This window comes from Corticium candelabrum, chromosome 6 (genome assembly GCF_963422355.1).
Source record: "Corticium candelabrum chromosome 6, ooCorCand1.1, whole genome shotgun sequence".
In the NCBI taxonomy this organism is placed as follows: Eukaryota; Metazoa; Porifera; class Homoscleromorpha; order Homosclerophorida; family Plakinidae; genus Corticium; species Corticium candelabrum.
In genome coordinates this window covers 3,986,882-4,054,706 of record NC_085090.1, presented here as the reverse complement: position 1 = coordinate 4,054,706, position 67,825 = coordinate 3,986,882, and the positions used below count along the sequence as shown (strand labels likewise).

Genomic DNA, 67,825 nt, shown 5'->3' with positions numbered 1-67,825 from the left:
TAACGGAATATAGGAGCAATTTCATGAGACCAATCTGGCTCGAAGATAACCAAGCTATACTTGAAGGTCAGGCATATCTAAACAAAATGTACGCAGTAGACAAATTAGCAGCAGTCTGCGTAGTTTTTATCAAATGTCTTTCAAATCTACACAATAATTTTATGTCATAACGAGTTTTCTAATTGTTGAAATTTTAGCTTTAAATAGAGTAATATGCACAATTTTAGGATCTATTTTGAGATACGGTCGAACCCCTTAGTGAACTGCTAGCTACGCGCCTGCGCTAATTACGGAGAGAAGTATATGATATAAAGTTGAACAAATTAGAGACCGACATGTTTTTATCAACAGAGATGGTGTCTGAGACTTAATAAAGTCGATCTCGACGATGTCATGATATGAGCTGCAGAAGGTTGTCATAAGAAAGTCGTCAGTTAATGTCGAGAATTGGAAGCTACTTATCTCGACTTAGGTATGTTATGTGTTGTAGAAAGTGGTCACGAAAATATCAAGCGTCTGTATCGTAATTGGGTGTCACCAATTTTGATCGATTCTTATCCTGGGCAGCAGAAAGTGGTCATGAAAGTATATTACAACAATGTCGCGATTGGGGCTATCGACGTCGTCAAGACTATGGTGCGTGCTGCATGTAAGAATCACGAATCCATAGTTCGCTTGGGTCGCCATTAGTGTGCCCACGAGACCGACCGGGCTATGAGGTACGCGGCAGAAGAAGGCCATGAATCTACCGTAAAACTAGGTCGTGATTTGAGAATCACCGACGTCGAGCTCACTATGGTGACTATTACCAACATTCTTAATTAATCAATTACATGTGCAGTCATTGAATTCCTTTTACTCATAACAAACTTCTTCCATGGGTTTCTCTTGTTGCCTTTCCGTTTTGTGACGGCCCACCTCCACATGAAAGCGTGGCTATGTTGAGTAGGCAGAGTCCGGCTTGTATTTCCAAGCTGCGCAGAAGGTCGTTGCTCGGCAATGGTCCGGGCCACCGAGACCGGCCCGCGACGCAACTTCATGTTCACGTGGATGACTCCAAGCTGCATCCACGGAGAGTTGACATGACCATAGAGCGGTGACTTCTGCATATACCAGTGATCAGACTCTAGCCTTCACTATTATTATCGTGTAACTATGTGTGAATCCATACAAGCATGAAACAGGCTAGCGGGGTGTTTGTGATTACTAAACCGTTGGTTTCCAGACTGCAGAAGTAGGTAGCATTCAATACTGCACATTTCTAGATGACTGGAAACGTTTGATGGAGCAAAATAACTCACCCATCTTTGTTTGTCTATCCTAATTTGTACTGAAATACCTAAATGCAATAAAGCTTCACCGATTACTGTTTCTAGGTCTGGTATTGATATTTATCAACCCCAACTGATCAAATGCAGAAAGACTGTCACAGAATCACCTCGTCTATCAAGAGCTGTATGTATCCATAAGTGTTGAACTTATTTACTTGTCTATTTCGATGCTTGATGGTGTTATTCCTGCACTAAAATAGTCAAGCTGTCTAAGACAGAATGGATTTAGTCTAGGCAGTGAAGTCTTCGTGATGCATACTTTGTATTATGTTATGCAGCCGTAATGGAAACTTGAAATTTGCAAAGAAGTTCACTCTAATCAAGAGCACTGTAGAGTATTCTCCTTGACATATTGCAGTCTGGACAACACTTTAGGTTAGACCATGGTGTGTTGGTGGTGTGTGTGTTAGCTCTGTTCTGTCGCCTTTGTAATTCCATGTGACTTCCATGTGACGCTTATTCATTGTTATGTGCAGCTAGATGGAGGAAGAAGTGCTGCAGTCTATGACACTTTAGAGGGTTGAGTGTGGGCGGTGTAGAGAGCAGGTATCAAATATAATGTGACATTGAGGATCTGTTGCATGTCCTCTGCTCGGTTGTCATGGAGTCTTTATTTTGGCGGTAGTTAGTGCTGTGTGCAAGCTGGTCCGAGCAGTTTATGCAGAATGTGGCACTTGGAATTGTAAGGTTTCGATTATGGTTATTGCTTATGCCCATGTAGCTCCGGTGTTAGTTCACTGCATTTCCAATCTTTTCTTTTCAACTCCAATTTTTTTTGCTGTAGGTCTACGTTAATTTGTTAACGAGTGTGTGTATTTCCATTTCTACTTGTACCTGTGACAAGCTTATGAAAATTGGTTTAGGCAGACATGTAGTTGTCATGATTTATTAATAGAGAGAATTCTCTGACAACATTGCACTTGTTAAGAATTCTCAGCATGCATCAGTCTGACACCTTTGGTTATTCACTGTGCCTACAGAGCTGGCAACAGCACCTGTATACCCAGACTTTGCAGTGCCGGCAGCCATGTGACATATTGTTGTAACTCTGTGCAGCACCTAGCAAGTCGATTGGTTTACATTCTACTACTAATGATTTGGAATAATACCTTTTTTTTAAATTTTGCCTTCGAAAAATAATAGGATAACTAAGAAAACATTTTGGTTATTGAAAAGTTTCAGTCGTCAGGTCTTTTGGTTTCTGCACATGCGCATGAAACATTATAATATCGCTGCTGGACTGAAGTGTGCAGCTCAAGATGTCAATTCGGTGGAAAAGCAAGCAACCAAAATGTCATTACCACTTTCTGTGCGATGTACTGTTTCTGTGGAGATGCAATTAGTATAAACTCTAAATTTGTTGCAGCAGTATTGTGCTGAGTGTCGTTGAGAGATCAATCAATCTTTCCAGAGGGCGAAGAAAATTCATATGTCATGTTGAACAGCCGAACAAGTCTACACCATCCTGTCTTGCACTGTTTGGATTATGAACAACTGCCATGCAGATGCACACCCACACACCGCCTACCCGATCAACAACCACGTCTATGAATAGTGAAATAAGATCAACAAAAGTAATACGAAAGGAAGTCAAGATCAAGACAATCTTGTACTTCCTACAACTTAGTTTGGACCGGTTGAAGAAGATAATGGAATCAGTTTGAAGAATTTCTATATACTGTTCCACTACCTTATTGGCATTGCCAACAAGAGTTGATAGTTGAGACAAATTTGTAGTGGCAGTAGCCTCAGCTGCTATACTGTCTAAGATCGGTGGAAGGAGGGTTTAGCAGCGGTTATTACAGATAGTTTGTATAGAGGACGCGAGACTGCAATTAATATTTTTTATTATCCAAAGCGCTAGACTTTATTTCCATTGCTTGTGATGCACAGCAGTCTGAATTTGAGGTGACTCCAAAGTTTGAGTATCTGGTGCCGTTGCCAGCACTGTACACACACGCTCCTTGATTTCTCTGTCATTGAGGTCTACATCAGCAGCTATTTTGATAGCAAAGTCAAACTTTTATATTCGACTACTAGATCACCTTGGTACACTGTGTCAATTAAATAGTTTTGCATGAATTGAAGTGGCATAGTCTTTGTCGTCATCCAAAAGCACTGTTCACATTACGATAGTAGCGCGAGCATCCGGCGAGCGTCAACGTTACACTGTGTACATGTCGGAGTTTGTGACGCGCACACGACGCTCGCCTAGCTTCCATGACGCTTGAATAGAGAAAATTTTTAATTGAGCGTCCTATCCAGAAGTATCCCAGCGTCCGATGAAAGTACGTGCACATTGTCAATAGAATGTCAGTCAGAGCAACTGAATGTATCCCGGATATTCTATTCGTTCACATGGCTTTGATGAAAGATTTCACTGACTGCGTGAGTGGTATTTTTCTGCCTTTGGCAAGTCCAGTCGAAGGACTACAAGGAACTACTGTGAAAAAAAGCTTGAAACAATGGCGCAACAACAACAAAAGCAAAACGTTGTAGTCCATATGTGTTGCGAGTACACTCTTGGCTACTTTGCAACGCCACATCACTGTCATATTGCTCTTTGTGCGATGAACGCTAGTCAGACGCAATACTTTGTGAATCTCTGCCAGCGTCTCACCGTGAACTTGGCGTGAGGCACAAATATTGTAAACAAAATATACAGTCCGCGTCAAACTATTGACACATTTCAAGTTTACGTGTACTATTTCTAGAAAGTCTTCTTGATTTGCTATTTACTAAGAAACCCGCGCCAAATTTTTTCTCAAACAGCTAAAGTAGTCAAAAAGCTATTCCATAGTCTGCGCACCCGTCTATAGAAACCTTTTTCATTGCTAAAATGAGTCGTGAAAGACAACGCCGCGATATTCTGTTATTACACCGCTCCGGTACCAAGAAGCCATCAAAGATATTTCAACTTCTAACTGTTTCTCGCTGTATTGTGTACCGAAGCCTCAAGAGATTGAACACTGGAGAAGAAATAGAACGCAGAGGTTCCAGTGGAAGACCAAGAAAACTAGCAGAAATACCAGCGAACAGCATTAATGAACATGACACAACATGGAACAACAAATTCATTAAAAACCCTGCTATCAGCTGGCAGCGCAGAAGGAGTTGACGTCAGTACTTCCACCAACAGAAGAAAATTTCATGATGCTGGCTATCGGTACACTTTACTGAGATAAATTCCACTCAAAAAAGAGACGTGTAGACTGGTGCTGTGACCATGCAGCTGATGACTGGAGCAAAACAATTTTCCCAGATGAGGCCACTTTTCAGCTGTACCGTAATACCGTCAATGTTTGGGTTCCAGCAGCTGTTGAACCAGGTAATCCACTTCCTCGTGATGGCCTCAAAATCCACGCAAGGGGTAGGATAGGCTCGCGCGAAAAAACTGTTTTGATAACGTTCAAGACAAACATGACAGCCGCCATTTATATCGACATTCTGGCACGGTGTCTTCTTGAATCGGCTGATACACTTTATCCAGACGAATGGCGTCTTCAACTTGACAATGTTCCTACGCATACAACTCGTCAAACTCAGCGGTGGCTGCAAGACAATGGGGTCACGGTTCTCGATTGGCCCGCTAACTCACCAGATCTTGCGTCAATACAAAACCTCTGGGCGATCATTAAGCGGCGTGTTGAGCTTCGTAGGCCTCAAAACGTGTACAAACTTGAAGACGCAATGCAGGCGGAGTGGCAGTTGCTCACGCTATGTGATCTGTCGCCATACGTCGAACGCTTGTCGAGCCGAATGCGCCTTTGAGTAGATAGCGGGGAATGCTATCAGATAATGAAAGGATAACACAAGCTACTGATGCGCATTTAAGTGTTTCCAAAAGTTTGGCAAACCTACAAGCATATACTATACTTCTCTTCTAGCTAGAGAACGTAATAACGCGAATACGGTTGCGCTTCTGCTCACGTTACCCGTCGCCACGCCTCCAAGCGTAAATGTGTCGAGAGTTATGACGCGGACTGTACATATATGAAACATCGCCAATGAAAGCATCAGATTAGTCAGAAATTATAGTTACAAGAACACATTGAACACAAGGTTTATTAATTAAACTATGGACTTTTACAAATTGAAAAGATAAAATGGAAAGCAGGAGCAATGTGGTCAAATCGAGATCAATATACAAGGTTAACTACCTTGCTCGTAATGATTTAGAGAAAACGAACATTGAAAAGCAATTGTACTCACATGACATTTAACACTATAAATTTTTATGCGAAGGTCCTCCAGTTGACTAGATAAACCACATTGTTGAGTGGCATGAATTCAAATCTCGTAACATGTTCAACATTATTACAAGTAAGTAGGAGTTCATTTTTGTTACATCAGTATCTTTTATAGTAGACATGAGAGGTATTCTTTTCTAAATGTGTTTGAGACCTTGAAACAGAGAAATGGATTTGAAAGATAGGTTAGGCTAGGATACTAAAAAATGTAGCGTGTTACCTAAGACATTTTGCCAAATGTTGGAGGACATTCGTTGACGGTCATTTTTAAGTAGCAAACCTGCAGGTAAAGCCTAAAGTTGAAAACTACATGTCCTACATTTCAGCTCTTATCAGTCTTGTTAAATGCTTCAAAGTAAGCGGAAAACTTGAAAAGAGTTCAAATTTACTGGAGGAGGCAGTTACTATCAGACGGTCTTGCTACTCATCTTTCATCCCAAATTGGCATCTGATATGAAATAATAAGGAATTAATGATAGAAATACGTATTTTTATTATCATGGAATATGTCTAGTTCTCCGTTACCATTCAAAGGCGTACGACCTTCTGGACAGAAAAGAGGAAACATTGCAACTCGCAATCAAAAGCTTATGAGATAGCAACAGTGTCGTTGCCGACGTCACATCTACTTTGCCGTATTGGGTAAGTACAACAGTCTCTTGCTATACTATTATAAGTAATATTTTCGGGCAAGATGTGTTGATAACATGCATAAGGACACGACTTATTGTGTTAGCCATTGTGAAAATAAGCTTGACGGTCAATATGCTTTCGAATCATGTATTATTTTGCTTGCGTTATCTTCTTGCATATCGTACAATGATTTCTATTTTCTTGTTTAATACAAACTGCTCAATTAAGGTTTAGATAGTTGACATTTGTAATGATTATTTCTATTTAACTACCACGCTGACGTTAGCATATATGTGCATTTTATCGCAATTACATCAACTGCACCAAGTCAAACACTCCCCAACTGCCACGTTCTTGACGTTCTTATTCGAACTGAAAACACACCTAACGTATTTGTCTTTCTATAGGCTGAATTGGACGTTACAGTAAAAGATGAAGTTAGACAGTGTTTTTAGTCTAGTATGAGCGTGAGATGAAATGTATATTGTGAGATCACGTATTTTACGCATATGCTTTCACTGCATTTTCTGGGAAATCAAGCGTATTGAGATGACAGTGAGCACCGAATATGTGCATTGTTAATTTAAAGCTAACAATGATACTATATATTCGTCAACCCAAATCCAATTAAACAGCTTTAGCTTTGCACTAGTTTTATACATTGGTCTGAGCGCATTTGCAACTTTTGCACAGCACTATAAAAAGACCAAACTAGCAATATATATTGCTTTGTTATGGCACTTCGTTATATTACGTGCCATTACCACAATTAAATTATGCTTGAGATCGACACAAGTTCGTGTGTGCAAGTATAAATTTTTAATTGTATAAAAACAATCTACTTTATGACTTTATAGACGGTACACTTGATGAACTGAAAAATGCACTGCTTGAATAATAAATATTTCCTCACAATCATTGAATAAAGTATTCGACAGCAAAGTCTTCTGTAAAATTTTTTGTAACCAAATAGTGCCTGCATCTTCCGATGTTAAAGATATGGAAGTTTTGGGAAACAGATTTTGATCACGAGGAAACTACGATAAAGCCATATTGTGGAATGAGAAAGCTCGACAATTTTATCTAAAACAAGATTGTTCGCCTGATCTTGACGTTGACGTTGCTAGAAGTTAGTTTCCCTTTTTTATGTTAGCTGGTTTGGACTGTAGCTAATTGTATTTATAATCTAGTTTTGTGTTTATTGTCTCTCGACTATGACGAGAAAGACTGTTGGAAAGAATCCAGAAAGCTGTGTCTGGAAGACATAGAAATGAAACGAAAGCACATCTTTCCGAATCGTATCTTTATTGCTATTGGTAAGATGATATATTCTCAAACTTTGTATTGTATGTTACAAACGCCTGCTTGCAATGTGAATGTGTGTAGGTATGATGCTATTAGGTTCGTATGAAATCAAGACCGCAAGACTAGAAGAGTCTATGACTCACTTGCAAACTGCCTTGTCGTTTATGCAAGACAAACTACCTACTAGTCATTACACAGCAGATTGTGCGTTGATTTGTTTTTGTCGTTCGCTTTCTTTTTCGATCTGATTGTATGTGTGCAGGTCACTTTACCTTGCTACGTTATTCCTTGCCAAGAAAGAAGCATACAAAGCCAGCCTACATGCATAGAATTGTTTTGAGATACGAAAGACGATTTATCCAGTTGGCCACAGAAAGATCAGTGAAGGTAAGAAACATGCATACATTCAGTGTTCATTGAACGATCACTCTTTATTTCTATTTTTCTAGGCGAGTGTCTAAAACAAGACGTTAGAGAGCTGATTGAAAATGCTAGTGACTGACACAATACTGCTACTTTGCTGATTGTGTTTTGCCGTTTGCTTGTGTTCTTTTTTAAATTAATGGGATTGGTTTGTATGGTACACACAAACTATACTAATGTCTAGATACTATTGGAAATTGCACCTTATCGAAGCTAACATTTTTAAACTTTTCCAATTTGTTGTTTTAGTGAGAATAATATATGCAATAAATATAGTAACACTGGTAAATGATGAGATTCACTAAGCCTATTTACGTTAGCGATAAAATCTTTATTGGTTAGATAGTTTGTTCTCTAGTGAATTGATGCAGACCAATTTATATTACTACATCTTACAGAAGCACATTGTTGTATCGATGTTGGTTTGTTTGTTAAGTTACGCTCAAATAGTTCAGGTGAGAATAAGGCTCAAATAGATAGAAAATTGTCCAGAAGGATATATTTAGACAAGGTTTGATGGGATCTCCTATAAATTTTGAATCCAAGTCACAAATCACTTGAAGGGGGAGGTACTATTGAAAACTTTTGATTGGGTAATTAATGACAGATCCATATCAAAGATGAAAAGAATGAACCTGACATTGTGACTGGAACCGGCACTTGCCGAATTGGGGAAGTAGCTGAACGACGTAGAGTCAAGTCCATGAGACAGTTGAGAGGCGCCAGTGTCGCAACAGCGCAGAGACATAGAAGAAGGCGCAGGAAGCCGTGAGAGCTCTAGAGAGGATCGTGTAATTAGTATTGTATGTTATTAATAGTCTGTAACAAAGCACATAGGTCTTGAGTCAATTATCCCTAACTATAACTGTCTCATAAGACTCAGAAATGTTTCATGAGAAAGATTGATTTCTCTTTCGCAAAATGTCACAATTTTCATAAGTTTCCAGCATAAATCTGCTATTAATAAATTTAAAAAGCAGTTTGTGTGCAATCATAGTTGATAAAATCATAAATTATCCCATCCAAGATAAAGAATCAGTATATCTGGCAATCAAGAATGTAGAGACAAGTAGGAATACTGTCTTGTTAACTGCAAACTAATTGTAAAACTTTAGAGTCGGCACATTGCATTATACACCATGTTTGAAGTACTAAATGGATGTAGATAGATAGACACATTGGTGACAATATAGCTCTAGACCAACAGTAGCCTAAAAATTACACAATGTAACCTACTCAGGAACCGATCATTTTCAAAATCGCTTGACCGAGATATACTGACGTTTTCTTACTTTTCACGTAGAACTAACTATTCGACTCCCCTCTTCGATATCAGGGAGTCAAAACAGAGAGCATACATTGTACCTGCATGAAATTATATTCTCACAAAATATCTTTGTGTGTCACTTGATGATTACAAAGAACTGCTGCAGCAGCAAAGATGACGATTGAAGAATCCGCTTCTGGTACTCACAAGTCTGTTGCGTAGCTAAGAACAGTCACTTCCGTTTGTAGTAATTAGATTGAGTTGTGCTAGAAAAAATTTTAGTAGAAGAAAGCGATAACGTTATAACATTGTTGTCTTTCAGATAGCAAACCAGATCAATTATGAGACAGGCAAGAGGTCGTATTGAAGTTACTATTCTATATAATTAGTGACCATATTCTTCGTTACTTCCTAATTCGCTTTGCATCTGATCTGTTAATGTCACAATAAGGACATCATATAGAACGGCAGTCACAACTCAAACTGAATCTTGTATTACATCCAAGGCCTAGCTGTGGTGGTTATGAAATAGACCAACGTGATGACCACAATCCATTCAAAGTCTACTGTGACATGAAGAAGGACGGTGGAGGATGTACTGTAATACAAAGTATATAAGACGGATCAGAAATTAGTAATTGACGAATCCGCGAGCAAAAACGGTAGCAGAGGGCGTGACTAACATGCGTGTTGGAATTCATTCGAAATCGCTAGCAAACGACAACGTCGGCATTTGAAGCGACGTCATATGTGTCTTACGTCATAGAAATATCGCATGATGGGGTGTTATAAATAAATTTCCATGTATCCGGAATCACGTGCTAGCTCAAAATTTGAGGCATGCGCGTTGAAAATCCAGAGACGGTAAAACTTCGCGTAAATTACGAAAGGGTAGTATATGTAATCACTATTGCCTTGTAACGCGTGTTCCAACAGAAAGAGGCATTTCGACTGCGAAGCAGATTACAAGAAAGACCCGTGCGCATGCTCAACGATGCGCCAGACGATGGCTCTGAAAAAATATAGATTAACATTAGGATGATAAACAGCGGCCGTTACTGAGACTTCGAGGACGCGGACACTAGTTAAGTGTTATTAGATAAATTCTTATCATTTTATGCTCACTGTACGATTTTGCGTAACTAGTCTATTGCCATCGTTTACGTAACTTTTACCGTTTGTATTCACTGTCGTAGTCGTATTGGAAGAGAGTCGCGTGTCAGCATACTTCCCCGTATGGGCTGAACCATCTCACGTACTTACCACTAGGTGCAGTTGAATACTACAGTAACCGCTGTTTTGATACATTTGGCAATAGCGAGCATTAGTTATTATTAATTAAAGCAATAGTAGGAATACTACATGAGATGATAAATATTTACTAACTCTTCTGTTTCTCAACAACAATCAATAGAACGGCAACTCCGATACTTTAATAATTAGAAAACTCTTGCGGTCACATTATGACACGGGATAATCAATGGTCATTGCTGAGATTTCGCTGACACGGACTTTAGGTACGAGTTACATTTAAGGTTAACTCAAGACCGAAGCGCTTCGTTACATTGTATCATTAATTAATATACACCACTAATTACACGGCCTTAGATAGAGTTATCACGGCTTCCTGTCTCTTCTTTTCCGTCTCTAACTCTAGCGCCTCCTAACTCTCTCCTAGACTTGACTTTATGTCATTTAAGTCTCTCGCTTCTCCGTCAAGTGCTGGTCTCAAGTCAGTACACCCGTCTATTCGTTAGTCAATAGTCCCATCCATCTCGAATGATTTGTGAATGATGCCTTTCTTGGGTAGAAATTGCAAAGCAATTTTGTCCAACAAATTATACGAAGCATAATATACATTATAAAACTCAAGAAGTCGGCTCCTCTATTCTCTCTGCTATTTAGCACCTTAATCGTAAATTATTTATTTTGCAGAACTGCGTCCATCTCATGACTCTGTCATTTAAGAATGTTGTCCTCTGAAGAAATCATGAACTATTTCAAGCGCAAATCTCCAAAGGCAGGGAAATGTTGGTGCCACCGTTTGCTGCCACTGGCAGTCTATCCTCCAGCGACATAGCAGTTGACTACGGAGAAGTGGAAGCAACGGAAGAACGAGAGAATAAAAAAGGACAGAGCCATAGTAAGAATCATTAACACTGCTACTGCAGCAAGGAGCGAGCTGACATGGGAAGTTGTGCAGGACAAAATGAACCACCATGGGCATCGCGCCATTACACAAAAGTGATGGGACATACTTTTCCAGAAGCAACGGCACAGATATTTTGTGATAGCTACACGCAAAAGTTGAAAGTACGTCGAAAGCATCACGATTTAATATATCTTATATTTCTCTCAGGGAAGAAGTAGGTGGAGATTGTCTAGCTAGGCGAAACTGGAGCTGTTTAGCTACAGCGTTGGTACGCCTGGTTATATTAACTAAATGCTTAACTTTTGGAAATGCGCTTTAATCATGCCATAATTTTGGAAACCACGAAGTCGATTTTGGAAGTCACATGTCCATGTAACTAAAAATGAATTTGCATTTAGTGCAAAAAAGGCGTTTCTTAGTGTATTCAGTTAATTAATTGTATGAGATATTTAGTTAGAACAACTGCTATCCAAACACTTGCAAGTGTAAGGTCTACCGGACTAAATAGCTCCAGATAGCAAGTGTTATGCAAGCTCTCAGTCGGCAGGTTTGCGTAGTCTGGTTTTTTTCTATGCGATATAGCGGTCTCCAGTCCAATACAAAACGTCAAATATTATACTTTTCAGAATTAGCGCGCTGTAGCGACTGTCCCTGCAAGACCTATGAATTGACAGTTTGGCGAAATATACAAAGGGAACAGAGTAATACAACAGTTTTCTCTAGAAACAAAAAGCCTCCTACTTCAGCAATATTGCTTTTGCTCGACCATTAATTATCTAACCTGTGCTTATCCAAACTCCCATATACTGTTATTGCATTGCACATAAACATATAGGCGAAAATGTTTTGGATACGCGAGACTAATGACGTCTTTTGTCTAACGTGTTATGGAGTCTTGGATCATAGTCTCGGTTATTTTCTAATCTCGGTCACCCGGTTGCTGCTAAATAGCTGCAGTCAGACATAGCTGCTACGCTACCGTTATAGTCCTACTAGATAGCAACTTCGTAGAGCGGGTCACGTCATCATCCGTCGTAACGTAGCTGTTGTGGAAAATGAAAACTAATCGCACCAATACTCTGTCACAGAGTATTATATCAAGGTCAGTGCTTGCCATCTCCTTTTTTCTGCATCAACTATTAAGATGCGAGTAATCTCCTTCGATATGCTCATTATATGGCTTTCTTTCGCCAAACTGTTGCTTTTGTCTTGTCAACTGTGTACGGTCTCAAATCGGAGGCGTTCTTTTTGCCTCATGTTATAGTCATTGCCACTGGCTAATAGAATTACGGGGTAATGTTAGTACTCATAGTTCAGTTGCTACGGCAGAACGTGAAATTTGAGAAACAGATGCTTCTACATTCGGGATCACATGTCGGTCAGTCTCTTTCATCGAGTTTCTGCAAGACGAATTAAGACGTTAGTTATGTCAATTGAAAGTTTTCCTTTAGATGTTTACGCCACTGAATAGCCTGTTTTATCTCCTCAGTTTATTTGGCAGCTAGCTCTTTGTGTGCAATGATCAAGAAACATAAAATTTTCTCTGATTTCTAAGTATATTGACTCAAACGTGCGAAACGATGTAGGATTAGCCTAAATATTCCAATTCTTATAGAATGAAATCGTCTATAATTATTTATACTTATCGCAACTTCTATTTTATTACATGATTTAGAAGTCTTAACACTGGCCTACGTGTACTGTTTTTTGCAGTAGCATCAGGATAAGAAAAAACAAAGTGATGCACTAACCTATTAATTAAAAAATAATTACAAAATAATTTTTTGATACTTAGTTGTTTACTTGTCAGAGGCACAGCAAACGCTTATGTCGATTTGTTAATTAAATCCAATTCGTAATTAATTGTTATCTGGAATCTTTGAACCTAATTACAAGACTTTTATTGCACACTCTACTTTGTTCTTAGCCATTTTTGCAAAGCAATTCTACTACTTCTATTATTGTAAGCAATGAAGTAACAAGTAAGAACTGAAATAGAGTTTTTTTAATTCCAAAGATTCTCCAATCAGCAAACAATGCATGCAAAAATCGAAAATGTAAATGAAGTCTGTCTTGTATCATTTCAGTTTCATTTCCACTTTCTGTAAAGGTTTTTGTTCCCTGAAAATGTTCCCAGACAACGAGGTGCTGTCCTGATCTGCCGCATGTGTATTCGCCATTCAAGTTACTGTCATAACAGTTGACATACCACCAAGCTCCTCCAAATTCAACAGCACAGTTTTTTCTGTGCGTGTCGTTGTCTTGGTCATGAGTAGAAAATTTCATTACTTTGTAAACTTTTAGTGCGTCACATGCTGTCCCACTGTATCGTCCAAAGTAGATAACATTCTTGGATTTTGCATTTGCAATACTAAATTCGTCGTACTTTGCGTACGCTTTGCTGTTGTCTGCCGCCATCATATCATTTCTGAGACTAACATCAACTGTAAGTCGATGAATTGCATTAATTCCAAGCCAGAGTTCACCATTCACTTCTCCAAATCCTTGTGTTGATACTCAAGCAAAGTGCAATAAAAAATTTGTAATCCATCCCTTCTCCTTTGAAATACAGTCCATCCTCCACCGTCTGTTTTAATGTCACAGTAAACTTTGAGTGACCCAAGGCCATCACGTGGGTCGACCTCATAAATCCCACTGTGAGAGTTGCCAAGCTGTAGGGCGTGATGACAGCTACGTGGAATTTCTTTTGAGTTACTGGACACGAGGAAATTGCAATACTTTCATCAGACCATTCATCTTGACTTTCAGCATCGTGGATTTTGACAGACACTACCCGAATGATATAAGACAAAGAAGCCAAACAGTCACTAGAGAACTAGCCATATTGTATCTAGTAATGTTGCTGACGATGGATTATAAGCCATCTTTTATATTAGGCGCATTGACATAACCTGATATTTTCACAGTTTATTGTTGCAATCCTCTGCGAATTGTGCGGTTTTCGGTCCTAGAAATGAGACATAGGTACAATTGTTCTCAAGTAAGAGGAACTAACGAGAGTCAATTGTCTTGTTATAGGGTATGATGTAAAGACACAGCTAACATTTTTTAGAACCAATGAGAGGAAATTATAAGGAACAGATACGACAGGATTTGACCTTCACTCTGCGTCTCATTTATACTTGGAGGCGTGGCCATGGGTAGCGTGACCGGAAACGGGTCCGCCTCGTACTTTTTTCTAGATAGAAGGGAACTATTGAGCATCAAAGTTCGTTACAATTTTAGGAACACACAAGTGCCCATCGTATTTTACCTTGTGTCATCCATCCGTTCCCGGTGACATTTCGCAATGGCGGTTTCTGCTAGAATTTCATGCATAGGACGAATACGGCAAAAATCTCAAAGCATGAGCAACTGCTATTGCGAATGGATTGCGTCTTTATTTAGCTGTGTCATTCGAGCTGTATGCGTATGATCATAATCAAACTGATGACGTTAGGCTGCGTAGCGAGAATGTAGTTTGACACCTGTTTATATTCTTGTAGCTGCAAGGTCTGTTCATGTTTAGAGTCACATTTTCTACTCAAGAGCGGCAATAACCAGTTTCACACTAATGGTAGTCTGACCCACTTGTCAGCCATGGTAGTTCAGCGATCCGTATCTAGCCAAGGGAATCCTGGGGATCCATGAAGGGGTTGACTCTACACCATTTAGACTCAAGGCAGTCTTTTTAAACCTCTTCTGCCTTTCCCAGTATGTCTCTTTGTGTCAGGCGTGTCTGGCACGTTGGAGTAACATGCATGCGTCTATCTATAGGGCTAAGTATTTACAAGTGTCTGGCTGCTTTGCATGCAAACGTCGCTCATGATTGCCAGTTGTAACACGTATCTCATGAGGCTGACCTTGAAATCCTGCACCAAATGTCTGCATAAGCATATACCTGAAGCTATTGTCGGTTAGAAATTGGTATATGGCATGCAACTTCATATTCTAGTTGAGTTTTGTAGAGTGTTCCAGTGAAAATTGGGATTACATAAATATATATGTAGTGTTATTCTGATTAGATCTTATAGCTGCCATTGAAGCAGTTGTTGGTGTAGTTGCTCTTGAGTACGTTCTTATCAAGCTACAGGTCTCTATCACAGCTGACAGGTGTCTATCATGTGAAGACCCATTATTGACAAGTCAGCCTTTGTAAAGGTCACGTGACGTATTCTAAATTATCTTAAGCCTGATTCACACGAAGCATGTAACGTATTTTGTCAACATAGGGCGATGTACGTACCCTAACGTAACGTAACATGACATTTAATTAAATAGCATTAACGTTAAGCTCTTCGCAAACGTTCAGTGTTCCCTTTATGATCTCGAGGGTAACACGTGCCTTTCGCCGATCTCGCCGTACACAAAGCGCACGTTTCGGATCTGCTTCTGAGCAGTAGATCATCTTGCCGTTGACTAGGCTTTATAAGTAAGTTTAGTACTTACCATTACGTGCATCTTGTGAGAGACTTTGCCTGTGTAGAGACGCGTAGGAAGACATTTCTTAAGTACGGCTTCTCAAGGGTAAGACAATGCTGTTAGGCTGAAGACGCCTGATTCACACTCTGGACAGTTACAAGTGCAGGGTAAAGGCAGATTACTCATTGCCTAGTGATGGAAGTCTTATCAGGTGAAGATTTTGCGGTAGGAGAATGCAATATACTATTAATAGAATAATACTGTGAGTTGAGCAACCTTTTCGTACATCACAATTCTCTAATGAACGTAGGATATAACGTAAAAAATTATAAATTTAGAAGCAGGAAACCTTATAAACTTTCTAAAATTAACTTAACGATTCGATCGCGGTAAGCTGATATTGAGCAATGTGTGGGTGTGGGATATGGTACTCTGTACACATATTTAACTGAATTTTGGTGACTCTCTTCTGAAGACAAATTTCGTGTTACATTATGACTAGATTTATATGTTAAACCATTAAAATTTATAGATAATCAAGGTGCCTTAGCGGTGGTTGTGGCCAAACTTGGACGTTTTACTAAGTCAATTACTAGCTTTTGCCAGCAGTAATATAACTGAAGTTAGATGTACACATGAGTATGAATGCTTAGAAATGAAGTGTGTTAAAAGACGTGAATGGCGAGCATGATAAACCCCGACGCGAGCACGACCAAATAGTTCAGCTAATTTTGTTAACTTGCTACAATACTAGCATTCGAATTATCGCACAAGTAGTTTGAATGAAACAGATACACAACGAATTTTAAAGCGACACTGTCAAGATTTTATCCTCGGATACCTAGCGTCTAAACGCCCCCGCAAACTTGAATTTAGATAGAAATTTTTCAAGTTCTCCAAAACGAGGAATCGTTGGCAAGTGCGATTTTACCTGTAGTTATATTGCGTTATCTGCCACGTTTTGGCAATAGATCGACTTTTGTCGTGCTTTGAGTGCCTGACAGCCGATATCGTCGTACTTGACTAGGTCATTGCGCATGCATTTGATACGTCGTATAAGTTTTGTAAATATAGAGCAAGTATAGCGTTTGTTTTCGACTTCGAACGGTTACTTTCTACGGCGAAAACGGGCCCTTTGCAAGCCGCACGTGATGGACAAGATTCCGGGAAGTTGTCACCGATATGACTTCGGTATCTCAGAAGAGAAGCCATGGAGGTGCACGTCAAGGGGCAGGACGTCGCCGCAAGTGCACAACAAGTGTTATGAAGACTATTAAACTGTCGCAAGACATCTATAGTAGGCTTTGGCGATTAAAGGTTCAGTGACAGCTGTCGTCTTTTGGAGAGCTTGCTGGTTTACTTCTGGTATTCATTGAGTCCTGCAGGTGAGAGATTGTTGCATGTGAATTAATCACTGTAGTATTATGTAATTCTGTGTGCATGTGTGCACCCTCGTTCCGTATGAATTTAGTTGCCAAAGACACGAAGCACTGAATCTGAAGACTCCTTACCATCTAAGCGAATAAGAACTGATGATTCAAGAGAGTATGAAGGTAAACAACACTAGACTGCATTGTGTGTTGATTGGACATGTACAGCCTACTGGAACTTCTCTCCTTGCAATGTACATGTGTCACAGGTGTACTAAATCTCTGCTCTACACCCAATCAGGTGAGACAAGGAAGACAACGGTTTGCCACACGTCTGAGTCCTATCAGTCAGAAATGGTAAAATATATTTTAGATGACAATTTACGTTCTTGCCCACGATATTGTATTAGTGATCGAGGCAATAGCTCATATATTTTGAAGATTACTGCTCGATTGTTTTGATAAAGTTGTTTTGTAAATTCTACATAATTTATATACTCTCTGTAAATGGTTAGTAAAGATTCCTTGTCAGGGGTCGAGGATGGGTGCACACCTGTAAATATTACAAGCAGCAGTCAAGGTAGCAGTGAAGAAAAAGCGTCCGTAGGTGTGTGGCAGCACTCGGATGTCAGTTCATCAACATCAGGGTAGAATGCTTGTCTGCGCTGTCATGTACTCTGATTCTAGATTCTGTTTGAGTAGGTCAGAAGAAGATGATGAAGAAATCCACAACCAATCTGAGTAAATCCTTCATTGGAAGCCATTTTCATGGTTTCATTACTTTCTCTGCATACATTCTGCTTGCAGAATACAGCGATTACTGGCAATTCAAGGTGAATCAGATGACACATCTGAAATTGACCATCATTTAGAAACGTACGGTACCTAGATTTCTTCATTCATTTACAAATTTGCTTGGTCATGAATAGGGGTACGTTTGTCTGTTATCCAGTTGCAGTGATTCCTTACCTGAACTGATAGATGAAAACCTTTGCTTGGATTATGAACTTGATGCAAGTTTCTTGAATACATCTATTCTGCCAGAAAACTCAGACATAAATTCTTCAGCAGGACTAATTCCTTCTCAAAATAAAACTGAGGTTGAGAGGGTAGAAATTTATTAACTCACATGTGTATTATCAGGATGTTTTATAGGTTCCAATCCATTACACACGACCACATCCAGTGCTTCAAGTCATCAACTTTTGTGCTCATGGCAGCTCCATACCAGCACAAAGGACCGTCTGGGAGGATGATTTGGAAGAGACGACTACATGTGCTCGAGTGGTGTGTGATGCAGACAACATCTTGCAGCTTGGGACATCATGCAGGCATCCCTTCTGTCAAGAGAATATATCAGTGAAGCAAACGTATGTTGGTGGCACACTTTGTTTACAATGGCATTGCAGAAATCGTCATGAAGGCTCATGGAGTAGCTTTAAGCGTTGCAAGGAAAGAAAGTCATATCCCTTCTTCACCAACGACCTGCTTTTTGCTTCCTCAATAGTTCTCTCTGGCAACCAGTTTGCAAAGATTGAGCTCATGTGCCGTTTCTTGGGGTTGAAGTACCAGTCACAATCAACATTCTATCGAATTCAAAGACTCTACATTTGTCCCTCAGTTTTTGAACTTTGCTCGGAGACCAGGGAGACAAATCTTGCTGACATTACAAACTGCCCTGTTGTCCTAGCTGGTGATGGGAGGAACAACTCACCAGGTTTCTCAGCAAAGTACTGTGTCTACTCGTTAATGGATTGCGAGAGCCACGAAGTCATTGATGTACAAATTGTTGACAAACGAGATGTAGACTTAGAGAGCATGACGATAGAAAAACTTGGTCTTCAGCGAGGAATGACATCTGTCCGACTCAGGATCAACGTAGTAGAACTTGTCACAGATGCATCCACAAGTGTAAAAGCAATAATGAGCATAACCTTTTCAGCTAACTCACAGGTGGTACGACTCTATCTTCTTGTCTTCTACTATACTGTGTAGCACGAGATGCTGAATATAAAGAGATCTTATATTCCCTAGATGTCTGGCATAAAGCCAAGAAGCTAGCAAAAGCGTTGTCTGAGGTTTTTAGGCTTTTGTTACAACGAATTTTATTTCAAAATCAGTTCAATAGCTTGTTTCTTTTCCAGGCATCAAAAAAAAAGGAGCTTGCAGAATTAAGACCATGGAAAAGGTCCATAGTCAACCATAACCATTTCTGGTGGTCTTGTACACAGGCACAGGGAGACGTCCAGAAATTGAAGGTGCTCTTTTGGTTGTGTTTGTGTGTGTGTGTGTGTGTGTGTGTGTGTGTGTGTGTGTGTGTGTGTGTGTGTGTGCGCGCGCTATCAATATGTCATGAGAAGTAGTTCCAGATTTGATAGCAGTTCCCCAATTTTGATCTTGCAAATCAAAATTTTGTTCATCTTTTTTACACATTAGAATAAAACAGAAGAAGACATCACTTAGCACCAGCAATACCCAAACTCATATCAAACTAGGGCATGAATCAATGTCAACACTGCTCCAGTGTAGTTGTCTTGTGTTTGCTAGCAAAAGGAGATGTTATATCACACAGTAGGTGGAAAAAACCTACTATTTCATAAATTAATTATTAATCAACAAGAGCAGTATATGTAAGGACTAGAAAGTCACAGACTCTTCATTCTGAGATATGCAATTTTTCATTGCAGGCCATCTGGATAAATGTGCTGCATCACGTCTCTGGTGAGCATACCTGGGCCACTAGTAGATGCCACCACAGTGAATTGACAGAAGCTGATATCAATGTCACTGCAAAGACACCTCTCGGATTAGATTCTCAAGCAATGAAATTTCTCAGGAAGATTGTTCTTGATGCAAAGTGGATGAGATCAATGGCATATTATGCACGATCTAGGTATTAGTTCTCAATTGAGATTCATTCTAGTCCAATGGTCATGATGCATGTTTGATTCTAGGCATACAGGTGCATTTGAGAACTATCAAAGTGTAATCTGGAAGTATGCCCCTAAACGAACAGCATTTGGGTTATTTTGTTACTTTGTATCAATGAGTTTACCGTGGCAATGTTTTCTCATTTGTTGATGACAGTTTTGATGCATTCAAAGCTCGCTGTTTGCTTGCTGCCCTGGATCACAATGTTCATGTGGACAGACAACATGCACAACCAAAAATGTCTAGTGAGAGAAGATTTCACAGAAAATACAATAAAAACTCACAACAGTAGACCGTTACAAAGGTCAAGCAGCACAAGACTTACCCACACATTTCACAGCTTATGCACAGAGTATTACTGCGAAAAGTCAAACATACTGGATCACTACTACAGACGCCATTGAAATCTTCTTTTGCGCAGTCAACCATTGCTCCTGTTTCTCCTCCTGGTACCAGTTCTCTTGTATAACAGCAGCGCAGCAGAACAGGTACAATGACCATTTTGAGTTGAAATCAAAGCAACGTTTCATATATCATATATTATATTATATGTGAAGGTAACAGCAACTCAACAGTCAATGCTGACACAACCAGAGAAATCGATAAAATCGATGACGTGGATGCGAGATAAAAGGAACAGTCAATGTATACCAAGAACCTACTTAGCTAAAGTTAGAGTACCTAGAGGAATATCCCTGTTAAACGTTGCTTACGCACTCTTGTAGCCCATGTACCTCCCATCTGGTGCTGGAAACCAATGTCTGACACAACGAACAACAAAAGAAGAAGCTATTCGTCTTGTTCCTTTACCCAGATATCCATAGCGACCAAGAATGTATTGCCGATAAGCTGCCTTTCGATATCCATTTGCTCTGTAGTTGGATCTTTCACTCATGTAATCTGCATGTAATCGTATGGTCAGTGTCAGCACATTATGATCTAGACATTTGGCTCTCAAATATTCTTCCGTTGTGACACACTGATCTTGTTGGCAGCAGACGTTCTCTCTTGCTCTTCCTGTTCCCATGTCCCCACACCTTCCACATTTGCACCACCTAGGAGGATTTGGGTTGGGGGGTGCAGCAAACTGGTGATCTCCCACAGTGCCTTGGTCCTCAATATCAGAATACATTCTGGCAAGATCAAACGATCCTCCACAATGACGCAAGAAACTGGTCAACGTTCTTTGCAGCTGTTCTATCGTCAACCTTCTCACGAATCCTTACAAAGAACTCATGTAATACCTATCATAATTGCGAGATATTAGGACAATTGTATCAATGGGTATCTTCACAACTTGGATTTCTTTCTCTGTGGGAAATGACTCTCTAGGAGCTGTTACAGCACGGACTGTTTCTTCACCATCATTCCTCATATGTGCATCCTGTATTCAGTAAAAAAGGCACACCAATAATATTATCAACGCGTAGGTAGCCTAGTTACAAAAAGGCTCCATGCAAGCTAACGTCCAAGTGATCTTCACGATTTCTGCAACGTTCTTGTCTGCATCCGCATAATAGAACACATCGTACCCCTGCTGCTTTACATTGGCAACCTCTATTCCCCCAACGGACTCTCTGGCATGTACCCTTGCAGTTGCATCTAGCTTCTTCCTGAAAACATGCATAATCAACTCCTAGCTCTAGGCATCCTAGCGAAAAGTCCCATTGTCTGCGTACCGGAATAACCACTGCTCCTTCGTCAGAAGGCGTGTCTGATGCACTAATACGCGTTCTATTGTCACGAAACGCCATTACGCTGTCCTAGGAGTCCCGACGTAGGTTTGCACGCGAAGTGGACACGCCTAGAGCGCACAAGCATGCGCACTTGTGCGCTGAAATCTTGACAGTGTCGTTTTAAGAACATCAAATAGAGCTATAAACCGAAAATATATTCAGTTCCCGTCTCCAAGCTAACCAACGATCGAGGTAGGGCATACGCATAGCAAAATTGGTCTTTGAGAGGCTGAAGGCAACCTGAATGGGGAGAGCAGCTCGGCACCAGTAGGTCATCCACGCTCCTAGATCGGTAGCAGATTTTATTCATTGGGGTAGCGTACTATCTCATGTCCGTTCTGTCATGTGAATGATTTTTAGTTTAATCATTCCTGCTGTTCTGTAGAAAATAGAAATGTGTCACATGTTTTACCTCATTGAGTAGGCGTACAGTCCGAGTTGTCTCTAACTGGTCTCCTGACGGTAAGGTACTTACGATGTCGTATATATTACTCTACGCTCACAGGGAAGCCAAAATCGTCAGCCCAGTATAGCAACATGCTTGTCTTTCAGTACCGTTTCTTGCCTGACCTCTTAGCTATCGACAGATGTCGTCCTTCTGGTGGTGTATAGCGGCAAGACTCAGTGTACTCCGTCTCACCACTAGAGGTGGTAGCATGGCTTCGGGAGCTCGAGTCTCACGCGGAGCAGTCCTTTGCTAACTACATATTGGATGGTCTAACAGACGGTTTCAAAAGCGTTTTCGCCTGCAGCTATGCCAAGAGCAAATCAGCTAAACGAAACATGCAATGGGCTACTGCAAACTCGTCGGTCGTCGACAGCTACCTCAGAGCTAAGGTTGCAGCATCTCGTGTGTTCTGTCCAATGACGCCTTGCGTTTCAACAGTTCAGGTAGGCCCGATAGTTGTGATACTTAAAAACCAATAACGCGGGCGCTGGCGCCTTGTCGTTGATCTCTCTTCATATCACTGGTCAGCGTCAACGAAGGCATCGCTATGTACCTATTCTCTCTGTTCTATGTTTGTGACGATAAGGCAGCGCAGAGTCTTTTGCATCTGGTTCTTGGAGCACTGATGGCTAAGATCGACATAAAGAGTGCCTATCGCCAAATCCTGGTACACCCAGATGACCGCCACTTGTTGGGCGTGCGCTTAAAGGGCGTGATTTACCTTGATCGTGCTCTTCCCTTTGGTCTTCGCTCGGCGCCCAAGATATTCTCGGCTGTTTCAGACGCTCTTCTCTAGATCATTTATAGCAAAGGGATCACTTTCGGTATTTACTACCGAGAAGATTTCCTTTCTGTCGGAGCGGCGAACTACAGTAGCCGGGAAAACGCTGGAGGGACCGTCATCGCGCCTTGGGTTTCTGGGCCTGCACCTAAATTCGGATGCATGTATGATCTGCCTGCCGCAATCAAAGCTACAAAGGACCTGTCGAATGTTTAGCGATTGACTTGGTTATCGCTATTGCACCAAGAGACAGCTGCTGTCGTTGGTTGGAACCCTGGACCTCACTGCGTCGGTAGTCAAGGCCGGATGATGTCTCCTTCGTCGCCATAATGTCTAATGTATCCGCATCAAACGCCTACAATGCTGGGTTTGGCTGAATGCGGACGCGCCAGCAGATATACTGTAGTGGAATACCTTTATGGCCCGGTAAATTGGCACGTGCTCTCTACGTTCTCTTGACTCTTAACCCCAACGCTGCGAATAAGTTCGGACGCCTCTGGTCTATTGGGTTGTAGGGAGGTCTGGCGCGAGAACTGGATACAATGGGAATGGTTTATAGCGTGGCATGACTGCGCCATTCGTTTAAAAGAGTGCGTGCCGGTTCTTCTTGCTATATTCGCTTGGTGTCGTCAATGGCAAGGCGAATCTATTCAGTTCCGGTGCCACAATGCAACTGTTGTGTCCTTCGTGCGGTACTATTCCTGTCATAAACAAACTGGTGATGAATCTGTTGAGGCTTTTCACGTATGTTGCTGCCCATATTTCATTTACTTGGCGGGCCATACATATTTTGGGAAAATTCTAATCACGTTGTGGATGCTCTGTCTCGAACAACCTACTAACTGCCCATTTTTTACCAATCGGTACGTTAAACCCCGGATGAAGTCTTGATGCAACTCCTAGCGCTCCTGCAACCTTCGAAAATCGACTGGAGCTCACTTAGCTGGAGGTCTAGGCTAGTCTACCCTTTTCGTAAGGCTTAGCTCGGCCACTCTTAGGTCGTACGTTACCGGTTAATCTCGGTACAGCCAATTCCGCCAATAACTCTCAGTTCTTCCTTTTCCTACATCCAAACGTAATCTTTGTCTTTTCTTTGCTGCTCTCAAGGAACAGCAGCTTAAGCACAAGACCATCATATGCTGCATATCTGCCGTACGTCACGTACATATTCTATATGGCCATAAAGATCTGTTTGCGTCTGCTCTTCCACAACTGACATATGTTCTGCGTGGAGTGCGTCGCTCGCAGGGTGAAGGCCCCACCCGTCAACGCCTTCCTATCACACCGAAGGAGCTGCGCGCGACCAAGCCCGCCTGGTCTCAGCAGCCTTTCAGCTACGATACGGTTATGCTCTTGGCAGCTTTCTGCCCGGGTTCATTCGGCTTTCTTAGAGTGAGCGAATTCACCGTGTCATCATTTTCGTCCTTCGAACATGCATCTCACTTCACATCTCAGGATATTACGACCGACTCTCACGAGAATCCATTCCTTGTACGTTTGCACCTCAAGTGGACAAAGACTGACCTCTTCTGCCGTGGTGCCGATATATATCTTGAACGGAGCGCTAATGACATCTGCTCGGTATCATCGCTCTTGGCATACATGGTTGACAGGAGTGCTCGTTCGGGGCTGTTCTTCATATTTATCGACAGCTGTTCTCTATCCAGCGTCAGACTGGTGCAAGAGGTGCAGCGGGCGTTGTCGTCAGAAGGTTTAGATTGCTCAGGGTATACAGGCCACAGCTTTCAAATCGGTGCCGCTACTACAGCCAAGGCCGTTGGCATAGACGACTCTACCATCAAGAAGTTGTTACAGTGAAACAGTAATTCGTTGGAGGCGTACATCAGGCATCTTGCACGATGGTCGAAACAATAAGGCTCTTAGCGTGGGTCATTACCGCTGAATGCATATAATACATCTGATGTAGACAGAACACAAGCAGCCTGGCGTAAGGATGTGGGGTCTTTTTGTAGAAACCATTCGGGCGAGCGATGGACAACAATTTTTCCTTGCCTGCTTCCTGAAGGCTTGCTCCTGTTTGCTAGCTGCGGTCTGTCCTGTGGCACAGTCACCCAACCGTTCGTGACATGCAGACTTATAGTACAGTTTCAAGTCTATTTATCGTACGTGGACCAAAGGTTTGCTCAAAGAACAAACCTCGTTTGGGCAGGGATCCGGGCCTAAAAGTACCGGTACCCTGAATCACAAAAACCAAACAAGTTGCGCATGCGCACACGACCAGAGTCTCTACGCTCGCGCCACGGCCACCCTCTCCTCCAGGCAAATGTGGTGCCGTGCAGGAACATCTTAACAAGTTAAAGTAAGGAGTCAAATGCGGTTTAAAGCAATTAGTTAGACAGAGTTGACTCCACCCCCGGAACGTAGCGCGCATCGAAAAGAAGTGTATATGCGTAGCCCTGCCGCCGCATTTGTGTCATTGCTCTCATAGCCTTTCTGAGAGCCCACGCAATTTTGATTTTTCCTGCCGTTGTACATCCGGTCTTCCTTGGTTATCCAACGTGAAATGCAAGGGGAGCAGGTATCCGTGCGTATAAGTACCAGTTCCTTGAAAAACAGAACCAATAGCAAGTGGCGCATGAGCGGAGGCTCGGGATCTCGGTCCACTCGCCACGGCGACACTTTCCAACAAGGCAGGTGTGGTGCCGTACAGGAACATCTCAACGACTGAAGGTAAGAATTCAAATTGTGCCAGCGCCATATGGCTGTGACGCTTTGCAGAGTTACACAATTGAAATATTGTTTGCTGTCTTTGTTGACAGCTGTCGATTCCTGTGAGTGCTTATGTATGTTCTGATCATGACTGAGGCTGGCAAACTAACATTAATGTCATTATGATAAAATCTTATAATCATAATCGGAACACGTGTTGCCTTTACTGCTGTTTACTGTGTAATTGTTACATATCTCTATGTTAACAACAGTAGGATGTTGCACTAAACAGTCATTACACTTTTTGATTATGACAAGGAGAAACAGAAGAAATTCTATTTTTTATCTTATTGACATGATTAATTGCTTAATGATTTTGTACAATGTATTTAATTGATGATATTACTTGATTAAATTGCAGCGATATTGTCAAAATTGTTTCTTTAATATTTCTATGCTACTTTTCAATGTTTGGTCTTACTTTATTTGGTTACACTTTACCGTTATTGCATTTATATTGAGCATCTTCTATGATGTTTGGTATATGATTTGGTGTGTTGTCGTATTATTTACATTTATGTACTTACACTTGATAAATCCATCTACTACATGATTCTTTCTATGCATTCAGAGATGCTTTGGACTGTCTATATATACATGTATATATAACGGTTTATATAATATATATACGGTTTATATAATATATAACGGTTTATATAATATATATAAATGTTTATCTAATATATATATATATATATACATATATATATATATACATATATATATATATATATATATATATATATATATATATATATATATATACCTATTAGGATATTATGTCAGTGTCAGCTACAGTGGGTAGTTAAACCGTTTTTATCATTTATTATTGCTCTTTTTGTTGCTGCTTGCCCATTTCGTGTGTGTGCTTGTGTCTTTTCATTTGAGCTAAAGAAGTTATTGTTTTAGGCTGTTGATTTCGGTCGGCAAGCAGATAAGTGAAAGACTATCATTGGATATCTTACTCATTGCATGCCCTTTTGTTGGTGTCTAGAAGAAACCTGCACATTTATCTAACGAATAATGCAAGTCACACATATACGTTTGGAATGAATTTGTTGAGTTAATGTGGTCGTTAATTAATGTTAGATGTATTATTAGGCCCAAAATATGGAAGGGATGGTTTCTGTAAAGAAAGAGTTAATGATTCGTCCTATAACTGTAATAAATAATGAAATTTAAGGATTTGTGTCATTACCGCATATTTGAGTACGTTCAGTGTGTCTTTGATTTAAAGCAAAGTATATTGTAATAAATGTAATTAAAATACCTTGTGCCTGAATTATCCTTGTATATGTTGTTCAGCAATCGATTGTGCACATTCTGCTAACCCAATAATTGGACTGTGCTACAAGTAAAGTCAAGTCATAAATTACAACAAGTGTTTACTTGGTTTTCAGTATATATATAATGTAACTGTTCATGCTTTATGATAGACTGTGTCAGGTTAAAGTGACTTCTTTGAAATGTTTGCCTGAAAAAAGGAACCAAAATTAAATATTTCTTATTAAATATGTATTTAGTTTATACTGTAAAACAGTTTTGCAATATTGATGCTCCTTTGTGATTAAATTTTTTCTTAAAACAATTTGTTTTCATAGGGTTGATTGCTATAGACATTAATCTGATTGTTGTTTTAGTTCACACAGTTGAACTACAGATTGCTATAGTTTGTCTTGCCTTTGGTAGTTTGTTAGTAAGTACATAGTCAGCATAGAAACACGTTGAAGTTTTATTCCAAGATGGAGATGAATTTTAATTATATGTTAGCTGAGAAGCCGTGTTGAATTTGGTATATTCAAATTGTACACCGTGTTAGCATAAATTTGTTTTGGATGACGGTACCAGTTATTTCTTATTACCATAACTAATTTGAGTATCATTGTTGTTCTCATAGCTAAATTGCAAAGACGCAATTTCTGGTGAAAAATAGCGCAGTGGTGTAACGTATATATGATTCCATTCTCTAAACGAAGCACGAAAGGCTTAAATTTGTTTTGTCTTACAGGCTAGACACCTTATTACGTCATCTGCTATATATAGTTTCGCACGGGGCTATTCATTAATTTGTGCCTCACGTGATACAGATCAAAGGAACTGAAAGATTGCAATTATTCGCTTGGTTGCTTGACTTAAGCGTGTTGTGTTTGAATCGCAAGAATTGTTTGACGTCTGACTACCTGGTCTGTATGTGTGCGCCTCGTAATGGGTTTGAAGGCATCGAAATCCGAGAAAGATCCCCCAGCACCGAAGAAACCAGGTAATCGGTATCGTCAAAAATCGATTTATCATATCCAATTCATCCTAGTGCAATACCCTGTTGTTACAAAGTGTACAAACCAAGGACATTGAAATTTTAACATCTATTTTTACGTCGTCACGTGAATGGCTAATCTACGGTTCTTTTCTTGGTGTAGTTGTAATGATCTGTTGTTTTTCCTGGGGATGACTTGACTTCTATTATATAGAAACAAGTTTATACTGTAATGATTTCGTGAATGACGAGCTTGTTAGCCTTAGTACCACCCACTGCGAGGACGTGAATGGGGAGTGACGTAATTGAGAAGTCGTATGAAGTTTGCAATTGGCATCTTACAAACGTCAAAGTTGTGATAATGACACAGAAGGCTAATGTCTGACTTTATTAACATAAAACGTGCGTATCACATATTGCAAACCTATTGAGTTTGTTGTCAAGGCAAGAGACTCGTGAGATTCCTGTCGTAGGAGTCTGTTGTTGTTCATGCATGCGTAATGAGGGAAACATTGCGTTTAATGCTACCTTATTAGACTATTTAGAGGCACAAACATTTACTTATATCTATTTCCGATGCATGCGGAACGGCTCAAACCGGTATTTGGAGCAGTAGCGGTCTTGTACACAGAATCACATGCGAGATTAGACTTATTGCATAGTTGGGAGCAAAACGAATGAGAGGTATTTTTCTACATGGCTAAAATGGCATGACTCGGTGTTTCGAAATCAATCTGCAGATTTCGGTAGTAAATTTTGGACAAATAGACGAGTGTCCGATTGAGGCGTTTCAAGAACATTGCAGCATAATCTAATTACCAATTTCATTTAGCTTGCAAATTTGGTGATAATAGGTAACGCTTTTTTAGCAGTTAGACCAATGTCTTTGTATGTCTTCATGATGTTTATTAGAGAAACAGTACTTTAAGGTGGACATGGGATTTTCTTTGTTACACTATAATGTGCGAATTTGCACATTTGATTTCGCTAACGATATTACCATTTGCATATTGGATTATTTTTGGTACATAGACCATTTACTGCTGATTCTTCGTGATTTTGATTCCGTGGTACTTCAATTGTTATAAGATATATAAAATAAGTATAACCAAAAATTGTTTTGGGTACTTTGGTATTAATAGCTGAAGGAGATGGACGTTGCTGATATATCTCAAAATGATTCTATTTGGAGTTGTTGATTTTTAGGATTTTTCAGCGAGAATAAATCGACTGAGGTGATCGCAGGTGCTGTTGAGAAGAAATCAACGGAGTTGATCGCAGCTGATGATGAAAAGAAATCAACTGAGGTGATCTCAACTGATGCTGAGGAGAAATCAACTAATGTGATTACAGCTGATGTTGAGAAGAAATGTACAAAAGTGGTCGGAGGTGATGTTGAGAAGAAATTGACTGAAATGACCACAGCTAAAGTTGAGAACAAATCAGCTAACGTAATCACAACTGATGTTGAGGAGAAATCAACTGAGGGGATCGCAGCTGATGTTGTTGCAGAAACGTCTGAAAATCTGGACGGTAAGAGAATAATTTTCCTAAAAGTCTGCTTTTATACCAAATTAGATTATTAGCTAGTGAGCATTTTACCGTATTAACCCATTTTTTTGCGTGTGGTTATAAGTGAAATTTCTATTACTTACAGAAGACAGTCCTGTGTAAACCGGCATGAGCAAATTTTGGCGGTTTTAATGGTATAGGTGAAGGTGAAGCGGGATAGCATCGTCACACTTAATCCGTAACGGTAGAGAAGGATATGGCAATATTGACAGGCATAGGAGAGACACAATTGTCTTCGGTGCATCTCTTTACCTCTTCTGTCTTTTCTGGAAGAGTCTCCTGAAAGGACGCAGTAGAGAACGGAAGAGTATAAGGTGTCATTTGACTCCTTACCTTCACTCGTTGAGATGTTCTTGCACGTCAGCAGACCTGCCTAGTCGGACAGTGTGGCCGTGACGCGAGGGTCGAGATCCTTTGCCTTTGCGCATGCGCCATTTGCTTCTGGTTCTGTTTGTGAGGGAACGGGTACATTTAGGCCCGGATCCCGGCCTCTGGCCTTTGACGTTGGATAACTAACGGAGAAGTAATAGAGAGGGGAGGAAAAACTGAAATTGCGTTGGTTGTCACAGAGGTTATGAGCGCAATGACAACGTGCAGCAGCAGGGCTACGCATATACACCTCTTTTCGATGCGTGCGCTAAATTCCGTGGTGGATTCATCTGTGTCTGACTGCGTTAAAACTATTTTGACTCCTTACCTCCAATCATTGAGATATTTCTGAACGACACCACACCTGCCCGGTCGGTAAGTGTGTCCGTAGCGCGAGTATGGAGACCCCGGGTATCTGAGCATGCGGAAGTTGCTTCTGGTTCCTTGTTTCAGGGAACGGATACTTTTAGGCACGGATTAAGGTCCAGCCAAGGTTTGTTTTTAAGCAATCCTTTGGTCCAGGTACGTTAACCTGACTTGAGACTGTACTCTAAGTCTGCCGATCACGAACCGTTAGGTGACTATCCCACGAGACAGCCAGCAGCTAGCAAAGAGAAGCGAGACTTCAGGAAGAATGCACCGAAAATTGGGTGTCCAGCGTGCGCCCGGATAGTGTCTGTACAAAGATCTTACATCCTTACGCCAGGCTGCTTGTGTTGTCTTTACATTAAATGTATTATATGTACAAAGCGGTAACGACACTCATTAGAAGGCTAATTGTTTGGAACAGTGTGCAAGATGCCTTTCAGCCAACTTTATGTACGCCTCGAATGTCTTGCTTTTCCACTGTCTCAACTCTTTAATGGTAGAGTTGTCTATGCCACTGGCCTTGGCAGTAGTGGCGGCACCGATTCTGAAGCTATGGCCAGTAATCCAATAACAATCCAGCCTTGCTGACGACAACGCCCAGTCTGACGCTAGATAGAGAACAGCCGTCGCTGAACATGAAAAACGGTCCCTAACAAGTATCTCTGACAACTATGTATACCAAGACTTATGATTCGTCCAAAATAGACATCGTCTCCTTGGCGGAAGGGGACTGTCTTTGACTGCTTGAGGCACAGACGCACCGAGATAGGTTCTGGTTAAAGTAAGTCGTAATATCCTGAGGTGTGAGGTTAGATGCAGGATGGAAGGCCGACTATGACAAAAGAGTAAATTCGCCCGCCTTTAGAAAACCGAAGAAACCCGTGCAGTAGGCTTTACAGACCGTAGCTGTATCGTACCTAAAAGGCTGCTGACACCAGACGGCCTTGATTACTCGCAGCTCTATCGGTGTAATAGCAAGGCATTGACGGTTTTAGCCCTCATCCAGCGGGCGGCGCACTCCACGTCGAACATATGTTAGTTGGGGAAGCGCAGACGCAAACGGTCTCCATGGCTAAATTAACGATATAGGTGACGTACGACAGATAAGTAGAATTTTATGGTATTAAGCGTAAGCTGATGTTCCTTGAGATCCGCAACGAAAAGACCTCGAGTACGTTCGGACATAGGCAGTGGAAGAATTGAGTGTCTTTGGCAGAATTGGCTGTACAGAATTTGACAGGTAGCGTACGACTTCAGAGTCGCTGGAGCTAAGCCGGAATATATAAGTTGAGTAGCCTCGACATCCAGCTGGATGAGCTCCATTCTATGCCAGAAGGAGTGCTAAGAATTGCACCAAGACTTGATCCGGGGCTGAAAGTGCTGTTGGTGTGCAATAGCGGCGTCATTAGGTTTTTATGAGACAGGGCACCCGCGAAGACATTAGATTTTCCCGAAATATGTATGGCTTGCCAAGTAATGAAAAATTGTCTGCAACTAACGTGAATGGTCTCAGCAGGCGAATAACCAGCTTTTCACGACAGGAGTAGTTACGAAAGGAGGACACAATATCGGTATTGTCGCACCGGAATTGAATGCACATGCCGTGCAATTGACGACCCCAAGCGACGATATCGAGAAGAACCGGCACGCACTTCTTTGCTGCGATAGTGCAGTAACGCCACGCTATAGACCATTTCCATTGTAGCCAGTGATCGCGCCTACAGCCCCAAAACCTAATAGACGTGAGGCTACTGGACTCATTTGCAGCGTTGGGGGTTGCGAGACAACTTTACGTAGAGAGCAAGTGATATTCCACCGAACAAGAATGGCATCCCACCACAGCAAATCTGCTCGCTCGTCCGCATTCAGCCGAACCCAGTAGTTTAGGCGCTTGAATCGACAAGATAGGTCAATAAGGCGGCGAAGGAAACATCTGACCCTCTTGACTACTGACGCGGCGTGCTGCAGGGTTCCAACCAAAGACAGCAGCTATCTATTGGTGCAAGAGCGACGATCAAGCCAATCGCTAATCATTCGACAGGTTAGTTGTAGCTTTGCTTGCGGCAAGTAGATCGTACCTGCATCCGAAATTAGATGCAGCCCCAAAAACGTAAGACACCATGACGGCTCCTCCAGCTTCCTTCGGCTACTGGAACCCCCAAGCAGTTGCACGTGTAAAGCGCTGTAGCAAAGTTCTCGGCACACTCGCTGGAGTTCGACGCTGCAAAAGAGGAAATGGTGTAGTTAGTGAATACCGGAAGTGTTCCCTTTGCGATTCATTATCTAGAGAAGAGCATCAGCAACAGCCAAGAACATCTTGGGCGCCGAGCGAAGATCGAACGAAAGAGCACAGTCAAGGAAGACCCGCCTTTCCAGAGCAAGCCTAATACGTGGCGGTATTCTGTGTATACCGGGATTTGGCAGTAGCACTCTGTCTGTCGAGATTAGCTATCAGCTCTCTAGGAACCAGGTACAAAAGACGTCGCGATGTCTCATCGACACAATCATTGGACAGAGAGAATAGGTCGTAACGTTGCCTTTGTTGACGCTGAACAGACGCCGTGAGGAGAGATTAACAATAAGGCACTAGCGCACCAAATCGTTCAGTATTAAGACGCGCCAGAAGCGGAGGCAGCATTGGACCAAGGCCATGAAGTAGTTAATGATGTCGGGAGAACCGGGCCTGAAAGGAAGATCCAACAGCCAGTTTAGAGAAAGGACCGTGACACGTAGGACACTTGCATTTATTGTATTGTGTTGAGATGTCGATTAGCTTGCCTTAGCAGCAAGAGTCTACGTACTGTGTTCTATGTAATTGAAGAACAGTGGAGGTGTAGTCTTGTAGCGTAGCCAGCGTACGTTAGCTGGTTTAATATCAATAGAGACGTACATGACAGATTCCTTCGAGTCAGAGAAGTTACCTACACGTAGCCGAAGAAGAACTAAAGGACAACCACCTGAAAGTTGAGGAAAGTGGGTATAGAGCCTCACAAATAAGACTGTTTGAGTAGTTTAGTTTGTTTGTAGGGGATGTTGTGGAGTTGGGTATTATATGGGACATGTGGTTTTGCTGTTAGTTGATTGACTGATTTGTTTGAGTTAACAAGTTTATTGAGTTGTCACAGAGCGCCCTTGCCACCGATGAATGATAAAATATTGGCAATAGTAACGACATATCAAGCTATTTATATCTTGTAACATAATCGAATTGTACACAATGCCTTTTCCCGTCCTTTGCATAGAACAGTAGACGTCATTCGGAGGGCGCATAGCAAAACCATCAAAGCATTCCACATCACGGCCCCCTTTATTGTAGATTTCTATCCAATGGGTGCCATCATCATAAAAGTAATTTTCGAGAATCATGATTAGAATGTCACTGGCTTTAGGCTTGTGAGGTAAAGAGTATTTAGCATAGGTTCCTCTAAGTTTGCCTACCTAGCGAGTGTCCATTATTTCTTCAATCTGTACTTTGGTTAGATTTTTCAATGCCTTGGCCCCTTTCTCCACAACCCAATGAGCCGGGTAATATTGATCCTTTGCTTGCCCTGCCGGCTTCACCTCCGGAACACAACGCACTGGCCGTGAGAGGTGTCGCCAAACCGGCCAACAACGTGCTAAAAATCCACCCGGCTTTGTCATTGCCTTTCTTCTACGGAGTGTCACACCATCGCTACTGGTAGCTTTCTCAGTGTCTCCAGAGATAGCATCAGATACGGCGCTAAATCTTCGTGTACCGATCACCGCGAGGGCAAGGTTAAGAATTTTAGGTGCAAATTTAGCCTTTATCGTGCCCATCGACCGTATTTAGCTATCTGCGACTTGGACAGTTTCAAATCAGTGTTTCGCCGCTGTACCTTTGCCTTTATCATCATTTTGTATTGAATTGCCGTTATATTCAAAACATCAGCCCTCTTCGATAACTGACAATGAGATAATCGTAGGTGGTAGCCCGTATATTACTGAAGGGAATTGCGTATTGCTTCCTTCTGACTAGTGGTCAGAGAACTAAAACTTTACGTAAGTCATGTCTATATCTATAGGTTACATTAAAGGTTTACGTTCATCTTTCGACTAACACCCTCCAACGTCATATATCGATTACTGAATGCCGCCCAGTGTAAGCTGTACGCCGAATCGTCGTCGTTTGCAAGGTTTCTAAGTTGCTGGCCAACCACTATATTATTTCGAGGTTTAGTCGTTCCCATCTAAAGCCTTTCCAGATCTGCTCTTGGACACGGCGACGTGTATGATCGAGTAGAATTTTTAAAATTCTTTTATAGACACTAGGTTTCGTGTCTAAATTTTTTACCACTTTCTGAAACACCATTTACACCATCGAGTAATTTCTAGAAGCTTCAGAAAAGTTGGTCTCGATATCTCTGTCAGGGTACTGTGTGCATGCTATTGACGCGCACGCACATCCGTGTCAGCTTACCGTTGTCGAAGATTTGACTATTCTGGAGCTGACTCAAGTCCAGCTCGACGGACGAAAACGCAACGAATACGTGTCGAGGTAATCGCTAGCTGTCAACGCTGGTGACTATTAAAGTAGACATCAATTCGGCGGCACTAAACTCATTTGGGTGTGTATACTCTATTTTGCTCCAAGTAGAGAGTACGCTCCGCACTCGCAACAACAAAGCTTCCACTTGCTTCTACAGCAAGAACGATGATCGAACCTTTGCATCCATTAGGACCAGATACTCAGTGTTCTATTTATCAACAACCGCAATAGAAGTCCTATAGATACAGTTATCGAGGTGATGATACGAAAGATGTGCTTCCGACTAGCAAACTTATCAAACGTCTGGTCTCAATGCTGCGGTAGAACATTTGAGCACTTTAGTCCCTGCCCAAGTATATCTCCAAGTAACCGTAAAGACAGAGGACAAGTCAAAACGGCGTTTGGGTTACCTGAAAGTTTGTAAAAATTCAACGGAATGCGTTTTGGGCTCAGTTAGTCTGGGAGGGATTTTTGCAAGAATTTTCGCAAACCAAGGTTATTGTCAGTGTTAAATCCCGACAATCTCAGTTTTGCTGACGCTCAATTAACTGACTTCGTAAAGTGCCGTATAAACAATCGAAAACTCTCTATGGGTCACGACAAGGGTCAAGCGTTCAAGGTTGGCTTTAGAGTGCGCTATGCAAGTAAACTTTTGCAACTGCTATGAAATATTTCGAAGATTTGTTGTTCCGCTCGTTCTTTAGAGTAAGATGTCTATCAACGGACATGCAGAGGTGCGTGTACTAGCTAAACTAAACTATCGCCGCCTGTACTGTCCTTGACGTTTCAATCCAGCTGTGGTCTGTTCAAGTCTTGTACCCAGGCCCTCTTGCGCGCCCTGAGAAGACGGCATGCGCGCAAAGTAAGAAGAAAATTGTGGTAATGTATGCACGCTTGCGGAACCGACGTTGTTTAGAATCTCGAGCCGATAATATCGCGCGCAATGAGACCCAAATTGGCAAATGGTACAAGAAGGCAAAGTTTCTGGTTTTGTTATGGCGTTGCACTACGCTCTAGGCAAGCTTAAGATGTGCAATGTAGAGCTGAAGTAGCTGCAGCGTGTTGTCCTAAAGCACATCTACAACGGAAACGACGTGCACGTCTTCGTCTGGCTTCCTAAAGGATACTGTAAATCGCCGTGCTACCAACTTATACCGTTTATGGTTGACTATAAGCGAGGGAAATGTGGTAAAAAAGTTTGTGGATAAGTCGTCTTTGTCGTGTCTTCTGTAGTATCGCTGATGATAGAACAAGTTCAAGGATTACGTGAATGCAGAGTTTCCTCTGTCATTCTTGGTGTAGATGTAGGTTCTACTCGCGTTTCAAGAGAACTGCTAGCTAGTGAACACAACCATTCGCCATCCGTTGGTCTGATTGCGCGCGACATTATCGACTCGAGATTCTAAACAACGTCGGTTTCGCCTGCGTGCAAACATTACCACTATTTCCTTCTAATTTATGCGCGCATGCAATTACAACGTGGACAAGGCTTTCTTCTCTGGGCGCGCAAGAGGGCCTGGGTACGAGGCAAGGGTCTATTCTAGCCTCGTGCCCAGGCCCACTCGCGCGCCGGGAGAAGAGGGTCTGATACACGTTGTTTTGGCATTCGCGCATAAATTACCTCAAAATCGGCGTAATGTATGAAGGCATGCGGAGCCGACGTTGTTTAGAATCTCAAGCCGATAATGTTGACAGCGAACAGCTTCCGTGTTCAGGTGATGCTCTCTTTTGTCTTATTTTTTCGACTTAGATACCAGTTCTGGCTGTCATGTTCGTGCACCTTCAATTTTCTGTTACAGTTCGGATGCAATGAGAACAGCGCTGACAAAGCAGTGGTGGAAGACCGTCTGTCGTACAGATAAAATAGCTGCAACTTGTACTCTAGTCCTTCTCGCCAAGCAGACACTGTAAACAGCCTGACTGGATTACGACTAGACGTCGATCGCGCGAGGAACGAAAGTCTAAAGTCGTCTAGATGGAGCACTTGACCTTGAGTCTATACATCTATGGCTTCTTCCACATGTTTTACTGTTCCATTCCAAACGGTTGCGCGCGACATTATCGGTTTGAGATTCTAGACAACTATGCATGCATACATTAGGCCGCTTCCGGGAAATTTATGCGCGCATGCGAAGACAACGTGTACCAGGCCTTCTTTTCTGGGCGCCCAAGAGAGCCTGGGTACGAGGCAATGGTCTGTTCTAGCCTCGAAGTTCCAGATCGTCTCCCAAAAGAATTGAGATACGGTCTGGATCAACTGGATCAAAACCGAGTTTGGGAGTAGGCGTGGTTGTGTAAGTAAAATAGCAGGGTTGTAACAGTCAAAAACACCTCTTTAGATAAAGCACTATGCCATCCGATGTGACAATATGAGATCGATTAATCATTTTAGAGATGTATTTATACAAGGTGAGTGGTATTCAACTGCGATGGCAGCAAATCTACAGCGGCCCGCTGTTCGGGATACATTGAATCAATTTGGAAAACCTTGGGAGCTGTTTCAAAAAAGCACTGACCAGTGCAGTTTTACATCGCGATAGACGCACGTGCATGCAATCAATTCCGAGCTGTATTTTCACGCAATTGTCGAACTCGCCTTTGCCAGAAGTCATGCATGTAATTAAAGAACGCTCGATGTTCATTTGGCTGCCACTTCAGTGGCCGCATCTTGCTGATTGGCCGGCCGGGATCGCTTCCGAACTGGGTTTTGAGAGACGGTCTGGAACTTCGAGGCAAGGTATATTTCTGTTTCTTGACGCCAACTGTCAATACGTCGCGTTACAGTGAAAGCCCTTAAAAGACAAATATATTAAGCACGACTGACGTTCACTGTCTCTTGCATAGCATCTGATACTGTAAACTTGCATTAACTAGTAACGTGTTGAGTAATTGTTTTCCTTTCCATGTTTAAACAAGCAAAACATAATTGCAATATACTTTAGTGCTTTTAAGTAACGCCAACTTTAATCTGTTCCTTATTGATATTCTCCATTAGTTAATATAAAGCAAATGTTCAGTATAATGCTTTTGGTATCTCTTTATCTAGCTACAACTACGTCTAGAGTGTCGCTGATTGATATCACCTACGTACTCTTTTGTTTAGTGCATTTGGCAGAAACAAGCAACCATTGCAACATAGATGGGAAGGACGTTCTGAAGAATTCGTCCTCCACTGCTGCAGATCATCTTACCGAAGAGAAACAAAAATGTGAAAACACTCGTAATGAAGAAACACCAATGTCTCATGAGAAAGATGAGTAAGATGTGTTATGGGCAAACTACATTATTAAATATTACTCACTATAGTCTAAAAGTTACAAAGCGTTCATACTCTTTTAATCTGATTAGTAAGAGCCAGCGAAAAGCGTGGGAAGGGGTGAACTGTTAAAGGGTTAAACACTTTGGCTGGTACCTAAATTGTTGACATGCATGCAATACGTATTCGATACCTATTCACTTGAAAACATTCTAAGGCACATTACATCAATTAGGAAAGTAATGTAACCAATAGCAATAACAACAAGCATGTGCGTTAAATTACAATTGTATGGTCGCCGTCTAACTAAACATACCAAATTACTCGGACTCTATCCCATGAGCCTATATGGCTAACAGTGTTTCCCAATATGACTTTTGAATTAACAATTTGGATACAGTTAATAGCACTTGTAATTTAACATATTATGATTGTTAAATGATGAGCTTTGAAATTGCTTAGAATGTGAAGATACGCGTGATTTCAATAAATTTTTTACACTAAAATTACAACATCGGAAAGCATAAATGTAGTAAAAATGTTATCTTAGACCTCGTTCCTCATTAATGAGAAAAGTACGCTTACTCAAACAGACTGCATTGTACAATTTATAGGTAACTGCAACGCAAGAAACAAAAAGTTTTCTTATACTGGATATTGCTAGTTCTAGTTGCATTCATGACAGGAAAATAGTTTCAGCTTCCTACGTTAAACCTTCACTGAGATATAGTAGGTCAAAGTTGTTTCCATTTCTTCAACTTCCTGTAACGCGTTAAATCGGGTGTTGTGTAGTTTGACGTCACAGAGGGGAGACTCCACGCCAGCATTATATTGTAAACAAAGGCATGTGTGACGAAAAAATGGTTTGGTGTTGCGTGGCTGCAGGATGCACCAATTCGTGCAAGTCATACGCAATCGGGTTTCGATTTCCGAATTAACATCCCAAGTTAGCTAAAAAAAAGAGTACGAATTGCAACTAGCAGAGACGTTTGTGTCGTGCGGGCGACTAAGTACAACTAAGTAAGACGCGGCCTACTGAGAGGACACAGTCTGTACTAGCATCTTTTAGAATAATTGCTCCGAGATACAGGTCTATTCAAGACCTTGGTCTTGGCTTGTAGAAGAGAAAAATTGAGGCTATAATTTTGCATCTACCTCCCTCCGCACTTCAAGATCTCAGCATTCTAGAACCATCACAAAAGAAAAGAAGAGCCGCATTTGAGAAGCGGGAGGGTATGGAAGATTCTCGGGCATTACTAAAAGTAATGTAAATGGTTAGGAGAGGTCAGCTAGACTCTTGACTATCTACAGATTTGCAACTAGGTGCTTGAGCACCATGTGTAGTGAATGCAGTCGTATGGATTACAGTATACTGTACAGTGAAGTCAAATCGTGTGTCAACATGAATTGAACGTACGAACTTTAACTCATATTTTCTCTTTATCACAGCAATAGCTAGAGTTTTGCATAAACTCACCACAGTGCCAATATTGTCATTATTATTAGCCCGTCAGCCAACACCAGAAAGCGACAAGTTGCGTAGCCCCCAAAACTCAGGCAAGTTTCCGTAGTTGCAATCGTCGAATAGAAGACATGCGAGTGCATTTGCGATTGCTTGCCGTCTTGGAACTGGGCCGTTTCTGAGTAACAAGAAGGACTAGATTGACTAAGGCTACGCCCACGCAAATTCGCAGCAACGGCGAACCGAGAGTAAGAGACGAACGTGGTCCCATGCCTAAGGTCTATACACATTAGCTATATCACGACAAGGCTTAAACCAGTGCAGCTGTCGTTTCTAGAGATGGAGATAATGGAGTACGTGCGGTCTCCAGATAGTATTTCTCACATTACCAGTAGTTCTGTTGATGAAAGGAAACTCCGACATGTTTGTTACACTTTTGCTGTCGCGTTTGACTGCCTTGCAACAGTAACATGACCCTGAGCGTTCGGAAAGACAGTAAATACCGCACAGTCGTGACAAACTCCCGGATGAGTGGCACGTACCTTGTAATACTAACTATCTAGACGTTAGTACAAGTGTACAATAATTAACATAAGACCATTAAAAGCAGGACGTAAGCGTTACTGACATAAAGTGCCTAAATGTACGGCTGTACTAAATTGCTCAGAGTCATTTTTAGTCATTATTTAGTGGACTAATGATTTCATATAGAAACTACACTTAATTAATTAATAACCAATGAAACGTAAAGAGCCACCTACTCATCATATTCATCAGTAGAGTTTGCATCAAAATTATCAGCTTCAAGCGCCTTTGCACATGCTATACTAGTGGAAGCAGGCTGCAAAACTACGCGCGGAATAGGGTTTTAGCAATTGTCGCATTGGCACATCTGTACATGGCCAGCAGCTTCGCTGTCAAGAGCAGCGCTTACAGCTGCACCTAGTCTTACAGCTGCAACTGATCAGTTTCAAAACGTCAACAGGTGCCGGTGGCTTCGTCGTCCATTCAGTAGTTAGGGCACTGTAGCAGACGTAACCAGTTCCGACTCCGTTACAGTTTGTGAATTTTCAAAGAATATTATGTGATTATCGAAATGCTTTTGTAGACGACGCTTCAGTTTACCGATTTTGTAATTTGGAGTGTCAACACCTTCCTGCTTTATAAAGTCTACAAATTTTGACCTCAAGTCAGACATTCTTGCAAATAATCCTTCTTCATCTTTGCTAAGTATTGCTCCCTCAACTTCACCAGCAAGAACGTGAAACGCACGGTCATATGCTGTACTGTGTTGTGCATCTTCTAGAGAGATCCGAGAATCAAGAATGTTGGCTAATGTTTCTGCTGAGTGTAATTCCTGTAGCAAGATTCATGATAGGACAGCTTCTTGGCGATACCATCAGGCTGACCCGGTTCTTGCTGCACTTCCATTAAAATTCTTCTGTCTTTTCTGATTTCCGCTGCGTTTGAAATAGCCAAACGTGCAGAAAAGGTAGTAACTCTGCTTCAAGACTGTCGTTTTCCTTGAACTTTTCTTGTTCTCTGTTGACAAAACAAACGTAGTTTGATGTTGGTCGGGGAGACAAGTCTTGTGCTCCCACGAAAAGTTGCAGTGCTGCCCATTGCCTGAGGTGACTCTAGGTCCTTTGACTCTATTATTGAACTGCTTTCAGAGATGCTAACATCTCGGCTGCGCTGAATTTTTTCTAGAGCCTTTTTGTTCGTGTATGCTTGGTAGCATTGTCTGTGATAAGCTCCTATCGGTTTCCATTCATCGGTGCAAGAATTCTGTAGAACCGTAACGACGTCGTCTAAGCGAATGCTTGCTGCATGTTGCAACGTTCTCCAACTGGTTTTTGTAAAAGCCGTGAGAGGACCGGTAACATCATACGAATATGGCACAGGCAGTGCTCAGATCAATTTTTGTTATCTTTGCTCTCTGCAGAGACATCTGATGATATTCAAAACAAAACTGCGAAATGATTTGAATTTGAGGTCTGTCAAGGTAAAAAATAATGCAACAATAAATCTCTGACGTTCGGTTTGGTATATATAACTGTTCAGTTGACAACTTTACCTCTGATACCGTTGAAAGCTGACTTAATTAGAGCTGAGTAAGGACACTTGGTCGAAACAAGACAAGTAGATTGCTCACACATAAACTAATGTAGATAGGCGAAAGGTCTTACTTATATATTGCTAATTGGAAGTTCATCTAGACCACAATCTGAAAGTGAATGCTTGTATTTACTTTGAACTTTTAGCACTTAGGTCTTCATCGTCCAGCTACGATGACGACTTTCACTTAGTCTAGAAATGAATCTTCATTTAGTGCACTTGTATTACTTTGAATTTCTAGCAACTATTTAAGTCGTCATCGTCCAGTTACGATGACGTCTATCATCTAACTAAAACCACAATCTGGAAGTGAATCTTACATGTAGTGTCCTTGCAGTAAACTTTGAGCACCTAGTTCTTTACTGTGCAGTTACGATTACGTCTTTCTACGTGTAGCAACCTATTCCTTACGTCATACACTCCACATAACATCGTCTAGAGAAACACTGCATGTACTGTACCATAGACTTCGACCACGGTACCAAAAGTAGTCATTAGGCCCCGGATCACAATTCTTTACACGAGGTTGCGCAGATTATCGTCTGTCTGGCGTGTTACTAGTTTCCCACACGTTCAGAAAATAATTTGGACTCTTTCGAAGCCAGCCAAATGACAAACCGACGAGATTATGAGGCCAAGTGTCTGAGACCTGAGGTTGGGCATGAGTACTACAAAAAGACCATTAAATTACATTCGTAGGAGAACAGCAGACACCGTTTCATAGTCCACAACAAGGTAGCTGTGCAGCGCTTTCATTCTACGTGATGCCTTCTTGCCTGAACATCTAGGCTTTTTGTTGGCAGCCTAATTCGCATTGGTACGGCTGTCTGTTTGCTTACAGTTTGTTCTACAGCTGATGTAATAGACGTTGAAATGCAAATGAGCAATCTGGTACAGACGCACAACTCAAAAGGTTTCGTCATCGCGTGTCATGTGATCACGTGTGATATCGCAAGTTATTGGGCTAATGCTGCGGGCTAAATTGTTTACAATGGATGCTTTATGTCTCAGTAGTTTGCATGGTGGTTTTTTACCCGTTTTGAGTGCTCTGCCGACTACAGAGTTAGCAAGCTCGCTGTACTGACGTCTGTGCCACGCCCCTAAATGTTATTGACGTGCTTCTACCTAACGGCCCCGGTATAGTGAGGCAAACAAGTGCAGTTGGAGTTCTGTCATATTGCTTTATCTTTTAGAGTTATCAAAACTTCCCCGGGCTTGGGGGCTACGCAACTTCCTAGAGAAGCGTCTTTTGGGGGTTGGCCGACGGACTATATTGTGTCATTATTTGAGACAAGGTCAAATACGTTTTGACAGCACACGCACTCCACACGAGTATACATGTAAGTATCCATCATCTCACAGCGACCGCAGCTGCACCAGAGGCGTAGACAGAGTTCAAGATTGAGGGGGGCACAGTTAAAATTTTCTCAAATTTGTATTTCTACTCTTAATTTAAATCGTTTACCTTTTTGCGTGTTAAGCTTAATTCTTCTGTTTTTGTCTGCTGAGAAAACCTGTCTACTGCTTTCAAGTCTATCTTACCAGACATATCTCTTCTTATGGTCAGAAGCTCTAGTCTATTTAATCTATCTTGTCCCATGTCATCACTAAGGTAGGTATTCAGTCTTTTCAAACACGCTCACATCATGCAGTAGAGACACCTAATACCAACACAATTTGTAAGACTTTGAGTAGGTCTACGAAAGCCTTCTTCACCGACAAGAGATGCTATATCATGTCAGAGAAAGACTTTACTTTCTGTTTGCTCTCTAGATAACGTGTTGCAGAATCCGCCTAAAATGACATCATTTCATGATTACCAGACACATACCGCCCCCTAAGAAACCCAAAGAGCGTGAACTGACTGATTTACCGCGTTTATGCTTAACGAAAGATAATATATTGTCCTTTCAGTGTCGCTTCCGCAGGAAGCATTCCTCGGGGAAGCCTGTTTCTTTGAATTCTCATTAGGCAAAGACATGAGTTCGATCGATAATGTTGATAGATGGAATGTGACAGCAGGGTTAACCAAGTTACTTTAAGGAAAATAGCAGTAAATTAATTAATATTGTAATGAGCATCATTATCATAGTTTTGATGGGCATTATATGCTAACTAATTATAGAATTTCCAAACATGTTTGCAAATTGCAAAGTATAGGATCAAATGTAGAAAGTAGAAAATTTTTTGACAGGCTATGTAGTAGCCTGTTCTCTTTCTCGTTCTCTTACAAAGCATGAGGCAATCTCAAATCTTCACAGACACTGTCACTGAAATCGAACCTGTGTGATCCAATCACTCTAATGGCTCCCAACAGACGTTCGTCACCCTGCAATTCATGCGATAACGGAACGTTATCATCACGTAAAAACCTACAGAGGACCCGTCAGAAGAACAACTGCTGCTGCCGTCGCTTCTACCCTAGCAGCGTTGCCTTGGATGTGAAGGTGTAGTCATTTTTACATGGCGCTGCTTGTATAGAGACTCACACGCGTCTCGCTTCTGTGACGTGGAATACACCATGCCGTTATAACGCGTTACCGGAAGTTGAAAACAGAAAGAAATTTTGACCTGCTATATCTCAGCGAAGACTTAAATTATAATTCTAAACACATTTTTCTACTATTTATGCAAATAGAGCTGTCAATTTCCAAAATAATGTTTTGCGCCTCCCTTACCTTTTAAAAACAAATTTATTTTATTGCTACATTTCATAATGCTTGCTTTCATATTACTACATAGCATTAATTTAAATAATGCATTCAAATTTAACATTTTGAGCTTGTCAATTCAATCTCTGTTTTAGACCACCAGACTATTCATGGGATCAATGTATTCGTCCTCTATTCTCTCGTTTGGTGCAAGTTCTACCAGTCGAACCCATTCTTGATAAACTGCTGAGTACGGACCAAGTGAGATTGGAAGAATTTGATAAAATGAAGCAAATGAATGGGGACGTCGAAAGAGCTCGGTATCTATTGAGTGAAATCTTACCTTATTATTGCAACAAGGAGTTTCACAAGTTTTGCGATACTTTGTCAGAAGCTGGCGGATATGATCAAATATTACATCTTATACAACCGGACAGACATCCAGGTTATCAAACAATAAATATATTATTCTAAACGTTGATAATATTTCTATCTATTGCATGCAGATCTACAGAACAGAGATCCCAGAGGTACAAAATCTTTTCTGTTTTAAATCTATTAGTTTAATTGCAATATATAGAAATTATTGCGGAGTTATTAAAGGCGGCAAGGTCTCGTCGGCTTCCCTCACAAGAAAAATCTTTGTTGGACAAGGAAAAGCCTAGGCAGAAAGGTTCTACAATTTATTTCATTGTTTTAACCAATTAGCTATATTGTGTCTGACAAAGCAGGACATTTTTCTGTGGAAGTAGAAATGAGAAATTTCCCTCATTTTTGTGGTCGAGACAAAATTGTCACTGACATGTCCCAATTCTTTTGGAGTAAAGATCATGAAAATGCAGAATTGATAAACATCAGGGATTTTCGATTGATGGTAAATACCATCGATGAGTGTTTCTTAACTTCTCCATATGGTGTATCGCCAATTCTACTTTCTTTGTTTTAGTGCATTTGTGCTCAAGGTGGGGCTGGTAAATCATGCTTAGCAGCCTACTATGCAAGGCTTTACAGAAAGACGTACGATGGAGGAGCGTTCTTTATCAGCTCGAGAACGAATGCATCCATACGACAATTGATTTACAAATTTGTAAGATAAATTGCAATTAAATTCTGTATTTATTTTTAGAAACTTGCATTTGCAATAGATCTGTCTTTTAAGTTCGGAGAAAGACGAAGTCGCAAGTAAATCATTGGAAGAAATGAAGGCGCGCTTCCTAGATCTCCTTATTTTACGTGACGGCAATGTTTTGTTGATCTACGACAGCAGTGATGATTTGAACGTCGTTCAACACGTAGTTCCCTCGTGCAGCATAAAAATTCACGTTATCATTACGACGAGATGCAGAGATCACGCGTTGATGCAAGAAGGCAAGGTGATTCAACTACCGGAGTTGGATGAAGACGCCGCCGTCGACTGTTTTCGCCGTTGGGCTGGAAAATACAACGAAGACGGCAGTATGTCAGAATTTGATTTGGATGAGATCAGAAGTATAGTGAACGATGGACAAGTAAAGCTATTGCCTCTGGCCATTCGACGTGTTGCAACATTGATGAAGAAGACAGGGGTTACTTTTAGAAAGATAAAGGAAACGCTGTCATTGAAGAAAGAAATGGTGCTGTATCTAGAGGATAATTTCAATGACATATTACATGGCAATGGTCTGCTGCATCTGAAGAAGGAACTGACGAGTTTGGGTGTTTCTCGAATCGATCAAATTTTAACTGCCGAAATCTCCTCATTGATCAAATCGTGTAACTTTTGTAGGAGTGATGAAGAGAAGCTGAGGAAAATGCAAGACAGATTAAGGGTCGACGAGGAAGCGCCAATGCATTGGGATCTCGATCTAGCAGAAGTCGCAAGCAGGTCTCAAGTTGCAGACAAAATTCTTCGTTTTGCTTCTTTGATGGACACGAGCGCTGTTCCCACTGATGTTATTCGTGCAGCTGTATTGTGCGATGGAGAGTCAAGGTTTGGAGAAAATGAGTTTGAAAGCTCTTTGTATTTGTTGTCACACGAGTTTTCTCTGCTCACATTCAATGACGAGGAACAGACGTGTGACATTCATGCGCTCGTTCAGCGGTCTGTTATAGGCCACACGAAGAGAAGAAACAAACTACTGTCTTCTCTCCTTTGTTTGACAAAATGTATTCAAGACACGTTACCAGAGTCCGATGGATCCATACAACGCAACCTCAACAACAGCAAGTTGATTGCGTTGACTCCACACGTTTACAGAGTTTGCGATCACATCTTGAAGTTGAAATGTATAAAGCAAGAATGTCTAAAGCTTTTGAAGTTTTCCTGTTGGTTGGCAACATATCTCTACGACATTACAACAGCCAAGCATTTAGCAGAAAACTTGTTGCAAATTCGTCGTCAAATCGGGACTCGCACTAAAGACGAAGTTCTTGAATTGAGCGAAAGTGATTGCAATTTTACCCTTAATTGCAGTTTAGTTTTGCATTTTGATATTTCAGGTCTGATTTCTGTTGGTGATGCTTACGATCTAATGAGTAGACCTGACTCATCGAAGCCATACTTTGAAGAAGCCGTACAAGTATTGCAAGCATTTGGCTTCGACAATTCTGATGAAACGTCATATGGTGTGGGTAAGACGATATTGATATAAGAGTGTGTAAGTAATTAGTGAATGTATTTTTACAAATGAATGAATTTTTCCTATTCTGCTTAACACGATAATGGCCTGTCACCATGCACGCCGCGCAGCCCAAGGCAAGCGGTGCCGCGTGACAACAACTGCGTTTCGGGTATTCCTAACATGCCAACACCAAACGTGGTTTCTGGCCATGCCGCGTTGTGTTGATTGGCTTCTGTTTTATCCGAGTGGTTTTGCTGCTTTTTCAGCGGAAGTTATACGTGTCAGGCCAATAAGTTTTGATTGATATCAATTAGTGTTTTAATTGATATCAATTTTGTCGCTCGGATTAATACGCGTGATAGTGAGACACTGCTTGAATAGTGAAATGAGAAGGATGGCGCAACACGGCACGTCTGCTGTTTTGGTGCCGTCCCGTCATCGTTGAGCTGAACGGATTGCATCGTAAACCAGACTTTCTTGTCTTTTTAGTTGTAAATATAGGTTTCTACCAAAAGCTGTTGTTAGCATATTTTAATTGTTTTACAACTGAAAAACAAACAATTGGCAGAGTTCTCTGTAAAGCGTTGTAGCTTTGTGCTGCGCCGCGCTGAGAAATACCAGCCACGTGACCAAGTACAATCGCCCGAAAAAAGCAAATGAAGATCTGCTTCTAATTGACTTCGAAAGTCGTTGCTAGAGAGCTGGTCAATGAAGAACAAGTTCGTAGTCATCCACTTACCTTTTCCACTTTCTAGGACAATTTAGGACGTCTAAACGTTTCATTTACGCGAGAGAAGTGGCAAGTTAAATAACTTTCTTCTTTCCCGTATTGGGCGAAAGTAAAAGAAAGCATGTCCCGAAGAGACAGAAGTTAAAAGTAACGAGTCGGAAGAAATCTATTTCAAGTCAAGCCGTAAAGAAGCTCTGCCTTAAGTCGATAACAACAAGTTACAGTCTGACTCTACCGCTCAAGACGACAGTACGCCTTAAGCTATGTTTACAATATGACACTGGCGACGCTTGAGGACGCTGGCTAGGACGCGAACGACGATGCTCAGACAGGCGTTAGCCTCGGCCTCCCGGACACGTGTAGCGCCGATACAAACTCGTCCTCCACGGGTCTGGGATGGTACCGCCTCTTCTCAATATATTGCGGTTGGTCCTATATATAGGACCAGCATTGGTGTTCAATCTCATAATGCATACCTTTCCAATTACCGCTGTAATCAACGAAGACGTCTCATGCATATCTGCTGTCTACCAAAGACTACACTGTGCACAAACGACGACTTGTAGTGCGCTCTTCACGTAAACTCACGTCCCTACACGTCGTGGTTTGTATTCCGCGGCTTTCAACGGCAGTAAGGACACCTAGTAGAGACATTTATTCGAACCGATGCTCCGACATCTACACCAGCCAGCCAGCTGCATTCTCAACGATTTCATGATCACGTCTACTACACCGAGTCTTGCGGAGAATTCACGGCGAAGTTTTGTTGCGATTTCGCGGCAAGTCGCATCGAATCCGGACGATCGTGTTACAGCGGATGCGCGCATCGCGAATTTTCATGGCGATTTTGAAGCTCCACGCGCGACTAGCAGCTACTTGCAGCCGATTCACGGCGATCAGACACATGCCGATCGTGTCCGCGGCACAAATAGTAAAAGAAAGTGCTTCCTAATGTCCCGTTCGCGTTTCCTACTAACACACAAATGATAAAACCGTACCTACTGTAAACACAAAGGTACCCGTGCAGCAGGATGCGACACGATGTTCTAGCGCGACATGTCTTCGTCATTCTTGTAATACAGCCGTAATTGGAAAGGTATGCATTTATGAAACTGAACACTAATGCTGGTCCTAGGACCAACCACAATATATTGAGAAGAGGCGGTACCATCCCAACCCCGTGGAGGACAATTTTGTATCGGCGCTACACGGGTCTGGGAGGATGAGGTTAGGCAGGCGTCATATTGTAAACCCTTGCACTTGGCGTCACGAGCGTCGTCAGCGTCGCCGGCGTCGTCAGCGTCGCCAACGCTAGAGTTGATTCAAGTTCAACTCTAGCGTCCAAACCGGAAGTGCTGTATCGTCTACAGTAAGCAAGTGTCTTTCGTCGATAAATCAGAGATCAAATCCTGAAGTGAAATAACCGAAGTAAACTATGAAGTGAAGCGTACCGAAAGTGCATACGTGTAGGTACGGCTTCTTGCGGCAAATCAAGTCACGGTGGCTTAGTAATAAATGGCGCAAGAAATTCGCTGGAAAAACGTATCGAAAAAACCGGGCTCCCAGCAGCAGGTTGCCAAATACTGTGGAAGCGTCTTAGCGACAAATTGGTGAGGGAGAAACTCAGGAAATAAAAACCAAATCACAGACTTTTGTGTAAGATTATGATGAGCATGCGCGTAGTGGCTCGTCGTTGACGCTTATCAAATGTTATTGTAAATGGTTCAGCGTCAGCGTCAGCATTTTGACACCTATTCGTCGTCTTCGCTTGCGTCGCGGGCGTCATCAGTGTCATATTGTAAACTTAGCGAAACTCTAAGTCTTCAAAGCACAAACAAGGTCAGCATGATCCGAATTGGGAGAGACAATATCCGTTGGTGCATCCAACAATTGATGGCAAAGAAAAGTTTTGTAAATTATGCCAACGCTTAGCACCCGGCAATGAACGCAATTCGTCCACTATTTCTAATCTTCTACATTGTGTCTCGCTCCGTAAAGATGATCTTGCGCGACATGCTGATTCTCTTATGCATGAATTAGCTGTATTCCAAGAGCAGCAGTGTCTAGCATCCCAACATAATGGTGAGATTATCCAAGCACTTAGTTTGAAGTCATCAACAATAATATTAAATAGCAATGCTTTGTGTATCCGAGCGTCTGTTGCGAACATAGGCGTCTTCCTAATACCGTCAGTCACCGCCACGTCATTTTGACTTCCTGGGGGAAACCCTGAAAAAGTAACAGCAGTTATGGTAACAATGTCTATCATCTATGTGTAGTTCTAGAGTCTCGTAAACATTATTATCGAAAGCGGAAATGTTAGACTAATGCCACTATTATCGATTCAGTGTTGGACAAAAAATTAAGATTATAAAAGGCACAGAGAGTAGAGTAAGTGCACATTTTGAAAACAATTTTTTATCTAAACGGCAGCACATGCACTTGCACATACTATATATTTGTTTCTTTGTATTTTACAGAAGTGTATGCTATTTATAATAATAATGCGTCAATTTTCTTCACTTGAATCTAATCTTTATATATTGACGCATAATCACTATCTAGGATGACTGGCTGTATCAATACATATGCTCGTTTATGCCTCCGTATTCTGGCTCAGAAGCACTAGTGAAGATTAGAATAGCATTTCTAAAGTTTTCTAATTTCTTTGCTATGTTTGCCTAGTTTGAACATCTAAAACCGTTAAATAAATTTTTAAATGCATTTTTGTTTTACCGCAATTTATTCAGACTGGTTTCATTATTCTGCACGTTTACTCCGACTTAACTGATTCAATTTTTAGCTACAAACTATCCTGGGCAGGAGTTTTCTTCGTATACGGATTTGTTTCCAAACAAGGCTATCAAGGTTTTGTGAGATTCTCGATCGCCTCGTACTTATCGATTTTGGAAGCAGCACGTTAGGTACTACGACACTCGTAGGCACGTCGGGTGATATTCACAGCAGAAACGTTCGCTGATATGACGTAAAAGTGTCGTTCTGTACAAAGATAATAACTATTGCCTATCTTTCCTTGATTAGGGTCGGACATTGTCATATCACTCAGTCTGCATGCAGAACATGTAATTATGTTATTATTTATACTTGAAAATTGATATTAAACTGCCAAACTCAAACTGTGGCGTCACTATGGCTATTTGACTGTTCTATTGTGTTCTACAATAAGATAATCATATACTGTCTGACACCTATTGTCAGAGGCGTCAGTGGCTCTCCAGCGTGAGTTACTCGCTAGCTACTCTTGCCTAGGTTATGATTTGCTTCCCAAGGCCAGAGAGATTCCCTTTCGCGTCTTGCTTTACAGTGAGCAAATTTCTTGAAGTTGAAGTTTCTAGCTAATTACCTGGCGGGCAATTGTCAAAGTCACATTCTGTTCGCGCTCTTCTGTGCTATTATACTGTCACTCCCAATCGCACAACAGTTTGAATGCTGCTGTTTACTATCTGATATGAACGAGTTCGACTTGCAACGTATTCGGATCGTCTTCCAAATCAGTGAATACTTTAAACACTTCTTGTGTGCAGAGACTACTTGCAGAATTATATTTCAATGCTTGGGGGGCGTTCTTGCCTAGCCGCATTCATTGGTGCCTAGGATATATTGCCTTTCGAGCCACTGGTGGCTGAGAGTGGTGACCGAGAATTTCTCATATTCCGGCGCTTGTGAACGCTAGTCATTGCAACCTGCATCAGTGAATGGGTACTCACAACTACTGGTAGTCACTCACGCCTAGATATTGCAGCTGCATTATTTTCCATCTGCCGTTTCGTAATCGCGGTTTCTTGGTTTGAACTTCTGGGTATATAGGATGCGTTTGATATTTCACATTGTTTAAATAATATATTAGTGGACGAATACTGCTGTTGGGTCGTACCCCATACTGAATCAGACTACTACGCGTCACTTGCACTTCAGCGGAGTGACAAATTAGACGATTTCGTTTTCTAATTGTAATCGCTTTGCAACTGTGGATCCTTCTTTTAACATGTAAACATATGTGTCTACCTCATATTTCGGATGCCCACGGCAACCTGATAATATTCACGAAACGTCTTTTGTTTTGTGACAAACGGTTGACAGAAAGAGACTAACTATAGGTTATGATAAGTCAGACCACAATTTGAAGTGAAAAAAGTATTAAAAATTAATTGCAATGTATTAGGCATATTATCATCAATGGAAAGTATTTGTTCGCGATCAGCTCTCATTGTGCGACAGGTGATTTCTAAATATAGAGAAGAAGGAGGGTTTATGGGTTGCATTTGACTGAATCTGTTTGACTGAACGCTTGTTCCCGGTTATGTGTATAGTTCAACTATAATATGGAGTATTTTCGTGTCATATTTGTGAGTTGAGTTCTATCTCGAGTATTGTCAGGACATTTGTATCGTTGCCTCTACTGCTTGCTGTGCTACCTCAGCGCTTTTCTGAAAGTGACGCGTGACATAGTTTAGAATAGTAATGGAATATAAATTTTTTATTCTAGAAATGACGGTATACATTTTTAACAATTTGCATCTCGTTGTACGGTCAACAACGCAACTAGGCAGACAGTGATATTAAATTTACTTATATTTCTATAAGTCACACTCAGAAGCTATTGCTCTATTTTATGTGATACAATATAAATATGCATCCTTTTACACGTTAAATTCACAATCATGCAGGTTTAACAGCTACTTTGCTCTATTTTGTATTATATATCTTGCTCGTTTGGTGCTACTTTCAATGATAAGTTATCACATTCTTGTTTCAGCTCTAAGCCGCTTAGGGTGTTGCTACATGGAAATGAAGAACTTGGAAGATGCAGAGAGGCTTTTGAGGAAAGAGATTGAATGGACACGAGAATATGCCGGTGGAGCAGCTCGTACACATATTGCTTGTGGTATGCTCCTGCTCATATGTTCTATTTCATTTTCTTAGTAATTAAAATGTCACACTTCACCATTGATGCGCTAGTCCAATATTCGCAACTTGCTTTTGCATCTGTAGTGTTCCAACTACTCTTGCAACTTCTAGGATTTGGCAATTGGTTTATATTTAGGTTCTAGTGGGAGATGGACGGCGAAAACCGCTGAAGCGGCTGGTGCGACGGGAAGGTCCTCTCTGTAGCGTACTCTTAGCCACTTTTGCCGTTGTGTTGGCACTAGGAGTTGAGACAGATTCTTAGTTGCGGTAGTATCGGCAGATACCTTGTATATACTTAGTCGGTGGAAGAATCAGTCGGCAGCCAGAGTTACGTAGAGTTGACGAGACGAGGTGGGATACTGGAGTCAATGCACAGTTTGCTTCATACTTTATAAACTACAAAATTGTCATTCGGATTACGCTGTCACTTATAATTTAGATTTACATCCTCAAATTACATAATCAGATATGCTTTGTACATCTATTGTACATCACTATATATTATCTGCTACATATATTAATGTATCTTTCCTCTATTTTGACTACGTGGTGCTATTCTCCGTTCTCGATATCTAGAGTTATGTTTTGTGCAAATTTTATTTTATGGTAAGTCTTATAAATATTTATTATTATCTGTTTATGTAATTTCATATGTTTGAGTGAGGTGGATAGACGGGCACACGTCCTATAGAAAGTCAGGCTTTTGCGAGTGAATTAGTCTGTCTAATAGAAAGACGTTCTAGCAAAGTTTGTAGATGGTCATAATGTAGTATGGTTTCATAAAGTTTAGCAGTCAGTGGTGTCCAAATTCATCGTTTAAAGACATCTATGCCAAAGACTTAGTTATGATTTGTCTTGAGTATAGAAGATATTACCTCACATTTGGCAACATGAACCCATGCTTTTCTGCTTTGCTATCTTAAATGAGCCTATTATCACTATATTAGCGGTTTGCTCCATTGCAGCTATTACTGAGATGAGTCGTTGCGTCTTGGCTGGAAGCAGACAAAATCAACATTTGAATTGTACATTAGGCTGGTACACGGACGTGTAGAAAATAGCAGTCTTTATATTGATTTAGATTACTTACTACGTTAAAAAGCAATATATCTAAAATTGACACATCATAGCACTCCTAATTACGCTCAGCAATTTAAAAGTTTTGTAATTTCGCCATGTACACAACGAATATGGATTTCTTTATCTAAAAACTAACAAGCAACACTTGCTTCAAGATTGAATAAAACTTTCTGTTCACAAATATTTTAAGAATTATAATACTTTTCCTTGATGACAACAAAAGGGAACGCTTAAGATTGCATATTATACATCAATGAGCACCAGTGATCAACAAAAGACTCGCTAAAAGAAAAGGCAATCACAATAAAGGCAATAGTCTTTAAATGAAAGAGTGTACATTATATTGCTTTACACGAAACTAACTAATATGATTGTGGTTCTAGCGCTACATAACCTTGCTCACGCATATCAAGAAGGGGGGAAATACGACGAGGCGATAAAGGCATACGAGGAGTCGCTCGTGTTCAGAAGCCAATTGAATAACTGCAATCCAGTGGAGATGTCTACGAGTATGTACATAAAATGTGCAGCAATTTTTAATATTTGTATTGTACATGTGTGATTATTTGAAATATGGAAATTGAGACAGAATATTTTCTATGTTAGCTCACATGAATCTTGGTATCTGCTACATAGACAGCGGGAAACTTAAGAAAAGTGTGAGTTTAATGGAGGAGGCAGTCACAATCAGACGATCTTGCTACTCATCTCTTCATCCCGAATTGGCACTTGGTAAGAAATACTGAGGCATAATCATAATTATAAATATGTATTTAGTAATATTATCATGTTCGTCTAGCTATACTTCATCTTTCCTCTACGTACGATTTACTTGACAGAAACGATGAAGCTATGAAATTGGCAAGAGAAGCGTTTGATATTGCAAGTGTATCGTTACCGTCATCACATTGTAATTTGGCGTGGTGTAAGTACGGTTTTCTAGATTCTCTTAATATCATAATGATCTGTAGAACCCGATTACTCACAGAAGCTATTTGACGATGTCTGCTACTCAATCTATTCGTATCATCTGCAGCTGTCCCGTTAGGTTTTCAACTTCATGTCCGTACTCTGCTCGTTCAACCGAGTGGAGCATTATTTGTGAAAGCTAAATTTCTAGTTTTTAAATTTAATGCCCATCATGTCCAACTGGTGATATAAATGTTGTTGTAAAATAGAACATGAGACATCCCTGTGACAGATTATGTAAATGCTTAGACAGTTTTGCTTACTCACTGTTTTATGTAGATTAAAAATTTTGCAAATTTTTACAGTCATGGTGATATAGCAAGAGTGTATTGTATTTTTTTAGATTTGCTTAGCATTTTGCTAACAACGTGATGTATTACAGATATGAACGGTATCGGTTATTGTTTTAAATCTCGAGATGACCACAACGAAGCCATGGTGTGGTATGAGAAATCTCACCAATTGCTGCAACAACTACGTACTTCGCCTACGCGAGACGACATCCTTGCAACAAGTTAGTATTGCGTACCTTTATCATCATGTACGCAGTTTATTCCATTTACTTTTCAACATCCTAAATACATCGAACGAATTATTACAGCTCGTGCTGTCTTCATTTTTACTGTAAGTATCGCATGGGCATTCTATTATATTTGATAATTTTTATTTACCAAAAATATGTTAACTTGGACGCCAATTATCGAATACCTAAATCATTTTTGAATAACGCGATAGATGGTGGGCTTTGACAATTAAGTGGGTTCACCAAGGTAACAACTTAAAACATATATGGTATTTCTCTTTGTTTTTGCTCTGAAGTACACGTCTGGTTAGATTTCTATATCAAAACGACTTCTACTAATTGAAAACAGATCGATCTAAGTATACATAATTTTGTTTTCTGAAAGCATTAGATTAGTCAGAAAAAGTAGTTGAAAGAAAGTGTTGCAGTCAAGTTTTACTAAACTATTGACTTTTACAAGTATAAAAGCTAAAATTGAAAGCAAGAGCAATATTGTGAAAGCAAAATCAACATACAGTTATGTATCATTTGCGTAATCGGTCAGAGGAAATGAACATTGAAAAGCAATTGTACTTACATGATAGTTAACAGTCATAAATATTTATGCAAAAGTCCTCAAGTTGACTAGATAAACTAGATTGTTGAGTGACATGAATGAGGTTTGACTTTACATGTAAGTATGTGTTCATTTTTGATAAATTCGTATCTTTTATTATAGACATGAGAGATGTGCTTTCCTAAATGTGTTTGATACCTTGAAACAGAGAAATAGATTTGAAAGATAGTTTAGGCTAGGATACTACGAAAGACAGCATGTTTTCTAATTAATTTTGCGAAATGTTTGAGAACATTTGTTGATAGTTGTTTTTATGTAGCAAGCCTGCAGGTAAAGCCTAAAGTTGATAACCTCCTGTTTTACATTTTAGCTCTTATTCATCTTGGTTGTTGCTTCGAAGTAAGCGGAAACCTCGAAAAGAGTGCAAATTTACTGGAGGAGGCAGTTACCCTCAGACGGTCGTGCTGCTCACCCTCTCATCCAAAATTGGCATCTGGTATGAAATAATAAGTAAATAATGATAGAAATACGTATTTTTATTTTCATTGAATATATTTAGTTCTCCGGTGCCTTGCCAAGACGTACGACCTTCTGGACAGAAAAGAGGAAGCATTGCAACTCGCAAGCAAAGCGTATGAGATGGTAACCGGGTCGTTGCCGTCTTCACATCATACTTTGCCGTATTGTAAGTACAACAGTCTCTTGCTATATATACCATTATAAGTAAGAGTTTTGGGCAAGATGTGTTGATAACATGCATACAGACACGAGTCATTGTGTTAGCTAATGTGGCCATACGCTTGACGGTCAATATGATTTCGAATCATGTATGATTATGCATTATCTTTTTGCATATCTTTATATGATTTCTACTCACTTTTGTATTACAATCTGTTAAATTAAGGTTTGGATAGTTGATTTTTGTAATGATTATTTCTATTTAACTACCACGCTTACATTAGCGTATATGCGCATTTTATTGCGATTAAATTAGCTGCACCAAGTCAAACAATCCGTAACTGCCCAGTTCTTCACGTTTTTATTCGCGATGACAACACACCTAACGTATGTATCTTTCTATAGTCTGAATTGAACGTCACAATAACAGATTGCGTTAGATTGTGTTTGTAGTCTATAATGCACGTGACACGAAATGCATATGGTGAGATCACGTATGTTACGCGTATGCTTTCACGGCATCCTCTGGGAAATCAAGCGTATTCAGATCACAGTGAGCACCGAATATGTTCATTGCTAATTGAAAGATAACAATGCTGCCATATATTCGTCAACCCACATCCAATTAAGCAGCTTTAGCTTTGCAGTAGTTTCATACTTTGGTCTGATCGCATTTTCAACGGTTACGCAGCACTATTGAATGAGCTAACTAGATATCTATATTGATATTGTTGTCAGGGTACTGCATTATTAAGTGCCATAGCTACAACTAAAAAATACTTGAGGTCGATACAAGTCCGTATGTGCGAGCATCATCATTTAATCGTACACACAATCTACTTTATGACTTATAGACGGTACAATTAATAAACTGAAAGATGCATTACTTGAATAATAATAATATTCTCATAAGCATAAATAGTGTGTTCGACAACAAAGTCTTCTGTAAATTGTTTTGTAACCAACTGATGCCTTCATTATGCGATGTTACAGATATGAATGCTGTGGGAAACTGCTATCGATCACAAGGAAACTACGATGAAGCCATATCGTTGCACGAGAAAGCTCGAAAATTGCATCTAAAACAAGATTGCTCGCCTGATCGAGATAAGGGCGTTGCTATAAGTTAGTTTACATTTCGTTTTTACGTTAGCTCAGTGGGATTATAGCTAATTGTATTTATAATCTAGATTTGTATTTATTGTCTCTCGACTATAACGAGAAAGGATGTTGGGAAGAAGCCATAAAGATGTGTCTGGAAGCCATAGAAATGGAACGAAAGCGCATCTGTCCAAATCGTACCTTTATTGCTATTCGTAAGATGATATATTCTCAAACTTTGTATTGTATGTTACAAACGTCTGCTTGCAATGTGAATGTGTGTAGGTATGATGCGATTAGGTTCGTATGAAATCAAGACCTCAAGACTAGAAGAGTCTACGACTCACTTGCAAACTGCCTTGTCGTTTTTGCAAGACAAACTACCTACTAGTCAATACACAGCAGATTGTGCGTTGATCTCTTTGCGTCGTTCGTTTCTGTGTCATGTGATTGTATGTGTGCAGGTCACTTTTACCTTGCTACGTTATTCCTTGCCAAGAAAGAAACATACCAAGCTTGCCTACATGTAGAGAAATGTGTTGAGATACGAAAAATGGTTTTTCCCGATCGCCACAGAAAGATAAGGGAAGGTGAGCTACGATGATTCAGGGCCGGATCCAGAGCGGGGGTTCAGGGGATTCAACCTCCTCTTTTCCAATAGGCGTGGTTTAATAATTTTATATAATTTCATTAGAAAAGAGAAAATTAGTAATGCTATATATAACTGCTAACGGTAAACCCTCTCTTTCAAAAATCTCTGAATCCGGCGCTCTACATGTTATACATTCTGTCTTCATTGAACGATTACTCTTAATTTCTATTTTGTTTCTAGCTGAGTGTCTACAACAAGACATTGGAGAGCTGAAAGAAAATACAAGTGACTGACATGATATTCCTACTTTTCTGATTTTGTATTGCCGTTTGCTTGTGTTCTTGTTAAAATTGATGGGATTAGTTGGCATGGTGCAAGAGAACTCTAAGGATGTCTAGTTAGATTTTGGGATTGCACCTTATCATTATTGTAGCCAACAGTTTATATACTTTTTCACTTTGTAGTTTTAGTGAGAATGATATGTGCACTAAATATAGTCAAACTTGTAATTGACTAATTTTTCCGTTTACTTGAGCGATAAAGATCATTATTGGTTTAGATATTTTTTCTCTAGTAAATAGATTCATGACAATTCATATTATTACATCTTCCAGGAGCATACGTTTGTATCGATGTTTGTTTGTTTAATCGGTTACGCCAAAATATTTACAGAAAGTAGAAATAAGATTGAAATAAATCGTAACTTGCTCAGTAAGATATATTTAGATATATTTTGATATATTGCTATCTAAGTGTTCAAACAAAGTGTCGTAATTGCTCGAGAGGAAAGGACCATTGGAGAGTTGTAATTGGGTACCTAGATGACGAAGCCACGTGACAAGTGAATTGACGGAAGACCGACGTTTTAACTGGATACTGGCACTAGGCGAACTGAGGGAGAGCTGAACGACGTAGAGTATAGTCCAGGAGATGGTTAGGAGGCGCTGGTGTCGATAGAGCGTAGAGACGGAAAAGAATCCGCTCAGAAAGAGTTGAGAAGCGCTGCATAGTGTCGGAAGAGCGTAGAGACGGAGTAGAAGACGCATGAAGGCATGTGAACTTTAGGGAGGACCGTGTCATTAGTATTGTATATCATTGATACTCTGTACCGAAACACTTATTCCTTGAGTTAATCCGACTATCGCTCGTAAGTAACGTTCGTTTCCGGCAAGTCAGTCAACAACCGCCGTTCTTTGTCTTAATTAAATAGCTTTTTACGTACAAAAGCGTTACAGTTTAAAGGTTCAGGCGGGAAGATAACTGAGTGTACAAAGGGATTGCGTCTAGGCGAAGAATATGGATCGAATAATTGATCGAGTCAAGGACCAAGATAGGCTTAGAACGAAGAGCGGCCGCTGAAACGGCTAGAGTTAGAAAGAGGTAAGATGAAACGCGACAGGCTCGTAGTCAGAGGGAGGTTGAGGGGTGTGATTGAATCCTCAGCATCCTCAATTGACGTCATTCTATAAGTCTTTACCAAAAACGTGTTTTACATCTATCGAGAGACCCACATCTTCGCATTAATGGCGCTTTTGGAAACTCTTGCTGACCGGTGTAGCTGTTGAGATAAATCGTTTTGCTAACGCACTTGTACCAGAAGACATTCTGAACCAGCGCACGACGTCTACCTCGGATATCTGCAATCATTTCTGTTCACCAATTTGGTCCTAGCGCAGCAGCGGATTAGGTCCGTCGGGGATTTGATCATGATCCGAGTGTAACGTTCGCTTGTATTTCTCAAAAGCCAAAATATAATCGTAGCTTTAGTCTGCTTGTCGGTTTTTCAAATAGGCAAGTGTAGAGTACTTCTATAGACAAAATCATGACCATTTATTGCAATTTCATACACTGCATGGTAACGTAATATAGGAACAAATTCATGAGACCAATCGGGTTCGAAGATAACCAAGCTATACTTGAAGGTCAGGCATATATAAGCAAAGTGTACGCAGTAGAAAAATTAGCAGCAGTCTGCGTAGTTGTCATCAAATGTCTTTCAAATCTACACAATAATTTTATGTCATAACGAGGTTTCTAATTGTAGAAATTTTAACTTTAATTAATAGAGTAATATACACACTTTTATGCTCTATTGTGAGATGCGGTCCAACCCCCTTAGTGAACTGCTATCTACGCGCCTTCGCTAATTACAGAGAGAAGTATATGATATAAAGTTGAACGAATCGGAGACCGACCTGTTTTCGTCAACAGTACGGGTGTCTGAGAATTAATAAGGTCGATCTCGACGAAGTCATGATATGCGCTGCAGAAAGTTGTCCTAGGGAAGTCGTCAGTTAATGTCGAGAATTGGAAGCTACGTATCTCGACCTAGGTATGTTGTGGGCTGTAGATGGTCAGGAAAATATCAAGCGCCTGTATCGTAATTGAGGTGTCACCAATTTCGAGCGATCCTTATCCTGGGCAGCAGAAGGTGGTCATAAAGATATATTACAACTATGTCGCGAATGGAGGCTATCGACGTCGTCAAGGCTATGGTGCGTGCTGCATGTAAGAGTCACGAATCCATAGTTCACCTGTGTCGCGATTAGTGTGCGCACGAGACCGACCGGGCTATGACGTATGCAGTAGAGGAAGGCCATGAATCTACCGTAAAACTATATCTTGATTTGAGAACCACCGACGTCGAGCTCACTATAGTGAGTGTATGCTGCAAGCAAATTTTAAGCATTTATATTGCGCGTGTGTCACGATTTGGGTGTTGAAGCATTCAATGCCGTCATATCTCACGCCGCCAGGTATGTTTGCATTAGGATCGTGATTTTATGTTGTAGATGTGGCGCAACCTACCTCGAATGGACTATGACAGGTTCCGACGTGGGGAATCATGAAAACACCGTTCAATTGTGTGTCATCTGGCCTTACATTGATTCAGATTGAGCAGACACACCCACCCTATTACCAACATTCTTAATCGGAATAAAAACCGAAAGAGGACACTGCACGGGGTACGTGCCCCTCAACTTTTTCAGCTGCTTGATATTTGAAGGAGAACAGACGTGAAGGTGACATGACATACACTCTAGTAGACTCGACCCAGTCTCTCTCCGCGGGGGATTGACAATGCGGGGAACAACAAGGGCGCGGAGAGAAGTACTGCAAGAGAGTCAATGACTTGCTAGCTACCTTATTAGACAGAGGACTCTTCCCGCTTTGTCGATTGTAACGCGCGCTAATACTCAAAACAAAGGTTATCTCGCGCAGCCAAACCCATTTCCGCTGCGTCTTACTCTCTGGCAACGCGAGACTACTCCATCTATAATGTAGGGTAGATGAATTAGACTCGTGATTAGTCTCACATAGGCGTAAGACGCGGTTCGGCTGGTCTGTTCAGATGCTCAATGGCATCAACTTCCGTTTTACGGGTATAGGCGATCAAATTACATATACGTGATTGTGGCATCACATCGTGCAGCCAGACCATTACTTTCCATACTTTGAAGTATTGAACTGCGAGGCTAACAGACCCAGATATAATGTTGACCTACCCATCTAATAGCGCGTGCAACGTTGCCTCACCGATTAGCTCGCGTTTGGCCGGACGAGTCACGTTTTGCTTCCTACGCTCCTGTATCACGTTTACTTTTCGTTTTTAGCAGATAAAGTCATCCCTAACAATTTTTTATCCGGGAACAATCTTAATAAATTAATTAAAATGAACCTGCTGGTTACGACTTTGGTAATTACCAACCATAGATATAAACTATTTTACTAAAACCTGATAGCTTTATCAATCTATCAACTGCTACTGAAGCTGCAGCAGTTCTTGACGAAGTCACAGCTGAAGCAAAATAATTCCAACAAATCTATTTGCGCAGCCCAGCAATGTAAGTGCAAGGCGTGTTTAAATCAATTTAGAAGGCGTGTACGTGATGCCTATTTTCGGTCGACAACCACAGTGGTTTCAGGTCAGTCACCATCCAACCGTCTCTTCACCAGTGCAATCACGTCACTCTCTCTTTCTCTCGTCCCATCATGTTCAAAAATGTCAGAAATAGTGCTCTAACGCACAAATACTGGGCTGGAGGCAAGGCCCCATTACCATGCACATGACACTTACATCATTCCTATCCAAGTCTCATTGCGTTGTTCGCCAACTCGTCGACTACTCGTTCGTCTTCTACCTCTACACCGCGTTTCTTTAGTCTGGAACGTCAGCCACGTCGTTCTCCTCGACCGGAATTGACGAATGCCAGGTTCGAAAGCGACAGCGCGGCTCTGAGGTTAATATCGTGTGTTTGTTGCTTTGATGCAGTGCGGGAGCTAGAAAGCAAACGTTCTTATGCGTAAGACCAGCTTCCGGTAGCCTGAGGTCGACTGTTCGTCGCATATGGCTAGATGTGTTGTATTCCTAGTTCTTGCGCCTTATTTGCGCTTCAAACGTCTAGTAGCCAAGTAATCTGACATTCCTCGAGGTGTCGTGAATTGTCAGCTCAGGAATGACATTGTGGGCTGTCTTATTTGATTGTTTGTCTTTTTAGTGCAAGCTATGTAACACCTCTGGTGTCGTGTACTCGACACCCGCGTAGAGCGACTGCTCAAAGTCGTTGCGTGGCGAGACATCGTCGCGAGGCGAATGGGAAAGACTCACATACGCCGACGCTCATTGATGTGATAATCATACGGAATGATGCGTGGAGCTGTTGGCAAAAAGAGGGAGAGATCGTGAGTGTGGCGAAAGGATAGTGTGGCGTTTCGATGAGATAATGAACGCGTGATAATACGACATAGCATTTCTTGTAAGGCGTGAACGACGACCAAGATGACGTTCTTTTGTAGGAGTGTTTTTGTCACCTATTACTCGGCATTTTAGAAAATTGCAGATTTGGGGTGTCTAGATTCAGTGTAGAATTGCATGAGATATAATTTTTTCTTATTTAAGCCTGTCTTCTTATTGTTATCTCTTGTCCGTTTTGATGAATGGTTGTGAAATGCTAGACACATGATTGCATGGTCAATGAGTGACATGCATCTGTACTCACATGACCATGAATGTATCTATTGAAAGAGATCATTCCTTCGTACACAATTATTGTCACTGATTGTTTATTAGACAGTGTCTTCTCCATGTACCACTGATCAGACTCTGGTCTTCACTACTAGTATTGTATAACTATGCACGATACATTACAAGCATGAAGCAAGGCTAGGGGGTGTTTGTGATCACTAAACCCTGTGGTTTTCAGACTGCAGAAGTAGATAGCGTTCAATACTGCACATTTATAGATGACTGGAAACGTTTGATTGAGCAAAATATCTCACCCCTCTTTGTTTGTCTATCCTAATTTGTACTGAAATACCTACATGCAATAAAGCATCACCAATTACTGTTTCTAAGTCTGGTATTGATATTTATCAAGCCCAACTGATGAAATACAGTAGGACTGTCTCAGAATCACCTCGTCTATCAAGAGCTGTAAGTATCCATAAGTGTTGTACTGATTTTCTTGTCTATTTCGATGCTTGATGGTATTATTCCTGCACTAAAATAGTCAAGCTATCTAGGACAGTATGGATTCAGTCTAGGCAGTGAGGTCGTCGTGATGCATACTTAGTATCATGTTATACATGCAGCTGTAATGGACACTTGAAATTTACATAAATGTTTACTCTAATCCAGTGCACTGTAGAGTATTCTCCTTGACATATTGCAGTTTGCACAACAGTTTAGATTAGACCATGGTGTGTTGGTGGTGTGGGTGTTAGCTCTGTTCTGTTGCCTTTGTACTTCCATCTGACGCCTATTCATGGTCATGTGCAGCTAGATGGAGGAAGAAGTGCTGCAGTCTATGATACTTTTGAGGGTTGTGTGTGGGCGATGTAGAGAGCTGGTGTCAAATATGATGTGATATTAAGGATCTGTCGCATGTCCTCTGCTCAGTTGTCATGGAGTCTTCATTTAGGCTGTGTTAGTGCTGGGTGCAAGCAGGTCCTTGCAGTTTATGCAGAATGTGGTACTTGGAATTGTAAGGTTTCGATTATGGTTATGGCCTATGCCCATGTACCTCCAGTGTTAGTTCACTGCATTTCTAATCTTTTCTTTTCAACTCCAATTCTTTTTACTGTAGGTCTACCTTAATTAATTTTTTAACGAGTGTGTGTATTTCCATTTCACCTTGGACCTGTGACAAGATTATGAAAATTGGTTTAGCCAGACATGTAGTTGTCAGGATTTATTCATAGAGAGAATTCTCTGACAACATTCCACTTGTTAAGAATTCTCAGCAAGCGTCAGTCTGACATCTTTGTTTATTCACTGTGGCTACAGAGCTGGCAACAGCACCTGTATACGCAGACTTTGCAGTGCCGGCAGCCACATGACATATTGTTGTAGCTCTGTGCAGCACCTAGCAAGCCGATTGGTTTATATTCTACTACTAATGCTTTTTGAGTAATAACCTTTTTGAAAATTTTTGCCTTCAAAAAATAATAGCATAACAAAAGTAGAATTTGGTATTTAAAATTGTCAGTCGTCAGGGCTCTTGGTTTTTGCACTTGCGTATGAAACTTTATAATATCGCTGCTGGACGGAAGTGTGCATCTCAAGATGTCAACTCATTGAAAAGGCAAGCAACAGAAATCCCATTAGCACTTTCCGTGCGATATACTGTTTCTGTGGAGATGCAATTAGTAGAAACTTTAAATTTGTTGCAGCAGTATTGTGCTGAGTGTCGTTGAGCGATCTGTCGATCTTTCCAGAGGACGAAGAAAATTCGTATGTCAGGTTGAACAGCCGAAAAAGTCTACACCACCGTGCCTTTCACTGCTTGGATTATTAACAACTGCTTCCATACACATGCACACACACACACCGCCCACCCGATCAACAACCACGTCTATGAATAGTAAAATGAGAGCAACAAAAGTAGTACAAGAGGAAGTCAAGATCAAGAGAGGCTTGTACTTTTTGCAACTGAGTTTGGACCTGTTGAAGAAGATAATGGAATCAGTTTGAAAAATGTCTATATACTGTTCCAATACCTTATTGGCATTGCCCACCAGAGTTGAGAGTCGAGACAAATTTGTTGTGGCAGTAGCATTAGCTGCTATACTGTCTAGAATCGGTCGAAGAAGTGTTTAGCAGCCGGTATTACAGATAGTTTGTATAGAAGACGCGATACTGCAAATAATATTTTTCATTATCCAAAGCGCTAGACTTTATTTGCATTACTTGTGATGCACAGTAGTCTGAGTTTGAGGTGAATCCAAGTTTTGGGTACCTGGTGCCGTTGCCAGCATTGTAGCCACTCGCTCCTTGATTTCTCTGTCATCGAGGTCTACATCAGCAGCTATTTTGATGGCAAAGTCAAACTCTTACATTCGACTACTAGATCACTTTGGTGCACTGTGTATAAAAGTTTCGCGTCAATTAAATAGTTTTTCATGAATTGAAGTGGTATAGTCTTGGTCGTCATCTAAAGCACTATTCACAGTACGAAGCTAGCGCGAGCATCCTGCGAGCGTTAACGTCTCACTGTGTACATGTCAGAGTTCGTGACGCGCACACGACGCTCGCCTAGCGTCCATGACGGTCGAATAGAAAAAATTTCTAGTTGAGCGTCCTATCCAGAAGTATCCCAGCGTCTGATGAAATTAGGTGCTCATTGTCAATCAAATGTCAGTCAGAGCAACTGAAAGTATCCGGGATATTCTAGTAGTTCACATGGGTTTGATGGAAGTTTTCACTGAGTGCGTGAGTAGTATTCTTCCGCCTTTGGCAAGTGCATTCAAAGGACTGCAAAGACCTACTGTGAAAGAAAAAGCTTGAAACTATGTCGCAACGCCAAAAATAGCAAACGTAGTAGTCCATGTGTGTTGCGAGTACACACTTGGCTACTTTGTAACGCCAGACGACTGTCACATTGCTTGTTGTGCGATGAACGCTCGTCAGACGCAATTCTTGGTGAATCTGTGCCAGCGTCTTAACGTGAACTGGGCGTAAGGCACAATTATTGAAAACAACGTATACAGTCCGCGTCAAACTATTGACACATTTCCAGTTTACTTGTACTATTTCTAGAAAGTCTTCTTGTTTTGCTATTTACTAAGAAACCCGCACCAAATTTTGCTCAAACAGCTAAAGTATTCACAAAGTCTATTCCATAGTCTTCGCACCCGCCTATAGAAACCTTTTCCATTGCTAAAATGAGTCGTGAAAGACAGCGCCGCGATATTCTGTTATTACATCGCTTCGGTACCAAGAAGGCATCCAAGATCTGACAACTTCTAACTGTTTCTCGCTGTACTGTGTACCGAAGCCTCAAGAGATTGAACACTGGAGAAGGAATAGAACGCACTGCTTTCGGTGGAAGACCAAGAAAACTAGCAGAAAACCAGCGAACAGCACTAATGAACATGACACAACATGAAACAACAAAGCCAGCAAACAAACTTGCCTATCAGCTGCCAGCGCAGGAAGGAGTTGACGTCAGTTCTTCAACCATCAGAAGAAAACTTCGTGATGCAGGCTATCGGTACACTTTACTTAGTATAATTCCACTTAAAAAAGAGACGTGTAGACTGGTGCTCTGACCATGCAGCTGATGACTGGAGCAAAACAATTTTCACAGATGATACCACTTTTCAGCTGTACCGCAATACCGTTCTTGTTTGGGTTCCAGCAGCTGTTGAACCAGTCAATCCGCTTTCTCGTCATGGCCTCAAAATCCACGCAAGGGGTAAGATAAGATCGCGCGGAACAACTGTCGACATTCTGGCACAGTGTCTTTTTGAATCGGCTGATACACTTTTTCCAGACGGATGGCGTCTTCAACTTGACAATGTTCGTACGCATTCAACTTGTTAAACTCGGCGGTAGCTGCAAGACAATCGATTCTCGATTCTCGGTTCTCGATTGGCCCGCTAACTCACCAGATCTTGCGTCAATAGTAAACCTCTGTGCGATCATTAAACGGCGTGTTGACCTTCGTAGGCCTAAAAACGGTAACAAACTCGAAGACGCAATGCAGGCAAAGGGGCAGTTGCTCACGACTTGTAATCTGTCGCCATACGTCGAACGCGTGTCGAGCCGAATGCGCCTTTAAGTAGATAGCGGAGTAATGCTATCAAAAAATGAAAAGATAACACAAGCTACTGATGCGCACTTAAGTGTTTCCAAAATTTTAACAAACCTACGAGCATGCACAATACTTCTCTTCTAGCTAGAAAACGTACTAACTCGAATACGGATGCGTTTCTGCTCACGTTACCTATCGCCACGTCTTTAAGCGTAAATGTGTCAAGATTTTTGACACGGACTGTACGTTTATGGAAACATCGCCTATGAAAGCATCAGATTAGTAACAAATAGTAGTTACAAGAACACATTGAACACAAAGTTTAGTAAACTATTGACTTTTACAAATTCAAAAGGTATAATTGAAAGAATAAGCAATGTGGTCAAAGAGAGATCAACATACAAGGTTAAATACCATGCTCGTAATGAGTTAGAGAGAACGAACATTGAAAAGCAATTGTACTCACATGATAGTTAACACTATAAAATTTATGCGAAGGTCCTCCTGTTAACTAGATAAACCACACTGTTGAGGGGCATGAATAAAAATCTCATAACATGTTCAACATTACAGGTAAGTAGGAGTTCATTTTTGATAAATCAGTATCTCTTATAGTAGACATTGCAGATATCCTTTTATAAATGTGTTTGAGACCTTGAAAAAGAGAAATAGATTTGCAAGGTAGGTTAGGCCAC

General features: G+C 41.0%; 4 protein-coding genes and 1 long non-coding RNA gene across 5 annotated transcripts; 4 read left to right on the top strand and 1 right to left on the bottom strand.

The window, feature by feature from the left end:
* Window positions 1–17,768: 17,768 nt before the first annotated feature.
* On the top strand, window positions 17,769–18,016 carry LOC134180678 (uncharacterized). Its single transcript, XR_009970031.1, has 3 exons — window positions 17,769–17,800; window positions 17,856–17,894; window positions 17,987–18,016. It is a non-coding gene; the product is annotated as an uncharacterized LOC134180678 (long non-coding RNA).
* Window positions 18,017–20,793: 2,777 nt separating this feature from the next.
* LOC134180770 (P2X purinoceptor 7-like) lies at window positions 20,794–21,216 on the bottom strand. Its single transcript, XM_062647956.1, has one exon. It carries the CDS (start codon window positions 21,214–21,216, stop codon window positions 20,794–20,796), a length of 423 nt encoding a protein of 140 aa, XP_062503940.1.
* A 1,387-nt stretch (window positions 21,217–22,603) lies between these two features.
* Window positions 22,604–24,867, top strand: LOC134180769 (uncharacterized). Its single transcript, XM_062647955.1, has 3 exons — window positions 22,604–22,711; window positions 22,855–22,935; window positions 24,157–24,867. Exons 1-3 carry the CDS (start codon window positions 22,604–22,606, stop codon window positions 24,865–24,867), a joined length of 900 nt encoding a protein of 299 aa, XP_062503939.1.
* A 4,566-nt stretch (window positions 24,868–29,433) lies between these two features.
* On the top strand, window positions 29,434–54,795 carry LOC134180768 (uncharacterized). Its single transcript, XM_062647954.1, has 14 exons — window positions 29,434–29,566; window positions 37,954–38,107; window positions 44,493–44,782; window positions 44,844–44,867; window positions 44,918–45,010; window positions 45,066–45,211; window positions 45,284–45,424; window positions 45,483–46,761; window positions 46,816–46,947; window positions 52,445–52,573; window positions 54,060–54,185; window positions 54,283–54,408; window positions 54,476–54,586; window positions 54,648–54,795. Coding segments are annotated over exons 1-14 (2,871 nt in total). The 5' UTR covers window positions 29,434–29,448; the 3' UTR covers window positions 54,650–54,795.
* A 256-nt stretch (window positions 54,796–55,051) lies between these two features.
* On the top strand, window positions 55,052–58,575 carry LOC134181596 (kinesin light chain-like). The gene is made up of 8 exons (XM_062648864.1): window positions 55,052–55,159; window positions 56,095–56,220; window positions 56,284–56,409; window positions 57,396–57,527; window positions 57,593–57,718; window positions 57,789–57,911; window positions 57,968–58,093; window positions 58,336–58,575. The coding sequence occupies exons 1-8, from the start codon at window positions 55,081–55,083 to the stop codon at window positions 58,386–58,388; spliced, it is 891 nt and encodes a 296-aa protein (XP_062504848.1). The 5' UTR covers window positions 55,052–55,080; the 3' UTR covers window positions 58,389–58,575.
* Window positions 58,576–67,825: the final 9,250 nt, after the last annotated feature.

Excerpts from the sequence above, each read along its gene's own strand:
- LOC134180769 (XM_062647955.1), top strand. The coding sequence starts at position 22,604 with ATGCAATGGGCTACTGCAAACTCGTCGGTCGTCGACAGCTACCTCAGA. Across the intron at positions 22,712-22,854 it reads CTTGCGTTTCAACAGTTCAG|GCAGCGCAGAGTCTTTTGCA; the intron begins GTAGGCCCGATA and ends TGTGACGATAAG. Across the intron at positions 22,936-24,156 it reads GTGCCTATCGCCAAATCCTG|GAACAGCAGCTTAAGCACAA; the intron begins GTACACCCAGAT and ends GCTGCTCTCAAG.
- LOC134180768 (XM_062647954.1), top strand. The coding sequence starts at position 29,449 with ATGACCACAGCTAAAGTTGAGAACAAATCAGCTAACGTAATCACAACT. Across the intron at positions 38,108-44,492 it reads ATGTCTCATGAGAAAGATGA|ACCACCAGACTATTCATGGG; the intron begins GTAAGATGTGTT and ends TCTCTGTTTTAG. Across the intron at positions 46,948-52,444 it reads TGAAACGTCATATGGTGTGG|CTCTAAGCCGCTTAGGGTGT; the intron begins GTAAGACGATAT and ends TTCTTGTTTCAG.
- LOC134180770 (XM_062647956.1), bottom strand. The coding sequence starts at position 21,216 with ATGTATTCTGATATTGAGGACCAAGGCACTGTGGGAGATCACCAGTTT.
- LOC134181596 (XM_062648864.1), top strand. The coding sequence starts at position 55,081 with ATGGTGTGGTATGAGAAATCTCACCAATTGCTGCAACAACTACGTACT. Across the intron at positions 55,160-56,094 it reads AGACGACATCCTTGCAACAA|CTCTTATTCATCTTGGTTGT; the intron begins GTTAGTATTGCG and ends TTTACATTTTAG. Across the intron at positions 57,719-57,788 it reads TCGTACCTTTATTGCTATTC|GTATGATGCGATTAGGTTCG; the intron begins GTAAGATGATAT and ends GAATGTGTGTAG.